Source organism: Epinephelus lanceolatus, chromosome 8 (genome assembly GCF_041903045.1).
Source record: "Epinephelus lanceolatus isolate andai-2023 chromosome 8, ASM4190304v1, whole genome shotgun sequence".
NCBI lineage: Eukaryota > Metazoa > Chordata > Actinopteri > Perciformes > Serranidae > Epinephelus > Epinephelus lanceolatus.
This window is the reverse complement of record NC_135741.1, coordinates 5,928,209-5,997,322: the sequence shown is the minus strand read 5'-3', so window position 1 is coordinate 5,997,322 and position 69,114 is coordinate 5,928,209. Positions and strand designations below refer to the sequence as shown.

The 69,114-nt window shown below is 40.0% G+C and overlaps 7 protein-coding genes across 14 annotated transcripts in view; 6 read left to right on the top strand and 1 right to left on the bottom strand.

Annotated features, from left to right (window-relative positions):
• Positions 1-154, bottom strand: part of LOC144464119 (uncharacterized) — an 8,771-nt gene extending 8,617 nt beyond the window's left edge. For both annotated transcript variants that reach the window (XM_078169758.1, XM_078169759.1), the window contains exon 1: positions 13-154. In XM_078169758.1, coding sequence (XP_078025884.1) covers positions 13-52 — 40 coding nt within the window. In that variant the 5' untranslated portion in view covers positions 53-154. The remainder of the gene's footprint in view (positions 1-12) is intronic.
• Positions 155-16,401: 16,247 nt separating this feature from the next.
• On the top strand, positions 16,402-25,930 carry LOC144464121 (uncharacterized). Of its 4 annotated transcripts, XM_078169768.1 has the most exons (8): positions 16,402-16,605; positions 19,699-20,052; positions 20,813-20,873; positions 20,922-20,980; positions 21,213-21,320; positions 24,789-24,826; positions 24,917-25,069; positions 25,638-25,930. In XM_078169768.1, exons 1-8 carry the CDS (start codon positions 16,566-16,568, stop codon positions 25,824-25,826), a joined length of 1,002 nt encoding a protein of 333 aa, XP_078025894.1. In that variant the 5' UTR covers positions 16,402-16,565; the 3' UTR covers positions 25,827-25,930. The 4 variants fall into 4 exon arrangements, with proteins under 4 accessions (XP_078025894.1, XP_078025895.1, XP_078025892.1 ...); XM_078169769.1 differs by having other exon boundaries at positions 16,403-16,605; positions 19,699-19,818; positions 20,813-20,980; XM_078169766.1 differs by having other exon boundaries at positions 16,406-16,605; positions 20,813-20,980.
• A 1,183-nt stretch (positions 25,931-27,113) lies between these two features.
• Positions 27,114-35,307, top strand: LOC144464122 (uncharacterized). 2 transcript variants are annotated; one of them, XM_078169770.1, is made up of 7 exons: positions 27,114-28,152; positions 29,113-29,463; positions 29,652-29,819; positions 30,033-30,131; positions 33,273-33,310; positions 33,401-33,553; positions 34,122-35,307. In XM_078169770.1, the coding sequence occupies exons 1-7, from the start codon at positions 28,113-28,115 to the stop codon at positions 34,308-34,310; spliced, it is 1,038 nt and encodes a 345-aa protein (XP_078025896.1). In that variant the 5' UTR covers positions 27,114-28,112; the 3' UTR covers positions 34,311-35,307. The 2 variants fall into 2 exon arrangements, with proteins under 2 accessions (XP_078025896.1, XP_078025897.1); XM_078169771.1 differs by having other exon boundaries at positions 27,115-28,152; positions 29,652-29,813; positions 34,122-35,306.
• A 1,626-nt stretch (positions 35,308-36,933) lies between these two features.
• On the top strand, positions 36,934-43,904 carry LOC144464123 (uncharacterized). Of its 2 annotated transcripts, XM_078169773.1 has the most exons (8): positions 36,934-37,352; positions 39,668-40,006; positions 40,383-40,443; positions 40,492-40,550; positions 40,755-40,862; positions 40,944-40,981; positions 41,072-41,224; positions 41,405-43,904. In XM_078169773.1, exons 1-8 carry the CDS (start codon positions 37,313-37,315, stop codon positions 41,591-41,593), a joined length of 987 nt encoding a protein of 328 aa, XP_078025899.1. In that variant the 5' UTR covers positions 36,934-37,312; the 3' UTR covers positions 41,594-43,904. The 2 variants fall into 2 exon arrangements, with proteins under 2 accessions (XP_078025899.1, XP_078025898.1); XM_078169772.1 differs by having other exon boundaries at positions 37,270-37,352; positions 40,383-40,550; positions 41,405-43,903.
• Positions 43,905-44,269: 365 nt separating this feature from the next.
• On the top strand, positions 44,270-49,288 carry LOC144464125 (uncharacterized). Its single transcript, XM_078169777.1, has 7 exons — positions 44,270-44,376; positions 46,692-47,030; positions 47,407-47,574; positions 47,779-47,886; positions 47,968-48,005; positions 48,096-48,248; positions 48,429-49,288. Exons 1-7 carry the CDS (start codon positions 44,337-44,339, stop codon positions 48,615-48,617), a joined length of 1,035 nt encoding a protein of 344 aa, XP_078025903.1. The 5' UTR covers positions 44,270-44,336; the 3' UTR covers positions 48,618-49,288.
• A 325-nt stretch (positions 49,289-49,613) lies between these two features.
• Positions 49,614-56,356, top strand: LOC144464124 (uncharacterized). 2 transcript variants are annotated; one of them, XM_078169775.1, is made up of 7 exons: positions 49,614-51,385; positions 53,701-54,039; positions 54,416-54,583; positions 54,788-54,895; positions 54,980-55,014; positions 55,105-55,257; positions 55,438-56,356. In XM_078169775.1, the coding sequence occupies exons 1-7, from the start codon at positions 51,346-51,348 to the stop codon at positions 55,624-55,626; spliced, it is 1,032 nt and encodes a 343-aa protein (XP_078025901.1). In that variant the 5' UTR covers positions 49,614-51,345; the 3' UTR covers positions 55,627-56,356. The 2 variants fall into 2 exon arrangements, with proteins under 2 accessions (XP_078025901.1, XP_078025900.1); XM_078169774.1 differs by having other exon boundaries at positions 54,977-55,014; positions 55,438-56,350.
• Positions 56,357-56,522: 166 nt separating this feature from the next.
• On the top strand, positions 56,523-65,456 carry LOC117258072 (uncharacterized). Its single transcript, XM_078170395.1, has 6 exons — positions 56,523-58,396; positions 59,049-59,399; positions 62,361-62,459; positions 62,572-62,609; positions 62,700-62,808; positions 63,037-65,456. The coding sequence occupies exons 1-6, from the start codon at positions 58,357-58,359 to the stop codon at positions 63,099-63,101; spliced, it is 702 nt and encodes a 233-aa protein (XP_078026521.1). The 5' UTR covers positions 56,523-58,356; the 3' UTR covers positions 63,102-65,456.
• Positions 65,457-69,114: the final 3,658 nt, after the last annotated feature.

The following is a 69,114-nucleotide window of genomic DNA, read 5'->3' as shown; positions in this document are numbered from 1 at the left end:
GACAGTTCTCACCTGACAAGGAGCAGAAGAGCAGAACATGGTTGATGTTCATCCTGAATTTAATCCTGATGAAGAAAAATAATGAAACCGCAGAACTGTTTTTTATCACTTCACTTCTTCCAGTCTTTGTTTGTGTGATCGGTCAGGAAGCTGCTCAGTGTCGTTTCCCTCTTCCTCTCTGTCGTTTAGTCCGTTTATAGCTTCATCTACACCCACAGTGTGATGATGATGAAGGGTAGTTGTTGTTTTTTTAAGCTTTAATTGAATGTTTTTGTTTTTATCTACCTTGTTTTACTGTTTAATTGTCTGACTCTGTTTCCCTCATTGCTGAAATGTTTTAATCTTGGTTCACCTGTTTAAAGCACCTTGTTTTATGAAGTGCTGTAAGAATAAAATAAAATAATTATTATCATTATTATTTACTTTAATTTTGACTTTAAAATCCTAAATATTCTGTCAGTTTAAAATGAAAGGAAGTGAATTAATGGGTTTAAAGTTTAGTGAGAGTCGACAGTCTTATTTAAAGGAACAGTGTGAAGTATTTAGGGGGTTTAGTGGCATCTTGAAGTGAGGACTGCAGCTTGCAGCCAGCTGAAACTTGGAATTCCCCCAGATTTCAATGTTTAGGAGGTTTTATCAGGAGCCAAATTATCCGCAGAGGTCTCTTCTTCTCCAAAACAGATGGCACAGGTGATAAAACCCAGTAGAAACACTGTATAAAGCAGTTTCATGCACAAATCAGTGTTTCTCCTATGCTGTTTGGCACATAGCAAACAGCTGCTGTGCATGCTCACGTTATTCCTTTGATAACTTAATGTGGGCTCACTTTATTTCTGATTCAGATGTTCAGGGGATTTTAGCGGGTACCGAATTATCCGCAGAGGTCTCTTCCTCTCCAAAACAAACAGATCTGGTGATCTAAACTGGTAGAAACACCTAGTAAAGCAGTTTCACGTTACAAATCAGTGTTTCTCTGATGCTGTTTGGCACGTTGCAGACAGACTGGTCGCCCAGCACCTGCTGATGTGTGCTCACCTTTTCCTCTGATAACTTAAGATCCAGAAGTTCAGGAGGTGTTATCAGGAGCTGAATTATCCGCAGAGGTCTCTTCTTCTCCAAAACAAATGGGACAGGTGATAAAGCCCTAATCTAGGGACCAATATCTAAAGTTCCCTCTTGGCAAAAGTTGGAAAGCTTACTAAAACTGAGCTTCTATAAGGCAATGAATATTGCGGAGGGCGTGGCTCATCACATAAAGGTGTATAACATCTCAAGGGTTTCACCCATCACCACGCAACTTTGTAGGCATATGACCACACATAATCTGAGGGGACCCCTCCATTATTGACCCCATCAAACAAAATGGGGGCGCTAGAGAGCTCATTTCTTATCTAGGCCTAACAGCCATATGGATTTTTACTAAACTTGGTAGATATGTGGAACAGGACGCCTCAAGGTGACTGGAGAAATTTAACGTGGTCAATCTATGTGAAACTGCACATAGGCATTGAGGATTGGCATAGGTAGAAGGTGACAAAGCTACCAATGGGTATGGACTAGTTATTATTATTGGTGGGAAATTATAACATATTATATTTGCCGTTTTAATATCAAGAACACTTTTGTATTTTTGTGTGTATACAGGACGTTGTTGAATCAGGGATTGTGTGTGTCCACCACGACAAGGGATCCTAATTGATTAATTACGTTAGCATTAGTGACGAGTAGAGCTAAAACTGCTTTACGGAGATTGTTACAGTGTTACAGGGCACACAAGAGAGGATTCATGATTTCTTCTTCTTATTTTTTAATTACTATAGCACAAAAGAATCTTCACTTGTCGTTTACGAACCTGGCAACCTGTAGGATTGAAAAGTGGAGCGAGAGCAGGCGAGTGTGAGTGTGACACCTACTGACCGGGAAGTATGAATCCTATATCTATCACCTTTAAGATCCAGAAGTTAATTGAGATCCAGACGATCAGGGCACGGGAGCCAAACTATCCACAGATGTCTCTTCCTCTCCAAAACAAACAGTGAAAATACTGCAAGCAATTTCACATTAAGAACAATCAGTGTTTTTCTGACGTTGCTCGTCATAGAGGGGCTGCTAACTATGGTGGACAATGTGAAAACGGAAATGGCCCTATCTAGAGCCAGTGTTTGGTTTGTCTGATCTGGGCTACTGTAGAAACATGGCGGAGCAACATGGCGATCTCTGTAGATGAGGACCCGCTCCCTATGTAGGTATAAACAGCTCATTCTAAGGTAACGAAAACAACCATTTTCAGGTGATTTTACAATAAAGAAAACACACTTTTTTACATTATATTGCACTTCTGCCCATATGTCCCTCTACACCCTACACACTGGACCTAGCTGAGAAGCTAAGAAAACAGGCCCATAAGAGACAAAGGTGGTGCCTTGTTATTTGCTGTATCTAAATCCAGCTCTGTATGACACACTGACAGCAGCTAACAGCAGCTAACACACCCACTGTGGCTACAAAGCTCTCTGCTCTTTGAAAACACATGTCACTAATATAAACACCAGAGTCTCTTTCACCAGCATTTTACAGGCTGTTACTGTGAACTCGATCAGTGATCTATAAACAGACATCAGGTGCCTCTTTCACAGTTAGTCGCTTCCTTATTGTGGCGTTACAACAGAAAGCTTTATTTAGAGACCGTTTGTGACTGACTGTCCTTCTGCATTAAAAATCTGACTTCTGTCTGAAAATGAATGTCCAACAGAGGGCAGTGATGAGAAGGAGAAGAAGAGGGAGGAGGAGGAGAAGAAGGATGAGGCGAAGGAGGCAGAAGAAGAGGGAGGAGGAGAAGAAGAGGGAGGAGAAGAAGGAGGAGGAGAAGAAGAAGGAGGTGGAGAAGGAGGAGGAGGCAGAAGAAGAAGGAGGAGAAGAAGAGGGAGGAGGAGGAGAAGGATGAGGCGAAGGAGGCAGAAGAAGAGGGAGGAGGAGAAGAAGAAGGAGGTGGAGAAGGAGGAGGAGGCAGAAGAAGAGGGAGGAGAAGAAGAGGGAGGAGGGGGAGGAGGGGAAGAAGAGGAAGGAGGAGAAGAGGAAGAAGAGGAAGGAGGAGGAGAAGAAGGAGGCGGAGGAGAAGAAAAAGGTGGAGAAGGAGGAGGAGGCAGAAGGATGAGGCAAAGGAGGGAGAAGAAGAGGGAGGAGAAGAAGAGGGAGGAGGGGGAGAAGAAGGATGAGGTGAAGGAGGAAGAGGGAGGAGGAGGGGAAGAAGAGGAAGGAGGAGAAGAGGAAGGAGGAGGAGAAGAAGAAGGAGGCAGAGGAGAAGAAAAAGGAGGTGGAGAAGGAGGAGGAGGCAGAAGAAGAGGGAGGAGGAGGAGGAGAAGGATGAGGCTAAGGAGGCAGAAGAAGAGGGAGGAGGAGGGGAAGAAGAGGAAGGAGGAGAAGAAGAAGGAGGTGGAGAAGGAGGAGGAGGCAGAAGAAGAGGGAGGAGAAGAAGAGGGAGGAGGAGGAGAAGGATGAGGCGAAGGAGGCAGAAGAAGAGGGAGGAGGAGGAGAAGGATGAGGCGAAGGAGGCAGAAGAAGAGGGAGGAGGAGAAGAAGAAGGAGGTGGAGAAGGAGGAGGAGGCAGAAGAAGAGGGAGGAGAAGGAGGGGGAGGAGGGGAAGAAGAGGAAGGAGGAGAAGAGGAAGAAGAGGAAGGAGGAGGAGAAGAAGGAGGCGGAGGAGAAGAAAAAGGTGGAGAAGGAGGAGGAGGCAGAAGGATGAGGCAAAGGAGGGAGAAGAAGAGGGAGGAGAAGAAGAGGGAGGAGGGGGAGAAGAAGGATGAGGTGAAGGAGGAAGAGGGAGGAGGAGGGGAAGAAGAGGAAGGAGGAGAAGAGGAAGAAGAGGAAGGAGGAGGAGAAGAAGAAGGAGGCAGAGGAGAAGAAAAAGGAGGTGGAGAAGGAGGAGGAGGCAGAAGAAGAGGGAGGAGGAGGAGGAGAAGGATGAGGCTAAGGAGGCAGAAGAAGAGGGAGGAGGAGGGGAAGAAGAGGAAGGAGGAGAAGAAGAAGGAGGTGGAGAAGGAGGAGGAGGCAGAAGAAGAGGGAGGAGGAGGAGAAGGATGAGGCGAAGGAGGCAGAAGAAGAGGGAGGAGGAGGAGAAGAAGAGGGAGGAGAAGAAGGAGGAGAAGGAGAAGAAGAAGGAGGTGGAGAAGGAGGAGGAGGCAGAGGAAGAGGGAGGAGAAGAAGAGGGAGGAGGGGAAGAAGAGGAAGGAGGAGGAGAAGAAGGAGGCGGAGAAGGAGGAGGAGGCAGAAGGATGAGGCGAAGGAGGCAGAAGAAGAGGGAGGAGGAGAAGAAGAAGGAGGAGGAGGAGAAGAAGAAGGAGGTGGAGAAGGAGGAGGAGGCAGAAGAAGAGGGAGGAGAAGAAGAGGGAGGAGGGGGAGAAGAAGGAGGAGGTGAAGGAGGAAGAAGGAGGAGGAGGAGGGGAAGAAGAGGAAGGAGGAGAAGAGGAAGGAGGAGGAGAAGAAGGAGGCGGAGGAGAAGAAAAAGGAGGTGGAGAAGGAGGAGGAGGCAGAAGAAGAGGGAGGAGGAGGAGAAGGATGAGGCTAAGGAGGCAGAAGAAGAGGGAGGAGAAGAGGGAGGAAGAGGAGAAGAAGGATGAGGTAAAGGAGGAAGAGGGAGGAGGAGGCAGAAGAAGAGGGAGGAGGAGGAGGAGAAGGATGAGGCTAAGGAGGCAGAAAAAGAGGGAGGAGGAGGAGAAGAGGGAGGAGGAGGAGGAGAAGAAGGAGGATGAGGCGAAGGAGACAGAGGAAGAGGGAGGAGGAAAAGAAGAGGGAGGAGGAGAAGAAGATGGAGGAGGGAAAGAGGAAGGAGGAGGAGAGGAGGAAGAAGGAGGCAGAGGAGAAGAAGGATGAGGCGAAGGAGGCAGAGGAAGGAGGAGGAAGGAGGAGAAGGATGAGGCGAAGGAGGAAGAGGGAGGAGGAGAAGGAGGAGGAAGAAGAAGGAGGTGGAGGAGAAGAAGGATGAGGTGAAGGAGGCAGAGGAAGAGGGAGTAGGAAAAGAAGAGGGAGGAGGAGAAGGAGAGGAAGGAGAAGAAGAGGAAGGAGGAGGAGAGGAGGAAGAAGGAGGCGGAGGAGAAGAAGGATGAGGCGAAGGAGGGAGAGGGAGGAGGAGGCGAAGAAGAGGCAGGAGGAGAAGTATAGAAGAAGAAGACGAAGAACCGGAAGTGAACAGGTGTTAGCCGTTAGCATTTTAACGGTTTGATTCTCAGTAAATGTCGTAAAAGTTAAAAGTAGTTTGGCAACACGGTGACAACATGAAGAGGGCGAAGTGTGGATTTATAATTTTGAACCACGTCATTACGGAGCTGCTGTTAATTCACGGGTGGAAACTATTCAGAAGAAAAATACTGTCAGAAGAAAAATACTCCTACAACTGGATTATAGCGTTTCTGTTTTCCCCGCAGAAACAAATGACGCAGCACACCTGGTTTAAGGTAAGAATACTCACTCTGTTACTGCGTGGTACTTTGGTTTTTTCCCACACACCACTGAGCATGTTTTTTAAATTAAACAATGTATTCATTTAACAGCTCCACATCCCGTGTGAGTGTAAAACAGGTTTGGTCCTGATCCGGTTTGTCGGATCAAGACTCTGATATTATTTGTCGTCACATCTGGAGACTGGAGCCCAGTTTTAAAAGCTGACTGACTAAAATAAAAAAACAACAACAATATATTAATCAGTGTGACAGTGCACATAAAATACAGAGGAAGCCATGATAATATGTAAAGCCTGGCTGACACTGGATTTCTGTTGCTGAAACTGAGTTTTAAAAACCCAAACACTACTGGCCAAATTATTCTTTTTTTAAGAACATGAACACACAACAAAAACAATTATTTTTGATTAGGGTCCTGCAAATTATTTTTTTAGAAAGACCTGTTCTTAAGATATGAGCGGAGTGGGATATTTAACACTTGAAAAACTGTTGTTAGCACAAAGAGTTTTAACAAAATGACCTCCATGCTTGTTCTTAAATATCCAGCAGAGGACACTGACAAACTAACTTCACATGCAGAGAGGTCTGTTTGTTTGGTGATGATAAAGAATAAGAGTGTAGAATGAGCCGAGTTTGGTGTGTGGGTGCAAGTTAACTTAAATCTAGTTAAAAAAAAAAAAAAAAGGTTGTAAAAGTTTCTTTGTTTTTTTTTATGTTTGACATCAGAGTTATCAAGGACCACGCTGTGTTCTAGGAAACTGTGTTTTATGAGGTGATTGGTCAGGAGAAGTCTTAATGAAGGAGCACTGCATCATGGGAAATGCAGGACCTGGAGTTTTCTGAGCTTTACCCACACTTGGGAGTAGGGGTGGGCGATATGGTCCTAAAATAATGTCACAATATTTTAGGGTAATTTTGCGCTAACGATATTCTTGATGATATGAAGAAATAGTTTGCCTTCAAATATTCAGTAAAATATTTCTTTAGTTTGTGAACAACAAGTTAGATTCAGATTCTGTTACAATATTAATAGTTTAACAAAATAAAATCTGCCACTAATTACACATTTAAACAGCTCCCAAATACAAAAAATGTACCCTGGGATCTATATATGAATCAACAGGTGATTTCCTTCTTTTAGTAAAATCCTAAATGATTGAGCTGTTCTTTTTTTCCACCTGGACCTTTATGCTCTGCCATTTCTCCTCTAATCATCACGCTGTAACCAGTAACAGGCTGTTATGATACCACAACTATCACACATTCACAGAGGAGCCGCTGAATGAGTTCCCTCTGAGCGGTAAGTCACTAAAAGAGTCTGAGAAGTCCGGGGCTGTTCATAAAACATTCAGGACGCCACAGTTTATTCCACACTACTGAAGCTGCTCATCTTTTTGGAAATATTTCGCTTTCAGCCATGTTTGTTGTTGCCAACAAGTCTAAATATTGCGAGTATCACCATATCATATTAAAAATGAATCCAGTATTATTGTGAAGGATATGATATGGCACACCCCTACTTGGGAGTTTGTGAAAGGGATGCACAAATTAAAGATATACTCTGCAGGATTTTTCTACTAAGCAATGTCGGCGTATCGAGTCATACAGAAGTAATCCCTCTCAGTCATCACCTGTGACTCACTAGACGTGTTTGGTGGTGTATTTTTCTGCAGAGACTCTGCCTGTATTTTCCTAATTTCTTCTTATGTTCTGTGCTCTGGCATGTATGGTGTGTACCCATAAGGGCTCAGGTGAGGTTATAAAAAGTTACCGACCAGGTGCCAGACTGCAAGCAGGACACATCCAAGAGAGACAGTGCCTAAAAAAAAAAGCACATATTGCGAGGTGAAACACCAAACAAGAGTGAATCAGGGTTGGCTTTTACTTTCAATTTGCTGTTGAGGGTGTTTCCAAAGAGTAACCCAAAATCTTGCATAGTATACCTTTTAAATCGAGGGGATTACGTTGCACTTCTTTTAAATGTCCAACAGAGGCAGCAGGCGCAGGCAGAGGAGTGTGCAATCAGAAGAAATGGGAAACACATGGACTATCAACAGAGTATGGTGCAGGTGTTCATTTGCTCAAAGAACACAAAGTAAATGTAGGAGACATACAGGTTGAGGATGAGGAGCATGGTGTGCTTGAGTGTGTGTGTGTGTTGCAGAGGTGGTGGTTCACGTGGGAGTAGGCGTGGTCACGTGCGGAAGTGTGTGTAAAGGTGCGCACTCACCTGTGATACAGATGAGAGAGTCAGGGTTGGGTAGCCATAATTTTTGTTGACCGCTATCCATTCATTCATCCATTACTTTTTTATCTGTTTAATCTGTTGGTTTTCATTTTTCCATTCATCCATTTTCGCTACGCTGTGACAGCTCTGTGCCGTTTGTTCATAATAAATGCGCCAAAAGCATCTTTGGATCTCAGTGTATCTGTCATCATAGCCTCCTAGCGCGTCACAAAGCTGCGAATCTGAAGACCCAACCTCACACTCTCAGCGGCTAAAAGGTCTGTTTTGGAAGCCGCAACAGTAAAAGTTGCTGTCTTTCTTAAGTTTGATATCAAAATGATTTGATTTTCATTTTACTAGTTTAACAGAAAATGCTGATTGTTATTAGTTGTTATGGTCACAACACACGTCAGTGGAGCCAGAAAGTGTGTCACATTAACTAGTTTGGGAACTTTTTCCTACAGCTTAATTGGCTAATGTCAATAAGAGGCACACAAAATCCAGCTGACTTACGCATACAGTTGTTTACAATGAGGTCCCCAAATATCTGTTCAACTACTTTATCAGCTTCAGAGACAATCGCATCTACTCACCAAGACGCAGCTCAACAGATTTTATTTTTTGTGTGGAGTGTGGAGCAATGAATACCTGAATGGTATACTCCAACAGCACTCCTAATGAACGCACCAGCTCCAAAAATGAAAAATCAATACGTGGTGGTAGATGTTTTAATCTTTGAATTTTTTAATTCGGCCACTCACACTTAGTTGAATTTGATTGTTGAAGATGGAAATGGAGTGAAACAAGTTTCATATCTGCGGTTATTAACTTTCTATCTCAACCCAAGCGTGAGTGAGTGAGAGTTTTTAAACATTTACAGCAAACAAGTAAAAACATAAGTACAAAAATACCGCAACATAAACATGTGACTAACCAACAACTCAACATGTGTGCAAATATCCACACGAAATGTTAAAAGCAGTGTGTGTGCTGCAGCATGAACAGTCAGGTGATCAGTCCTCACCTGATAAGAAGCAGACGAACAGAACATGGTGGACATTCATTCTGAATTTAATCTCGATGAAGAAAAATCATTAAACTGCAGGAGAACTGCTTCAGTTGCTTCGCTCCGTCTTGTCTCTGTCTGTGTGATGAATTAAGAAGTGGATGTTGCTCAGTTTAACATGTCGTGCAATTCTAATTTGAACTTTTTGACCTCTCCCCGTCTCAGTTTATGTGGTTTTAGATACACCTCTTGCAAAATGATGACAGTGAAGGCTGGATGTGTAATATCAGTTTGTTCCTATATTTGCAGTCACTGATTTTTTTCTGTGCACTGTAAGAATCGGTCTGTCTTGAAAGTTTTTAGCCGTGGCTTTATGGATTGTTTTATTGGTCAGTCCACCACACAGGTCGAGACTGAAATATCTCAACAACTGGACGGACATTCATGGTCGCCAGAGGATGAATTGTAACGACTTTGATTACAGAATTTGTGACATCCCCATCAGCCTCAACTGCACTTTGTGTTTAGTGCTCTTTAGCTACTAATAAAAGTAAATGCAAACACACAATGGTGAACAAGATGCCTGAAGGCCAAAACACACTAGCGGTGTTATTTTTTATGTACAGCCCTACACCCCTTGAGGGTGGCCTCAAAAGCCAGTCAGTCCCCTTAAATCCCGCTTCCAACAAACACTTTCAGTATGGTACCTTTGGATCCAACAGTAACCCTTCAGACATGGTACCTAGACCCTAGTGTTTCCACCACAGACAGCCCTTTGCACCTCGTTTATCGTCCACAGAACGAGGCTGCACGCCAACATTTTCAGAACAAAATAGAACAGGCTGCAGTGAGAGTCTCTCTCCACTTCCACCTTAAAAGTCACCGGCAGTCGGCCCAGTGAATGAAGTTATTTTTTCTCAGACTCCAGCTGCTGTGAGAGGCAGCAAAACATCCTTTCATTTTATAGTTACAGTTTACTAATAAAACTCTCCACAGTATGAACAGTGGTTACATGAGCCTCAAAACCAGACACAACTCAGCCCTGAGCAGAGTGACCGTCCTCTACTGACCAATCAGACTGCAGTGTTCACAGCTCCACCTTTTAGTACCAGATCTGTGTGCTAGGTACCCCAACAGAGGGGGGACCAAACATGGGGACGGTACGGAACGGTTCCATTAGCTCTGTTTCCACCCAAAAGTGATTTGAATCATTGGGAAATGCGCATTAAAAGAAATATGAATCCTGTGTGTTTCCATTAAATGTACGGACTTTGGTGAAAACTACGAACTCGCGCAAGTTTTCCGCAGAACCGGAAACAAAACAAGTCTCGCATTCTTCTTCTTCTACGTTTTCTGGCGGTTGGCAACCAGCTTGTAAATGCATTACCGCCTTCCCGACCCGGAGTGTGGATATCACCATGGAGAGAGGTGCTAAGTCAGACCTAATTCGAACATAACTGTTTCCATCCCCTGTTTTGTGAATCAACATTTTTTCGAATCAACCAAAACCCGGCTAAAGCGAGCGTGTTTTAGTTTGTGTGAATCAGGGGATTTTAATTCGAATTTTGGCGTTTCCATCATAATTTTCCGATGCGATACTTCTAGATGCGCATCTAAACAGGCTGATGGAAACATGGCTAATGGTACCGTCCACAACTTTTCACAGTGGAAACAGAAAAAAAGTGTAATGAACTGTACTCTACTGCTCAGTGGAAACGGGGCTTGAGACCCCCCAATGTTAAAATGCCCAACTTTACAGCAGAAATAAACATGTTTACAGCCTGGCACAAAAACTGTTTTTGGTCTCTATAGCTAATTTTCCCTGTTCACGACAACTGTACAGGAGGTGAATTTTTATATAACTCACCTATTTGCATTTTAAAAAGGCCCAAAGTCACACATATGTAAAGGTGGGTCTGCTTGAGTGACAGGCTGGCTTAGAGGCGTCACCAGTCTATGAGTCTGGACTGGATTAAACCAGTTGCAGCTCTGAGTTCTCTTTCTTGTGTTTTTTTCCCTTTTTTCCCTTACACTTGAAATATAAATAGGTACGACGAAGAAGAGAGAAACCAATCCTTTTTTGGTATCAGTCCTGTTCGCACATAGTTTCTGTAGTGTTGGTATTTTGGTACTAGTACACCCACCCCTGTCCCATACCAGCTCTTCCTCCTGCTCCCGTGGCAGCTCGACTCCTCTCCTCACCTTAGATATACAGTACTGTAAAGAGAGCTGTTGTTTCCTGTGTGTGTCAAAGAATGGATGAGAAGAGACTAGTTGCTGAAGTTGAGAAATACCCCAAGTTATACGACCCACAATCCCGTCATTTAAAAGACAATTTTTTAAAATGATTCTGCCTGGATTTAGCTCTGCACAATGTCTCTTCAGGTTATAAATCCTTAAGTTTAATTATTTGGTGTCCATACATGATTTTAACTTAATGCAGAGGTGGAAGAAGCACAGATCTTTTAGGCTGCCTTTACACTACCATGTCTTGATGCCCAATTCCGATTTGTTGCCTATATCCGATTTTTCCTGACTGCTGTTTACATGTTCTATTCACCTTATTTTTCATGGAGACACGGAGGCAAAACAGAACGCAGCCAGCTTCCGGTTTTTTGTGCGACACTTCCGGTCCAGCACTCTTGACCACTATGTAAATGTCCCACGGTATTTGCTACAGTGACATTACTGCGCGCATGGAAATGTTTACATTACTCAAAGCAATTTTAAGGACTAACTTTAAATATTTGAAGTTAATCGTTAAAGAATAAATCACCTGGAAAGCTGGCGCTGCTCCACATAATTTAAAAGGTAACTTAGCCTACACAGAGCGGTGGAAATGTCCGTGCAGCTGCAGATGGGTGCGGCTGGATGATTGATAGGTACATGCTGATTCGGGTGCTATCAGAGCCGATCCGCGCATCACTATGGCTTAATAATCAACTCAGTCAATAAAAACAACCCGTCCTGTGTTAGGAGTGTATGTCGCTGACAGAAAAAAAGATAGAAAAGCAGCGTACACCTCACATATTTATTTCTCACAGTTGTGCACACGTTTGGCTCGCAAGCAGAAGCACCGTCTGTGTGTCTGTGTGTCGAGGGTGTGAGCCGCAGCTTCAGCTGCTCAGGTAGAGAGGCTGTGTAGCCCGGTGTGTTTTTTCGCTGATTCAGTTCTGCAGGTTCTCTGCTGGTACACTGGAGACGGGGATCAAGCAGTTTGTCTCACTCGGGATAGATTGTGCTTTTTTTGGTTCATAGTTTTTGATTAACGTGCGATTTATTCGGCTTTCCTTCCTTTCCCTCGCTCATGAGCACGTCATCAAAATGCGCTGTCGTCGCATTATTCATGACTTACGACGTGGATTGCCAGGAAATATCTGATCTGTCTGTTTAGATTACAGACCTATTGGCAGATATCTGATTCATATCTGATATATTTCCACATATGAAGGAGGCCTGAATCTGATCTGACAATATCCGATATCATGCATTTTTTTTCCTGTTTACACGTTCATGTTACAGATCCGATCTGTGCCACTTGAGAGGAAAAAATTGGAATTGGGTCACTTGAACCATGTAGTGTAAAGCAGGCTTTAGTAAAAGTAGCATAACTGTCTGTGCTCTTCTGTTGACACCATGCAGCACTACACATCCTGTTAGTGCTAGGGGCGGCACATGAGGCGTATCATGTGACGTTCTACGTAGTGGGGGTGCTGGTGTGTTTTCAGCAGCATGTGAGCATTGTCCTTGCTCCGACATCTTTTTGCAGTTGTTCCTATGTGAAGAGAGCAGTGGTTCCCAACTGGTGGGTGGCGGTCGAAAAGTGACTCGCAAATGAGTTTGTAAAAAACACACTTTATTTTGAAGTACAGTGAATTTAAAGGCACAGCGCTTTGGTTTTTAAGTGTTGTTTCCTGCTGTAGAGTCAGTGACTAACAAACAGCTACTTAACAGAGACAGCCAAATGCAAGTACAACCCTGAATGTATTAAACTGTGTGGTCCTTGAACCAGTGACTGAGGAGAAATCTGGACCCCGTGGCTGGACCAGTTGGGAACCACTGGCCTAGAGAGCGGTTCTGCTTTCTTGAACAGCGTCTAAACACTTCTAGTTGAAAATCTGTGAACTTTTCAGAAAGGCACTGAAACATTAAGCAGCTAAAGAACCAGTTTTTTCCCCCCAGGAGTTGTTAGAGATTAAAACAAAGCCAAAGTTGAGGTGAATATTAAACTTGGAGCTTGTTCACTTTGATAAAAACATCCAATGTCTTGGATTCAGAGCAGCTGATATGAATTCACATAGTACCAATGTTCACAGAGGAAAGAGGTATCAAAATATTCATAGAAACTTCTCAAACCACACCAACATAGTCCACTTCTCTGTGTGTATAATTAGTATGTTCCATATTTTCACCAAAACACAAATAAAAGTTTCTCCTGTTTCCCTCCCACGCACAAACGTTTTGTTACTTCTGCTTCTGCTCTCACGTCACATCCCAAAAATACATTTCCAGGCAGGCAGCTGCTGTGTTTCTGGTCTGTGGTCAAGTTGCTGTTACTTTATTTTCATTTTATTTTCTTAGTATCAGATTTTCCCCTTTGAAAACTGTCCTCTGTCCACACGTGCAGACTCCACCTACCACCTACCTACCTGTTGATCGGTTTTAAAGAATATTATGGATTCTTATGAATTAACTACATAACAGTATGCTAAAATGCTGCCTACACAAATGCGTCGACAAAATATTCCAATAATATTTGTAGAATATATATAACTCTCTTTTGAATAGTGAGAACTTTCACTTTTGACACTTTAAGTACATTTTTAATTTTATTTTACTCAACCAGAAAAAAAACTATTAATTTGTGTTGTTTGACAAAAATACACATAAATATAAAAATACAAAGCAACATGTAACATTAATGCTAACACCTCTGGACTTTTACTTAAATAAGACTTTGAATGCAGTACTTTTACGTGAAATTGAGTATTTTTATACTGTGATAACACTGCTCTTACTTGAGTAAAAGATCTCAATGCTTGTTCCAACACTGGTTGAAACTGGTTAATGTTGCAGTGCTATGACTTGAAACATCACTTAATTCTCCACTTCACTACAAAACTAAAAGCCTCTCTACTGTAATACACCAGTCCAAAGATGAATAAATGAACAGGATGATTAATACATGAACGAGTGAGAGAGTTGAGAGTGGTTCCTCTCGTCCAAACATCACCTGGGTTTACTGAAACGCACCATCTGGTGGTGATGCAGTGGTACTGAAACATCAGGGGCCGTATTCACAGACATTCTGAGAACAGTCTTAGAGAGCTCATAACTTAGACTAAAAAAATTAGCAAGGAGTCCTAGCGTAGGAGTGATTTTACGAAATGTCTCAGAGCAACTCTGAGCAAGGAGGAGGAGGAGGTGTGGTCGGCCCTGTTGCTAGGTGTGATGCATTCTTTTAACAGGTGTGAGTGGTTGTCACAGACACACCCCTTTCATGAGGATGCAGGGTATGGACACCCAGTGGAAATGAAATAAACTGCTGACTGTGAAAGTGTTGTCATTGTTAGTGTGGTCACTCTGCTGATGGAAGGTTGAGACAGACACAAGTCATCACTGCAGCACTGTTGTGTTTTTCCAGTTTTTCAAATATCTTAGTGTTGTGATTATTTCATTTCTGGTGTTATAGCGTTAATGCGTTGGGTGTGAAATGTGTGTGTATCCCTATGAAATCGACCACAAATATTCTCCCTGCACAATCTAATCTGTAGCATTTCTTTAACTCATCCAGCGTTTGGAGAATATTTCTCTGACCTCTTTGTGTTTCCACCATTTTCTTCTTTGCTTAAGAAACTCTTAAGCCTCTTAAAAGTCCTCTTCCCTGCTCCTGACAGTTTTTCACCTTAGGAGCTCTTTTAAGGTCTAAGATGCTCTGTGAAAAACTTCTGTCTTTACAAGGACCTAGTCTTAACTTTAAGGGGAAATTCTAAGAAAACGTCACAGTTCTAAGAATTTTTTTTAGAATTTTGTAACTAGGAGCAACTCTTAACACTAGGAAGCTTTGTGAATACAGCCCCAGGACATGCTTAAAATCAAACTAAAAGTAATTTTGTAGGATGTGTTTACTTAGTGTTTTGATGGCTATATTTATTTTTTTGCCTCCATGACGACAAGAGCTGTGACCAGAGGCATTATGTTGGTGGGTTGTTTGTCTGTCCATCTGTCCCATTCTCCTAAACGTGATATCTCAAGAGTGCCTTGAGGGCATTTCTTCAGAATCGGCACTAAAGTCCACTTGCACTTAACAATGAACTAATAAGAATTTGTTGGTCAAAGGTCAAGGTCACTGTGACCTTGCATCAGTCTCATTCTTGTAAAAGCAATATCTCAAGAAGGCCTTGAATAAGTTTCCTAGTATTTTGCACAAACGTCCACTTGAACTCAAGAATAAACTGATTAGAATTTAGGGGTCAAAGATCAAGGTCACTGTGACCTCAGAAAACATGTTTTTGCCATAACTCAAGAATTCATACATTGTTTATGACAAACCTTCACAGAAATGTCTGATAGGATATAATGATGAAGTGATGAAATTTTATATCCAAAGGGTCAAAGGTCAGTGTAACTGTGACATCATAATGTTCTGCACATCTTGGGTGTCCACCTTGAAACAACACCTTGGGACACTGATGAAAACTGTAACTGCAACTTCACTGGTTCCCAAAGTTATACAGAAAACCCACGCTGACAGGGAACAAACGAGCCCAGACTCACTTGGGCAGTGACTGGGGCGTCAGAAACCAATGAAAAAAGGCATCCTTCAACGTTGGCATGACACTTCGCTGGTAGCCATTATAGTTTTATGGCGCCCGGCGGCATCAGGGGAAACGCGGTGGGACAAGGACAAAAGTTAAGGTGGCAAATGTCTGACTGGGCAGGAGGGATGGTGGATGGGTTCAACAAACACCGACTTTCACCCAACATAGTGTTGTTCTTGTCCCGTAAGATTCTAAAGCCAAACCCTGTTCCTCTTCTCCTAAACCTAACCATGTGCTTTCATTGTTGAAGGAAAAAAAAGTCAATTCACAGTGTTGTACTGACGCAGTGCTTTTATTTTGAAAGAGACTGTATGTAAATGCTATATTTCCTGTGAAAACAGAAGTGTATTTTGAAAGAAGACAATGCATGTAACAGGCAGAACTTACCACGGTGTCCCACAACATCAACAACCAACACACCCAGGGTACCTTGCACGTCGTATGTAGACGTGGAAAGTCCATGACCAAACGTCGATATGTGATGAGGTCGGAGTGAGGATGTGTTGGGGAACACATGAAAACTCAACACAGAAGGGCCCCAGCTGGCCGGCAGGGTTAAACCCTTGCTATCAGGCGGACCATGTTACCACTGCACCACCAAGAACATTAAAAAATAAATTAAATTAAATTAAATCAAATAGCTATATTAAAATAAAATAAAAATAAAATGTCAATTTTAGTTTTAATAAGTGTAATTTCTCTTTATTCTACTGCAGCAGGCTGCCTTATTCTGTCCTGAAAATACACCAATTTAAATCAAAAATAATTATCAAATACATTTATATTGGAATCAAGTCAAAAAAAAAAAGATTTTTGCAGTGCAGACAAAAACATTACATTTATACTGCTTTTAATTGAAAAAAAAAAATACATTCATACATAAACTTCCAGGTAATCGACTCTGCTGTGATGAAAAAAAAAAAACTAATAAGGAAGGAAGGAGAGTAAAGGTCAGACTGTGTGTGATGAGTTTGGAGGAGGAACTTAGTCATTTAGAGAAGTGAGAAGTTTCTGAAACGAAAGAGAGGCAGCGTTAAACCATCAGAGCCTCAAACATGAACGTCTATCAGACTTTGATCTGCCTCTTCTTCCTCTGTGAGTACACTCACTCTATTTTTATCATTCTCTCTTTTCTCATCGATGTTTAAATTTTCTTTTTAGTTCTTTTATTTATTCATTTACAGTCGGTCAGTTAAACTTTGCAGCAGATGGGAAACAGTTTCTCATGAGTGACTCTGTTTCATCACGTCTTGTATCAGTCCACCAACATGTGGTTGGTTTCTGTGGTTAAACTTGGTGATCAGAGTTTGTTCAGAGTCACTGAGTGGTGAAAGAAGAACTTAGAGCTTGTACTCAAGTAAAAGTAGAAATACTGCAGTGTAGAAATATTCCAAAAAGTCCTGCAGTCAAATTTTAACAAAGTACAAAAACTACTATCATCAAAATGTACTTAAAGTAACAAAAGTAAAAGTACTCATTATGCAAAAAAGTTCATTTCAGAAAGATCTATGCTTTGTTACTGTATTTTAATGATTGATGCATGAATGTGTTCATCACTTTGAAGTTGCAGCTGGTAAAAGCGGAGCTAATTCTAAATGCTTTGTACACTGTGGGTAGTTTGTGGATTTCCTCCTGGGTACAGAAGGACAGCTGCAGTATAGCAGCAGATGTTTTTGTTTTCTGTATTTCTGGGTATTCACTTTGGTCAATGTGGTAGATGCCACTCCTTTTTTTGTGGCTCAATAAGCTTGTAACCCTTCCTAGTACTTTTGTTTTAATTCATTAATCACAAATTAATCAGCATATGTCTAATATACAGCAAAATTTAGCAAAAACAAAATAACAATATTAATAATAATTATCATCATCATCATCTTAGCTTTAAAGTCACAGCTGACTTCCTTTAATCTTCCTGTTGAATCTGTTCGAGCTGAAAAAAGATTTTATATATTTCAGCTTCAGAAGAACAGCAGCTCTGCAGCAGTAAACTATTGTTAGCAGTCGTGTTCAGCTCTTAAAAATATATTTTGTAAACTACTAATTTGTATGATTCTTATTTGTAGACTTGCATTTTTTGATATTTATTTTTTAAACTCATATCTTGTGAACATTTTATTCCCCATGTGTCAGCCTACTGTCACAGAATATTGGAGACAATATTAATGTAACACATGAAAATCTCATTTCCCCTGCAAACAAGCAATTAAAAGATGGAAATTCATTTTTAATGCAAGAAACCCTAACATCCAGTTTTAATCTTTTTTTAATCTTAAGTAGCTTTAGGGTTAGGACAGTAGTTGAATAACATGTTCTTTTTTTGTATCAGCTTTTTCCAGCTCTTTATTGAAGTTTGTTGTTGGTTTAACACTGTATGAAATATTCTGCCCAGGCCACCGTGTTTATTACGACTTAATCATTTGATTGAATGAAAATATTCTAGATGCATTGTGCATGATTTTATACATAATTCCCCAAAGTTCAGTCGGACATATTTGGTGTCTTTTAAAAACTTTGGAATCTCCACTGAAATTAAGAATAAAGTTCTGTGTGAACAATGTTTGGACGCACAGCATCAGTCTGTAATAAGTGGCCACTGGTGGGTCTGTTTAGGAAGTTTCAGTGAGTCACAAATACAAAGAAAATTACAAAGAACTTGACAAAACAGACAAACTAAAACTTAATTAAAAAAAAAAAAAAAACCACAACGTGCATTTGTTTGAAATCCACCTCCGTGTGGCCCTAGTGGAGCTGATATCTGACTACAGCTGCAGATAATTGAGTTGAAAATTAGTCTTTGAAAACAGGCAGCATCAGTTGGATAAGTTGGGATCATTTAAAACCAATCAGTCTAAGGCTTATATTAATAACAACAAACACTGTATAGCAGCCAATATTTGCTGATATTCGTACCAGTTTGACTGCTTTTTGTTGATTGACCCCAAACAGCGGGGTGGCACAGTGTTGCAGTGGTTAGCACTGTTGCCTTACAGCCAGATGGATCCTGGTTTGGACCTGGGGTGCACCACACAGCTTACTTGTTACAGTGCCCCGTGTTTTTCTTTTTTAACGATACATATTTATATATAGCTTTGTGGTTTATTTCTACTGATGCTTCCTGTTTGCAGTTTCCCTCTGCTGCTGTAATGTTGCAAATTTCCCCGCTGTGGTCTGAAAAAAGGAGGCAGTTGTTATTTGTGATATTGGGCTTATAAATAAATAAAATTGATTGATCATCTTATCTTACCTTCCTCCACAGTCTGTCCTGTTAGAACAAACTTTTCATTCAAGTTGAGTCTTTTTAAACTTGCCATTTCCTTGACTTTGCATTCAATTAAGCCACCTCTAAACTAGGTATTATTTTCATTGTCGACTAATCTGTCGATTATTTCTTCGATTAGTCGACTGATCATTTTACCGAAAAATGTATAAAAATGTTGAAAAATGTCGGCCTGTCTCTCCCAAACCCCAGAATTATTTCATCTAATGTCTTGTTTCGTACTCAGGCCAAAGGGTTTCAGTTCACCGTCATGAGAGAGTGTGTAAAGCTGACAATATTTGAATGTAAGAAGCTGCAATAAGAGTATTTTGGGGTACTTTTATAGTACTTTTCTATGAAAAATGACTCAAACCGATTAGTCGACTACTAAAATAGTCACAGATTATTTTGATAGTCAATTAGTCATCGATTAGTCGACTAATCATGGCAGCCCTACTCTAAACCTGACTTTACATTTGTCTGAAAACGCAGTAATGTTTCCATCTGTTAATTGTTATTGACTGAATTACTTGAGTAGTGCAGTTTACATGTTTTTTTTGTTTTTTCCTTCAAACATCAGACCAGAGTTAGAATTTAAGATTCTGATGGTTGAAATCTTTGGTGAAAGAAACCAAATCAAATCTCTGTTGGATTGGTGCGCCTTGGTGGCAGAGAGGTTTCTGCACATGTCATGTTATTGTAATGTACCAGGTTTGATTCCAGCCCTGGGACCTTTGTTTGTGTTGGTGCATGTCATCCCCTTCTGTTTCCAATCAAACCTCTACACTGTCAAATAAATGCAAAAATGACCCAAACCAAACCAGTTTATTCCAGTACGGCTCTGTGGATTTATGAATGATCTCTCAAACAAATCAGACTGTAACATCCTACGGGAAGGACAGATAATAACTATTGAATGTTCATCTTTTCAGCAGCACTGCGGGGAAACACTGGTGTCATCAATGCACAAGGCCACATCGTTACAGGAGCTGAAGGAGGAAACATCACAGTTGTGTGTAACTTCAAGTTGTCTGGAAGAAGAAGGCTCTTCTGTAAGGAAGAATGTAAAGATGGAGACATTCTCATTGACACACATGAGGTCACAGCTCAGAGAGGTCGATACAGCATCAAATATAAAGAAGGAACTTTTCCAGCATCGTATACAATTCTGAATGTGAACATCACAAATCTTACTGAGTCTGACTCAGGACGATACAGCTGTCGTTTGGACAGATCTGTCTTCTTCATACCATCATACTCAAAGTTTGAGATCAGAGTTAAAGATGGTGAGTTTCTACTGGGAGTCATGAAATGAACTCTTCACTGACAGCTGCTGATGTTTCAAATAATCTAACATGTTTAGGTTAACAATTATAGGGCTGCCACGATTAGTCGACTAATCGATGACTAATCGACTATTAAAATGATTGGTGACTATTTTAGTAATCAACTAATTGGTTTGAGTCATTTTTTCATAGAAAAGTACTATAAAAGTACCCCAAAATACTCTTATTGCAGCTTCTTACGTGAGATATTGGCAGCTTTACACACTCTCCTGTGACGGTGAACTAAAACCCTTTGCCGTGAGTATGAAACAAGACATTAGATGACGTAATTTTGGGGTTTGGACAAGACAGACCGACATTTTTCAACATTTTAACACATTTTTCGATGAATTGATTAGTCGACTAATCAAAGAAATAATCGACAGATTAGTCGACAATGAAAATAATCGTTAGTGGCAGCCCTAAACAATTATATTCAGAGCTGCATATTTTCATCACTGTGAACTCTGATAAATGCTCCTTTAAAAACCAAGAGTTCATCTGTAAACTATCTGATAAACTCAGACTGTCACACACCACAGCTGATTTAAATATTGTTGCACCAAACACATTGATCACTTTCTGCATTCACCTGTATGATCAGAAATACACGGATACATTCACAGAGAATTTGTGTTTTATCAATGAAATGTTTCCACAGATCTCTTTGTATCTGTACGATCAGTATCTGATTGATTTGTTGTGTTTTCATGTTTCACAGCTCCAACCTCTTCAGACCCAAACTGGATTCTTCCACCTGTTACAGCATTTGTACCATCGACCTCCACACTGATGACATCACAGAGTTTAAGCTCCACATCTTCATCAGCCTCCTCTGAAGGCACCAAGCAGCCTCAACAGCAACACACAACACCAGCTGCAGGTTCAGGTACATTTAGTTTGTTGTTTAAGTGTATGTAAGTGTATGTATGTGTGTAAGTGTGTATGTGTCCATATACTGTGTTTATGCAAATACATGACTGTGTTTTCTTGTGTGTGTAAATGTATTCAGTTAATGATTTAAATATTTAGTTGATGGTACCATTAGTTTGACAGTTACGCTCCCAGATATTTTTATAATGAAACAGGAAGTGTAAAACAAACTTGTTCTTCTGCTCCTGCTGCCAAAGGTCCGCTGCTGTTTGTGGGTCTGACTCTGCTCATCATGTTGATCATATTATCAGCAGCTTTGATGATGTTCTGCAGGAAGAGGGCCAGTAAACCCAAAGGTGAGGCTACAGGAAACACACACATAACAAAGACACCTGAACATTTAAAACTCTCAGACAAAAAAAGTGCACAAGGTGCTTAAAGGAGGGTTTCATCTTTTTTCAATTGAAAGTAGCTAAAGTCAAGTTATATATCATCACATCATAACGACACTTTTCATACGTGCATGTCTGGACCATACTTTTTAATTTACAGAGACCCAACAATTCAAACAAATTTCCACCAAGAGCATGGACTCATTATTTTCCTCTGTTGTGAGACGGTTGTGAGGAAACACTTCCTTCTAACAGGCAGAACTGAGACTCTGTGGTGGGCGGCCATCTGCCTCTGCTGGTTGGGTAAAACTGCCCAAAAAGTCACTAGATATTCCTAGATTACATAACCCACCATATCTGTGATATCATAACTATTTACTGTATGTACAACATTTTAAAATGTATTTTAAAAAATGAAGTGGAGCTGAACTTATCTGACTCTAATGACCTTTATCATCAGTTATTATTTTTTGTCAGTGTTCCATAATCTCACCCGTGTGCATCTAAATCTACCACTAATTTCAAATCTGTTAGGCTGTTGTTTAGACTTTGGAACTGAGGAAGTCATGAGGAGAGAGGATCCAGACACTGGGACAATCTCAGTTTGGTAAACTCTGAGTTTTGAGAAAAGATGAAACATGAACAGTCACGTCACTTCCTGTGTGCGTCACACTCACCACTGCCCACATTCAGGCAGGTGATGGTGACTCACGTGCATTTGCTCAGTTTCAGATGACTCTAAGCATCAGGGTGCCATGACGATGTGGAAACGTAGCTTGGTAGCTAATGTTAGCTCGCTAGCTAATGAATACAGCACAACTTAATTTTTTTGGTACATTTTCCATTTTCTTATGTTCCATGATGGTCTCCCGACTCAGGCAACATCTCTCATGGGGGGACATTGTTCATGGCCAGTATCATAGACATAGACATAGTTCATAGACCAAGCAACAATCGATGTCATCTCCACACCTACTTCTTTGCTATTGGTTGAGGCTGTGACTTTGCTGGTCTAAGCTCACCAAATTTAAACTCCACCTGTTGCAAAGATGCAAATTTGCTTTGCTACCGGAAGCAAATGTTTTATTGCCCCTTTTCTCGCGTTGAGAGGAAGTAAACAGCAGGCAAATATTCGCCAGTGTTAATTTCACCCATGTGTGACCGACCGCACCCTAAAGTTGAAATGTGGTGCATGGTGGCATTTCTGCTTTAGGATTTGCATACAATGGACTGACTGCTTTCCAGTTGTACACAATGGATTACAGCAAGAAAAAGAGACGCTCATTGTAATCAAAGGAATGGGAACTGTATTTAATGTGCACTTAGTTCTCTGTAGGGATGGATATGTTAATGAAACCTGGTATTAAATGACCACAGAGCTAAATAATTAAAGACAATTCATCACTAGTAGCATCATTTTTAGAGGTAAAATGTTTCATTTTATACTATTAATGCATACATTTGTAAGGGATAAAAATTATGTCCAGAATGCTAAAATTGCACCTAAAAGGAAATATATTTAAATAAAAAAATAAATAAAACAAAAGTAACCCTCCTAAAGTTCAGTCAAAAATAAATAGATAAAAAATCCTCACCAGCACCCGTCTATAGTTCCTGAGTGGGGACGGGAATTGAGAAGACTTTATTGAAACCAATACCATTATTGTTTATTTGGATCCCCATTAGCTACCACATTAGTAGCAGCTACTCTTCCTGGGGTCCACACACGAAATTATATTGCATAGCATTAAAACACATTACATTACAGTACATTTAAAAAAAAAAAAAAAAAAAACAGTTTAAAAACTTAATACAGGCAAAATAACATTCTTCCTGATACCTCAGGCAACAACATAGTTACAAAACAATTTCAAATTTGCAGCACAATAAACAATAAAACAATAAACACTTAAACAATGTATGTGTAGACTATTCAGCTCTTTCATTGCTCTGCAAAATACTGTGTGTTGCATTGAACTGGTATTTGAGATGGGAAGCACAAAGAGACCTTGTGATGCATGTCTGGTGTCGTAGGAGTGTATGACAAAGCTAAAATTAAGTTGGTTGTACAAGATACTTGGGACCTCAGTAGATGAGATGTTTTCAACAAAAGAAAGCAGAGAGATAAGAAGTCTGTCTTTTACTAATGGCCATCCTAAAGTGGCATGCATTTCGTTGATGTTCGTCCTTTTTGCACAACACGGAGCAACACGTGCAGCTCTATTTTGGAGCAGTTGTAATTTTAACAAATCTTTCTCGGCAGCACTAGACCAAACCACTGGACAATAATCCAAGTGAGTGAGGACCAATTTGGGAGATGCATTGTTGTGGTATTTGGTACATCTCTTGATGACTGACAAACTTCTTCCCATCTCTGCAACAATCTTATCAACCTGCTTTGACCATGTTAATTTACTGTCCAAAATAATACTAAGCAATTTTGTCTCCTTTACCTGTTGGTTTGGCGTTCCTTTAAATGATAAATTTAATTTAGGCTTATTTTTCAATGCAATATGTGATCCAAATACAATGCTTTTTGTTTTTTATAAGTTGAGAACTAATTTATTACTACTCACCCATGTTATTACAAATTGTAAGTTCATTGTCACTGTTAGATTATTAATTGCATCTGCTGGCATATATAAGGTTGTGTCATCTGCATGCATAGCTGCTGTTGTATGATTTAGAACAAGTGGTAGGTCATTTGTGAATATGGAAAATAAAACAGGTCCGAGGCAGCTGCCCTGCGGGACACCACACTGTAGTTGTCCCACCTGTGAAAAACTGCCATTATAAAAAAACACAGTTTCCTGTTGGACAAGTAGTTTTTAAACCATTCTATGGCATTATGTGTAAAATTTTAGCACTTGAGTTTGTTCAGTAGTGTGTTATGATCTATTACATCGAAAGCTGCACTAAAATCTAATGAAACTGCACCCACCAACTTTTTATTGTCTGTATGTCGTAGACAATCATCTGTTAACTATGTTAGTGCTGTTCCAGTTTAATGTTCTTGACGGTAAGCGTGCTGACATTAATTTATTCACTGTAAAGAAGCACTGAATTTAAGCCTGCGTTGCGTAGTCTCTTACCACTCTTACTTGACATTATTATTTTACAACCCACACTTTCTTCCTCTACACCATGACTCCTTCCTGTTGCAAGTTTTCAGCAGTGTAGACGCAGTTGATGTCATTGTTTTTATGCAACTGTCAGAAAAACATGATGTCATTGATAAAAGGAATTGATAAGATCAGAGGCAAATGATTCTGATGGACAATGTGGAACCGGTTCTTGATTCCCGTCCCTGCTCCTGAGTTTAGCTCCTGTTAGTTCCTGTGAGGTTTGGGTGTAAAAAGGTTGTCTGTGTCTCTGTGACTGATCCACATGTTTTAGCAGTGGACTTAATCCTCTGAACTGCATGTTTTACAGCAGCTCCTGTGGAAACTGAGTATGCTGATGTCACAGAGGTGAGTCTGAGTAACTTTGGGACTTCTCAGCATCATTAGTGTTTGTGAAACCAGCTGACATGAATACAAACCCCTCTCCTCTTCCTGCAGACCAACAGAGTGTATGAGGAGATCAGCGAGGAGGACAGAAAGAGCAGATCTCCTCCTGTAGAAATGTCCACAGTTTACTCTTATGCCAAACCACATGGAGTCGAAACCTCGGACGAATACAGCCTTGTCACTGCAGCCACTCCTCAGAGGAACGTAAGTAAAAAGGTTTTAGGTTTAGGAAACACCTTTAGGCTACATCCACTAAAATAACTTGACCTTTACATGTTTCACTAAAGCTGTGTGTCATTATCTCACATCTGTCTCTGGTGATGATGAGTGATGTCACACCTGTTGTGCTTTTATTTGCTCTGTTACTTTTTATTTGTTGTTTGGATCCAGGCCTTGAGACGTGGCCTTTTATTGTACAGCAGAGGAAATAATTTTGTAGTAGAGAGAGAATCGTGGATGAACTTTATGTTAGTTAATATTTCAGATTTAAAAGGAATTTAAATTAATAAGTTGGAGAGGACTTTACTCCTTCCTTTATGATCATATCTGAAGAAGCTTCCGTTGTCTCAAGGAGGAAATCCTCTGACTAAACGTTAAGATGTGATCAGCAAGATGGAGGATAAGGAGATGAACTAACCAATAGGTTTGGAGATAAAACCCTGTGAACAGTTGATATGAAGCAGCACACACGCTGAAATGATGCTCTTGTGACAAAGCAGGTGAATCAACTCAAAAACCAGCGTAAGTGATGAACTTTTCTGTTTTCTTGCAGACTGAAGACGACTCCAGTAAACTCACCTACTCTGTGGTGGATTTTTCTGAAGGTGCGTCGCTCCACAGCGCCCCCCGTCATGATACGGATAAGGTTGTTTATTCTGTTCCTCGGGTAGATGTGAGCTCAGACAGCAGCCACAGCGACAAGACCTCACCTCCTCTGTACTCTACGGTTACTTCACATTAGCTGTAGCTTCAGCTAGGCTTGTGCCGATTTCCAGTTTAACCGGTTCGGTCCGGTTTAAGAGCTCCACCCGGTTTAATTCACGTCAACCGGATAAACTGGAGGAGAGAGAGAGAAAAAAAAAAAAACATTTCACATCGGCGGCGTGTCAAGGGACTATATTCAACTTATCTTGCATTGTAACATGCATTATGACAACGTAATACAGTTTATGTTTGTTTATAAATGAAGTGGAGGAGCCTACAAGTGTTTTGTTTAGTTTGTCTCAGAGGGTTCAGAGGGACTCCGCAGCTCCGCTGTCTACTGCTGCTGCAAGAGATCAAATTTCATTGGGGGCGGGGAAAAGTGCGAGGGAGTCAGCAGTCATTCAGTTTGTTGCCCTAGTAACCCGTTTCCACTGAAGAAGTTCCTGGTACTATTTGGGTGGCTGGAACTACTACAGGAACGTCCTCTCGCTCGGCCCTCTCAACCGCCATGTCTCTACTGAGAGAGCTGAGTCGGAGGAAGGTTCCTTGGTGTCCTTCTGCTTCTTCTTCTTCTTCTTGTGTAACCTTGTGTGTATTGGCGGTTAATACAGCGTTACCGCCACGTAGTGGATTGGAAGCGCATTACACCTATAATGGGCTTTGATTGGGAAAAATAGCTCAAATGCGACCCCCAGTGGTAAAACTAGGTATATAATTCGATATATCGGTTCGGTTAGATATTTGGCTTTAAATCAAACCGGTTGGAAAATTTTCAAACTGGCACAAGCCTAGCTTCAACGCAGGAGGATACCTAGAGCATAGACGTGAAAGGCCACTGACAAAGCACTGATATGTGACGACTTGGGATGAGAACGTGTTTGTATTGCATCTGCATAAGTGTCTATATTTAGTTACTGCAGTTATAAACTGTATTTATTCTGTATTTTCAAAATGTAGTTGATGTGTTGAGGTGGTGAATCTCATTATCATGAGAACAACGGCCTGTAAAATTTTACATTCCTGATCTTTTGATACCAAAGTGTCAATAATAATTAACATATTTTTATATATAATAAACATAACTTGAATTGAACACTGGCAGTTTTCTGGCAGTATTTACCATTAATGTTGTGTCAGCACAACTCATTAAAATAATCTTTGTAATTCAGAAAGTTTAACTGAATCAATAAATCTGAGTTTGTATCCTGCAACAAAACATTTTACTTCAGGACCCTGAGCTGCTTTTTACAGTGCAGATTATATAAATAATAAATAAATAAAGAAATTAACTACATTTAAATATTTAAATAAAATCAGAGCATTAAAATAAGATAAGAGATGCCGTTAAGAATAAACAGTTTATAACAGACTTGTTGCAGCTGAAGATGAGTCGAGGAAAGTCACCACTCTGGGGTCAGTTTTTCCAACGAGCTCTTCAGCTGACTCAACAGCGCCCCCTCATGGTAATGCTGATAATGTCGTCTATGTGTCTCAGGTAAACGCTGAAGTGGCAGCGCAGTCGCTACAAGAAAATGTTGGCGTTGTATTAATATTTGAAGCTGCGTAAACTGGAATATGTTTGTGATTGTTTTGATAAAAAAATGACATCTAGGACTCAATAATGGACAGAAATCTGACACTGATGCTTTAAGTTACAACCAAGTCTAGTTTTAATGTAAAACCAGACATAAACCTGCATATATAATAATATATATTTATATCACCTTTCATACAAGAAATGCAGCACAAAGTGCTTTACAATAAGGACATTATAAACAGTGAGTGCTTCACATGAAAACAGACAGAATGAACATTAAACAGACCAACAAGACATTTCAATATTAAAGGACATTTAAAAACAGTTTAAAACTGAACTGAAGTGATTGAACAATTTCTATTTAAGAGTGGTTTTGATTTGAGATCCTGTTTATCAAAATCTCCCTGTGTCGCCTTTTAGTCCTCCGATGTCAGCAACAATCAGAGCCTACTATTCCTGACGGACACAGACTCACCAACAGATATTAATAAACTGAAATAAATGTCTTTCAGCTTACACCAGACCGTCTTCCTAAGAGTTCCCCTCACTGTGGGTATTGTCTGTGTCAGGTACAGCCCTCAGCTGCCCCAGAATCTCCCACACTATAGGTAGTGTGTTCCATATAGGATGGTAAAAATGTAATGTAGAAGGGAGGAGAGAAGAGTTGAGTGTGTGATGTGTTTGGAGGAGGGACTCCATCATTTAGAGAAGTGACAAGTTCCTGGTTTGCCAGTGAAGAAGAAAGAGAAGAAAGAGAGGCAGCGTTAAACCATCAGAGCCTCAAACATGAACGTCTGTCAGACTTTGATCTGCTTCTTCTTCCTCTGTGAGTACATTCACTTTTTATTTCTATCAATCTCTCTGCTCATTATGTCTTCTTTTATTTTATTTTATTTATTTACAGTCGGTCAGTTAACTAATTAACTAACCCAATTTAACTAATTAAATGCAGATACTCAGGACAGACAGACAGACAGCACTGACAATATTTACATACACAAAACAGTAACAATAAAGTGCTTCAGGCTTCCTGTGGTTTGTGTGTAGCCTGACGCACTTTATTGTTACTTTATTGTGCTGTCTGTCTGTCTGTCTGTCTGTCCTGAGTATCTGCATTTAATTAGTTAAGTTGAATGCCTGCTCTCCAAAAACTGCAAAACAAATCTACCTACGGGTATTTAATAAAGTAATCTGATCTGAATCTGGTCAGTTAAACTTTGCAGCAGATGGGAAACAGTTTCTCATGAGTGACTCTGTTTCATCACATCCTGTATCAGTCCACCAACATGTGGTTGGTTTCTGTGGTTAAACTTGGTGATCAGAGTTTGTTCAGAGTCACTGAGTGGTGAAAGAAGAACTTAGAGCTTGTACTCAAGTAAAAGTAGAAATACTGCAGTGTAGAAATACTCTGTTACAAGTAAAAGTCCTGCAGTCAAAATATTCTTATTCTTATTCTTATTATTAATAATAATAAAGCTGACCTTGTATTTTGTCTTGATCTAACTGGTGCACTTTACATTCACAGAGTTGTTTATTTTTTCTTTGTGAAACATCAAATCAGAGTCACAACGATGATTCTGTTGTTGGAAATCTTTGTTGAAAGACTCTAAATCAAATTTGTGTTGTATTAAATTGTTAGGCCTCAGTCACAGACTGGTTGAACTGGACAGTTTATCTTGGTGTGACTCTGTAGATCTGTGAATGATCTGTGTAACTGTGAAACACATCAGACTGCAACAGCTTATGTAAAGTAAAGATAATAACTATTTATTGTTCATCTGTTCAGCAGCACTGTGGGACACTGATCTCATCAATGCACAAGACCACATCGTTACAGGAACTGAAGGAGGAAACATCACAGTTGGATGTCGCTTCACTTTCTCTGGAAGAAGAAGGCTCCTCTGTAAGGAAGAATGTGAAGATGGAGACATTCTCATTGACACAGATGAGACCACAGCTCAGAGAGGTCGATACAGCATCAAATATGAAGAAGGATTTTATCCAGCATCGTATACAATTCTGAATGTGAGCATCACAAATCTGACTGAGTCTGACTCAGGACGATACAGCTGTGGTTTGCTCAGATCTGTCTTCTTCATACCATCATACTCAGAGTTTGAGATCAGAGTTAAAGATGGTGAGTTTCTACTGGGAGTCATGAAATGAACTCTTCACTGACAGCTGCTGATGTTTCAAATAATCGAACATGTTTAGGTTAACAATTATATTCAGAATTTGTGTTGTATCAATGAAATGTTTCCACAGATCTCTTTGTATCTGTACGATCAGTATCTGATTGATTTGTTGTGTTTTCATGTTTCACAGCTCCAACCTCTTCAGACCCAAACTGGATTCTTCCACCTGTTACAGCATTTGTACCATCGACCTCCACACTGACGACATCACAGAGTTTAAGCTCCACATCTTCATCAGCCTCCTCTGAAGGCACCAAGCAGCCTCAACAGCAACACACAACACCAGCTGCAGGTTCGGGTACATTTAGTTTGTTGTTTAAGTGTATGTGTGTCCATATAATGTGTTTATGCAAATACACGACTGTGTTTTCTTGTGTGTGTAAATGTATTCAGTTAATGATTTAAATATTTAGTTGGTGGTACCATTAGTTTGACAGTTACGCTCCCAGATATTTTTATAATGAAACAGGAAGTGTAAAACAAACTTGTTCTTCTGCTCCTGCTGCCAAAGGTCCGCTGCTGTTTGTGGGTCTGACTCTGCTCATCATGTTGATCATATTATCAGCAGCTTTCATGATGTTCTGCAGGAAGAGGGCCAGTAAACCCAAAGGTGAGGCTACAGGAAACACACACAGATAACAAAGACACCTGAGCATCTGAAACTTGTGCAGAGACAAGACTCTGTGTATGGTTATATTTACCCTCAGTAACAGACATGCTGCCTGGTTTGTGTTGCGTAGAAAGACGTCTCAGCATTTTGCTGGTGTTTCCACTCTTACTTTACATTATCATTTTACAAACATTACAAGCAGCACTGTTGTCATCTTTCTTCAAGAAATGAACCCACACTTTCTTCCTCTCTGCCATCAATCAATCAATCAATCAATCAATCAATCAATCAATCAATCAATCAATTGTATTGATAAAGCCCAATATCACAAATCATAATTTGCCTCACAGGGCTTTACAGCATACGACATCCCTCTGTCCTTTGGACCCTCGCAGCGGATAAGGACAAACTCCCCAAAAAAACCTTTAACGGGGAAAAAAACAGTAGAAACCTCAGGAAGAGCAACTGAGGAGGGATCCCTCTTCCAGGACGGACAGACGCGCAATAGATGTCGTACAGAACAGATCAACATAATAAATTAAGTTAAGTAATCCGTATGACACAATGAGACAGAGATATATATATATATATATATATATATATATATATATATATACATATATATATATATATATATATATATATATATATATATATATATATATATGCAGGACAGACGATATGTAAGGGATAATATATAATGAGGGAAAATAAATCCCGACAGGGGAATAGATAGAACTATTCCAACTTTTGGTGAAAGTTATGTACTCACCCAGGCTTAGTGGACTGAACCGAGGCATAAAATTCGCATAAAATGTCATTAAGCATGACTGCCGAGTGTGTATTCAAATCCGTGTTCTTTTGTTTTTGGCAGAGAAAGTCCGTCAGTACAGTACTACTATACTGTACTGTAGCACAGCACAGTATAGTACAGTAGCCCACTTTGTTGTCTTTTTTTGTAGGCTATTTATCTCATCTTTCTCCTCTTCTATCACTTGAAGCTCTTCAGGTGTCAGTTCCTTGAGCCGTTTTTCGCTTGATTTTTTTCTTTCCTTCTCCATTTCTTTTTCTTCAGCGGCATCCCATTCCTCAAAATCCTTGTAGCTACTCTCCAAATAAGTTAAAAGAAATGTTAAAATCAGAATCGGAAGTTGTTTGACAGCTGCAGTGTTGCAGGGGCAGCGTCCCTAGCAACTGTGTAATGACCGTAATATCAGACCACTGAATGCCGCGACTGACCAATCAGAATACAGCATTTAATAGAGCCCTGTAATAATATAGTTATAATTCTAGCTGTTGTGGTACAATATGTTGAAACTATCTGATAGTATACATATGTGACAATAATCATATGTGTATAATAACAGTAGAAGTATGACTAATGATGGCAGCAGCAGCAGGGGGCATCTGGCAGGACCACAGCAGCAGCACAACCACACACATCACACCATCCAGGCACCGCTGCAATACGAGTTAACCTGAGAGACAGTGGAGCACAAAGGCTCCGGAGAAGAAGCCGAGTTAGTGACACAGAGACAGAGACAGAAACAGACCAATTTTTCTGCATCTTTTCGGGTCAGGATAGGCCTAATTTTTGCAATATTATGCAGATGAAAAAATGCAGTCCATGAGTTTTATTTTAAATGAGAATTAAAAGACAAATCTTGATCAAATGTTACTCCGAGGTTTCTTACGGTAGTGCTAGAGGCCAGAGCAATGCCATCTAGAGAAACTATGTCATCAGATAAAGAGTCTCTGAGTTGTTTGGGGCCAAGAACAATAACTTCAGTTTTGTCTGAATTTAACATCAGGAAATTGGTGCTCATCCAGGTTTTTATGTCTTTAAGGCAGTTATGGAGTTTAGTTAATTGATTACTTTCTTCTGGCTTCATCGATAAATACAACTGAGTATCATCCGCATAACAATGGAAATTTACAGAGTGATTTCTAATGGTGTTACCTAAAGGAAGCATATATAGAGTAAATAGGATTGGTCCGAGCACAGAACCTTGCGGAACTCCAAAACAAACTTTAGTACGTAAGGATGATTCATCATGAACGTGAACAAACTGAAAATGATCAGATAAATAAGATTTAAACCAGCTCAGTGCAGAACCTTTTAGGCCACTTAAGTGTTCCAGTCTCTGTAGCAGAATTTGATGGTCATTTGTGTCAAACGCTGCACTAAGATCTAATAAAACAAGTACAGAGACAAGTCCTTTGTCTGAAGCAATCAGAAGGTCATTTGTAATTTTAACTAGTGCTGTCTCAGTGCTATGATGCACTCTAAATCCTGACTGAAATTCTTCAAATAAATTATTATCATGGAGAAAATCACACAGCTGGTCTGCGACTACTTTGTCAAGGATCTTTGACAGAAAGGGAAGATTAAATATTGGTCTATAGTTGGCTAACACCTCGGATCTAGGGTGGGCTTTTTTAGTAGAGATTTAATTACAGCTACCTTAAAAGACTGTGGTACATAGCCTGTTATAGGATATATTGATCATATCTAATATATGAGTGTTAACTGAAGGAAAGACCTCCTTAAGTAGCCTAGTTGGGATGGGGTCTAAGAGACACGTTGATGATTTAGATGAAGAAATCACTGTGGTCAGTTCTTGAAGAGAAATCAGGGAGAAGCAATCTAAATATATATTAGGTCTTACAGCTGTGTTTGAGGTTAGATATGTACTATCTGAGGACAGGAGGTCATGAATTTTGCCTCTAATAGTTAGAATTTTGTCATTAAAAAAGCTCATAAAATCATTACTGCTAAGGGCTAAAGGAATACAAGGCTCAATAGAGCTTTGACTCTCAGTCAGCCTGGCTACAGTGCTGAAAAGAAACCTGGGGACTCCTTCCTGTTGGAAGGTTCCAGCAGCGTAGACGCAGCTGATGTCATTGTTTTTATGCAACTGTCAGAAAAACATAATGTCATTGATAAAAGGAATTGATAAGATCAGAGGCAAATGATTCTGATGGACAATGTGGAACCGGTTCTTGATTCCCGTCCCTGCTCCTGAGTTTAGCTCCTGTTAGTTCCTGTGAGGTTTGGGTGTAAAAAGGTTGTCTGTGTCTCTGTGACTGATCCACATGTTTTAGCAGTGGACTTAATCCTCTGAACTGCATGTTTTACAGCAGCTCCTGTGGAAACTGAGTATGCTGATGTCACAGAGGTGAGTCTGAGTAATTTTGGGACTTCTCAGCATCATTAGTGTTTGTGAAACCAGCTGACATGAATACAAACCCCTCTCCTCTTCCTGCAGACCAACAGAGTGTGTGAGGAGGTCAGCGAGGAGGACAGAAAGAGCAGATCTCCTCCTGTAGAAATGTCCACAGTTTACTCTTACGTCAAACCAAACAGAGTCGAAACCTCGGACGAATACAGCCTTGTCACTGCAGCCACTCCTCAGAGGAACGTAAGTAAAAAGGTTTTAGGTTTAGGAAACACCTTTAGGCTACATCCACTAAAATAACTTGACCTTTACATGTTTCACTAAAGCTGTGTGTCATTATCTCACATCTGTCTCTGGTGATGATGAGTGATGTCACACCTGTTGTGCTTTTATTTGCTCCGTTACTTTTTATTTGTTGTTTGGATCCAGGCCTTGAGACGTGGCCTTTTATTGTACAGCAGAGGAAATAATTTTGTAGTAGAGAGAGAATCGTGGATGAACTTTATGTTAGTTAATATTTCAGATTTAAAAGGAATTTAAATTAATAAGTTGGAGAGGACTTTACTCCTTCCTTTATGATCATATCTGAAGAAGCTTCCGTTGTCTCAAGGAGGAAATCCTCTGACTAAACGTTAAGATGTGATCAGCAAGATGGAGGATAAGGAGATGAACTAACCAATAGGTTTGGAGATAAAACCCTGTGAACAGTTGATATGAAGCAGCACACACGCTGAAATGATGCTCTTGTGACAAAGCAGGTGAATCAACTCAAAAACCAGCGTAAGTGATGAACTTTTCTGTTTTCTTGCAGACTGAAGACGACTCCAGTAAACTCACCTACTCTGTGGTGGATTTTTCTGAAGGTGCGTCGCTCCACAGCGCCCCCCGTCATGATACGGATAAGGTTGTTTATTCTGTTCCTCGGGTAGATGTGAGCTCAGACAGCAGCCACAGCGACAAGACCTCACCTCCTCTGTACTCTACGGTTACTTCACATTAGCTGTAGCTTCAGCTAGGCTTGTGCCGATTTCCAGTTTAACCGGTTCGGTCCGGTTTAAGAGCTCCACCCGGTTTAATTCACGTCAACCAGATAAACTGGAGGAGAGAGAAAAAAAAAAAAAAACATTTCACATCGGCGGCGTGTCAAGGGACTATATTCAACTTATCTTGCATTGTAACATGCATTATGACAACGTAATACAGTTTATGTTTGTTTATAAATGAAGTGGAGGAGCCTACAAGTGTTTTGTTTAGTTTGTCTCAGAGGGTTCAGAGGGACTCCGCAGCTCCGCTGTCTACTGCTGCTGCAAGAGATCAAATTTCATTGGGGGCAGGGAAAAGTGCGAGGGAGTCAGCAGTCATTCAGTTTGTTGCCCTAGTAACCCGTTTCCACTGAAGAAGTTCCTGGTACTATTTGGGTGGCTGGAACTACTACAGGAACGTCCTCTCGCTCGGCCCTCTCAACCGCCATGTCTCTACTGAGAGAGCTGAGTCGGAGGAAGGTTCCTTGGTGTCCTTCTGCTTCTTCTTCTTCTTCTTGTGTAACCTTGTGTGTATTGGCGGTTAATACAGCGTTACCGCCACCTAGTGGATTGGAAGCGCATTACACCTATAATGGGCTTTGATTGGGAAAAATAGCTCAAATGCGACCCCCAGTGGTAAAACTAGGTATATAATTCGATATATCGGTTCGGTTAGATATTTGGCTTTAAATCAAACCGGTTGGAAAATTTTCAAACCGGCACAAGCCTAGCTTCAACGCAGGAGGATACCTAGAGCATAGACGTGAAAGGCCACTGACAAAGCACTGATATGTGACGACTTGGGATGAGAACGTGTTTGTATTGCATCTGCATAAGTGTCTATATTTAGTTACTGCAGTTATAAACTGTATTTATTCTGTATTTTCAAAATGTAGTTGATGTGTTGAGGTGGTGAATCTCATTATCATGAGAACAACGGCCTGTAAAAGTTTACATTCCTGATCTTTTGATACCAAAGTGTCAATAATAATTAACATATTTTTATATATAATAAACATAACTTGAATTGAACACTGGCAGTTTTCTGGCAGTATTTACCATTAATGTTGTGTCAGCACAACTCATTAAAATAATCTTTGTAATTCAGAAAGTTTAACTGAATCAATAAATCTGAGTTTGTATCCTGCAACAAAACATTTTACTTCAGGACCCTGAGCTGCTTTTTACAGTGCAGATTATATTCAGTCATCAATAAAGAAATTAACTACATTTCAATATTTAAATAAAATCAAAACATTAAAATAAGATAAGAGATGCCATTAAGAATAAACAGTTTATAACAGACTTGTTGCAGCTGAAGATGAGTCGAGGAAAGTCACAATTCTGAGGTCAGTTTTTCCAGCGAGATCTTCAGCTGACTCGACAGCGCCCCCTCATGTTAATGCTGATAATGTAAACACTGAGGTGGCAGCGCAGTCGCTACAAGAAAATGTAATTAACCTTTTTAGGGCTCTGGCTTGTTCACAGTCATCGTTAGGAAAGGCCAGATGATGTAAATTTCAGTTCTGACTCCTGAAACCTTGTCCCAACAATCAGCAGCCATGGGCTCCTCTAAACAGCTGCCTAGCACTCTGAAAACTAAAAGAATTGATGCCCACAAAGCAGGAGAAGACTATAAGAAGACGGCAAAGTGTTTTCAGGGAGCTGTTCCCTCAGTTCGTAATGTCATTAAGAAATGTCAGTTAACAGGAACTGTGGAGGTCAAGAAAACTTTCAGAGAGAGCTGCTCGTAGGATTGTTAGAAAGGCAAATCAAAACACCAGTTTGACTGCAAAAGACCTGCAGGAAGATTCATCAGACTCTGGAGTGGTGGTGCACTGTTCTACTGTGCAGCCACACCTGTACAAATATGACCTTCATCAGAAGAAAACCTTTCCTGTGTCCTCACCACAAAATTCAGCGTCAGAAGTTTGCAAAGGAACATCGAAACAAGCCTGATGCTTTTTGGAAACAAGTCCTGTGGATTGATGAAGTTAAAATAGAACTTCAGGACGCAATGAGCAAAGGTATGTTTGGAGAACAAACTGTTAAACACGGGGGAGGATGGATGATGCTTTGGGCTTGTGTTGCAGCCAGTGGCACAGGGAACATTTCACAGGTAGATGGAGGAATGGATTCATTCTGGAAGCAAACATCACAGCATCTGTAAAAAAGCTGAAGATGAAGAGAGGATGGCTTCTACAACAGGACAATGATCCTGAACACAACTCCAAATCCACAATGGACAACCTCAAGAGGAGCAAGCTGAAGGTTTGGCCATGGCCCTCACAGTCCCCCGACCTAAACATCATTAAACATCTGTGGATAGACCTCAGAGATCAGAGCATGAAGACGGCCCAAGAGTCTCACAGAGCTAGAAGCCTTTTGCAGGAAGAATGGGTGAAAATCCTCCAAACAAGAACTGAAAGACTCTGAGCTGGATACACACAGTGTTTAGAAGATGTGATACTTGCCAAAGGGGGCGCTACTGAGCACTGACCATGCAGGGTGCCCAAACTTTTGCTTCAAACCCTTTTGATTTTTTGTTATTTTGAAACCGTAAAAGATTTAAATTAAAACTTAATCTTGGTTAAAATGTTGAAGAAATGTTGTTTTTTTCACTCTAAAATTGTACAAACAAAGTAAAACACTAATCTTGCTTGAAATGTTTAAAATCATGTTCCATCTTTAACTTTTTGCCTTTTGGAGATCAGGTCATCTTCTACTTACTTAACCACTCACAGTAAACTAAATTTTGACCAGAGGTGCCCAAACTTGTATATGCCACTATAGGTAGTGTGTTCCATATAGGATGGTAAAAATGTAATGTAGAAGGGAGGAGAGAAGAGTTGAGTGTGTGATGTGTTTGGAGGAGGGACTCCATCATTTAGAGAAGTGACAAGTTCCTGGTTTGCCAGTGAAGAAGAAAGAGAAGAAAGAGAAGAAAGAGAGGCAGCGTAAAACCATCAGAGCCTCAAACATGAACGTCTGTCAGACTTTGATCTGCTTCTTCTTCCTCTGTGAGTACATTCACTTTTTATTTCTATCATTCTCTCTGCTCATTATGTCTTCTTTTATTTTATTTATTCATTTACAGTCGGTCAGTTAAACTTTGCAGCAGATGGGAAACAGTTTCTCATGAGTGACTCTGTTTCATCACGTCTTGTATCAGTCCACCAACATGTGGTTGGTTTCTGTGGTTAAACTTGGTGATCAGAGTTTGTTCAGAGTCACTGAGTGGTGAAAGAAGAACTTAGAGCTTGTACTCAAGTAAAAGTAGAAATACTGCAGTGTAGAAATACTCTGTTACAAGTAAAAGTCCTGCAGTCAACTTTTTACAAAGTACTAAAACTGATATCATCTGAGAATAATCTATGTTACAGTATTACAATGATTGATGCTCATCACATTATTGTTGCAGTAGCTTGTGGATTTCCTCCAGGGGACAGAAGGAGGGCTGCTGGATACTGACAGATGCTCTTTTTGTTTTCTGCATATTTCTGGGTGTTTAATTTGGCCTTTGTAACAAACTTGTAACCCAACCCAATACTTCTGTTTTAATAAACTTGTCACAGAATAAGGAACCTGTGTGTAATAGGACTAGACTGAGCTGAAATAAAAAAGAGAAGCCTGCAGGTCACAGCTAAATTATCTGACAGCATCTTAAAGCTGAAGTCTGTAAGTACTAAGTATCGGCGCTGATTACATTACTTTTACAAAATCGTAATCCGTAATAAAAGATCAGAGGAATCAAAACAACAAAAATGGCCAGGTTTTTCATCTATGTTGTTCATTGTTGCCTCCGCTTTCCAATGTATAAAGTGTGGCGATCCTGTAGCCTATATTTTATAAATGTATTTTTTTTATAAGACAGTCAGCTGATGGCTTGCTCACCTCTAGACACACCCTGCTATTGCCAGTGGTATGGCTCGACCAGCTGAGCCCAGGTAGACCGGCCCCGACATTATGGAGCTCCTGGCAGTATGGCGTCGGCGAGTGAGAAATGAGCCAGAAGTCCTCTGTGCATTCGGCCTACCACGGCACTTTACACCGCTCAAAGTCCGCGAAATAGGTGCGCTTCCCTGTTGAATATCATCAATCCGGTCACCGGCCTCACCTCAGAGATTCCGCCATGATATTAAGGGATCCTACGGAGCCTCCACGCCCGAAACAACGCCGGAGCATTACGGCACACGGTCCTGTGAGTTGGCAAAAGCCGGGGGTTACTTTCCATTTCATTATTCCTCATTTGGAACCTTCGGGCCGGGTTGATTTATTGTTTTGAAACTGAACTGAGTCAGAGCCAACAGTGGATTTTCTTTACCTCCTTGTTTGCGGGAAAACCTGGGGTGGAGTTTTTTTTTTTTTTTTTTTTTTTTTGTTTAGCGAACTGTGTGGATTGAACTGAATTGAACTGTGAACTGTGAACTGTGTGTTATTTAGAAATCCCGGAGTGGAGTTTTTTGTTTGAACTGGATTGAACTGACTGAACGGAACATTTCTTTTCTTTGGTGGAAAAAATATATACTTTCTTGAAACTGATTACTGTTGTATTTGTATTTTTTAAAAATTGAGTATAATTCTTTTGTTCTACAGAAACCAGAAAAAAACATGTAATTTTGGTGTTAAGGGACCTGCTTTATGGGTTTTATGGTTTCTTTGTGGGGTTTGATTGAGTAAAATAAAAATATTTGTTTCATGTGTCAGACCGCTACAAAAGATATAGGCCTATTTTGTTTGTTGAATACAAGAAGAAGATATTGAATTTGTTTACATTTTGTGCTGCTGAACCACCGATAAGCTTTTTGGATACTATTTAAATACAAAAAACAAACCTTATGGGACAACTTGGATGCATTCTTTTTTTTTCTTTCTTAATGCTTTGCAAAGTATCGGATTGGACTCGGTTTCAAAATAAAGGACTCGTATCGGATCAGATGCAAAAAAAATGTGATCGGGACATCTCTAGTAAATATATCTTGTTTTTGCTCAAGTTGAAACATTTTTTACTTTTCATTTTAACTGACTTTGTATATAATCCTGCCATCTCTAAAATCGACCTTGTGTTCTGTCTGAACACAGTAATGTTCACATGGGTTTAATTATTATTGACTCAACTACTTAATTTGTACAGTTTAAATTCACAGAGTTTGTTTTCACTGTTGAACATCAAATCAGAGACATAGTGTAAGATTCTCATGCACTGGTTGACCTGGGCAGCTCCCAGTATGACTCTGTGGATCAATGAATAATCTTTGCAAATGTGAAACAAATCAGACTACAACATCTTACAGGAAGTACAGATGGTAACTATTGATTCTTCATCTTCTCACAGCACTTCAGGACACTGGTCTCATCAATGCAGAAATCCTCAAGCGCACAGAAACTGAAAGAACAAACATCTTAGTTCCGTGCTCCTTCAGATTCTCTGGAGGAAGGAGGCTCTTCTGTAAGGAAGAATGTAAAGATGGAGGCATTCTCATTGACACAGATGAGACCACAGCTCAGAGCGGCCGATACAGCATTGAATATAAAGAAGGAACTTTTCCAGTATCTGAAACACTTCTGTATGTGAGCATCAGAAATCTGACTAAGTCTGACTCAGGACGATACAGATGTCATTTGGCCAGAAGCTTCTCTTCAGATTTCCAGTTTGAGATCAGCGTTAAAGATGGTGAGTTTCTACTGGGAGTCATGAAATGAACTCTTCACTGACAGCTGCTGATGTTTCAAATAATCAAACATGTTTAGGTTAACAATTATATTCAGAGCTGCATATTTTCATCACTGTGAACTCTGATAAATGCTCCTTTAAAAACCAAGAGTTCATCTATACACTATCTGATAAACTCAGACTGTCACACACCACAGCTGATTTAAATATTGTTGCACCAAACACATTGATCACTTTCTGCATTCACCTGTATGATCAGAAATACACGGATAGATTCACAGAGAATTTGTGTTGTATCAATGAAATGTTTCCACAGATCTCTTTGTATCTGTACGATCAGTATCTGATTGATTTGTTGTGTTTTCATGTTTCACAGCTCCAACCTCTTCAGACCCAAACTGGATTCTTCCACCTGTTACAGCATTTGTACCATCGACCTCCACACTGACGACATCACAGAGTTTAAGCTCCACATCTTCATCAGCCTCCTCTGAAGGCACCAAGCAGCCTCAACAGCAACACACAACACCAGCTGCAGGTTCAGGTACATTTAGTTTGTTGTTTAATTGTATGTGTGTCCATATACTGTGTTTATGCAAATACATGACTGCGTTTTCTTGTGTGTGTAAATGTATTCAGTTAATGATTTAAATATTTAGTTGATGGTACCATTAGCTTGACAGTTACGCTCCCAGATATTTTTATAATGAAACAGGAAGTGTAAAACAAACTTGTTCTTCTGCTCCAGCTGCCAAAGGTCCGCTGTTGTTTGTGGGTCTGACTCTGCTCATCATGTTGATCATATCATCAGCAGCTTTGATGATGTTCTGCAGGAAGAGGGCCAGTAAACCCAAAGGTGAGGCCACTGTCTGTGTCTCTGTGACTGATCCACATGTTTTAGCAGTGGACTTAATCCTCTGAACTGCATGTTTTACAGCAGCTCCTGTGGAAACTGAGTATGCTGATGTCACAGAGGTGAGTCTGAGTAATTTTGGGACTTCTCAGCATCATTAGTGTTTGTGAAACCAGCTGACATGAATACAAACCCCTCTCCTCTTCCTGCAGACCAACAGAGTGTGTGCGGAGATCAGCGAGGAGGACAGAAAGAGCAGAGCTCGTCCTGTAGAAATGTCCACAGTTTACTCTTACGTCAAACCAAACAGAGTCGAAACCTCAGACGAAGACAGCCTTGTCACTGCAGCCACTCCTCAGAGGAACGTAAGTAAAAAGGTTTTAGGTGTAGGAAACACCTTTAGGCTACATCCACTAAAATAACTTGCCCTTTACATGTTATGCTGATATGAAGCAGCACACACGCTGAAATGATGCTCATGTGACAAAGCAGGTGAATAAACTCAAAAACCAGCGTAAGTGATGAACTTTTCTGTTTTCTTGCAGACTGAAGACGACTCCAGTAAACTCACCTACTCTGAGGTGGATTTTCCTGAAGGTGCGTCGCTCCACAGCGCCCCCTGTGGTGATACAGATAAGGTTGTCTACTCTGTTCCTCTGGTAGATGTGAGCTCAGACAGCAGCCACTCTGAAGACAATTCACCTCCTCTGTACTCTACGGTTACTTCAATTTAGCAGCAGCTTCAACGCCGTCCACACCACATTTACTCTCTGGTGGTGTGAATGAGTAACATTTACACAAAAATCTGTTTTTATTATTTCAGCCCGTTCTCATTCTGAAGTCGTCAAATACAGCTGCTTTGTGTGTGATTTCAGCGTCAGACACTTGATGTCAACAGCCACCTTTCATGGTGGTATAACACGCCGCCAGTTGGCTGGATGGCGTCTGATGCGATGGTACGATACGCAGCTTGACGGCGTCGGGTTTAAATGCTGCTAGTAATGATGTAATATAAGGAGCAGTAAAGTCCCTATAGGGCGTGGAGGAGAGGTGGTGGCTGCGTCCAACAAACCCTGGACTTTCATCCAGGAGCCCAGTGTTCACTTCCCGTATGAATGTAGAGACGCACCATGATGTTTTCTTCTTAACCTAACCACGTGCTTTTGTTGACGTCCTGGTGTTGGTAGTGATGTTTCAAAACATCAACAGCAGGCGCAGGAGGATACCTAGAGTGTAATGTGTAGACGTGAAAGGCCACTGACAAAGCACTGATATGTGACGACTTGGGATGAGAACGTGTTTGTATTGCATCTGTATAAGTGTCTATATGTAGTTACTGCAGTTATAAACTGTATTTATTCTGTATTTTCAAACTGTAGTTGATGTGTTGAGGTGGTGAATCTCGTTATCATGAGAACAACGGCCTGTAAAATTTTACATTCCTGATCTTTTGATACCAAAGTGTCAATAATAATTATCATATTTTTATATATAATAAACATAACTTGAATTGAACACTGGCAGTTTTCTGGCAGTATTTACCATTAATGTTGTGTCAGCACAACTCATTAAAATAATCTTTGTAATTCAGAAAGTTTAACTGAATCAATAAATCTGAGTTTGTATCCTGCAACAAAACATTTTACTTCAGGACCCTGAGCTGCTTTTTACAGTGCAGATTATATTCAGTCATAAATAAAGAAATCAACTACATTTAAATATTTAAATAAAATCAAAACATTAAAATAAGATAAGAGATGCCGTTAAGAATAAACAGTTTATAACAGACTTGTTGCAGCTGAAGATGAGTCGAGGAAAGTCACGAATCTTGAGGTCGGTTTTTCCAGCGAGATCTTCAGCTGACTCAACAGCGCCCCCTCATGTTAATGCTGATAATGTAAACACTGAGGTGGCAGCGCAGTCGCTACAAGAAAATGTAATTAACCTTTTTAGGGCTCTGGCTTGTTCACAGTCATCGTTAAGAAAGGCCAGGTGATGTAAATTTCAAAGCTTTATAAATACTCTGACTCCTGAAACCTTGTCCCAACAATCAGCAGCCATGGGCTCCTCTAAACAGCTGCCTAGCACTCTGAAAACTAAAAGAACTGATGCCCACAAAGCAGGAGAAGACTATAAGAAGACGGCAAAGTGTTTTCAGGGAGCTGTTCCCTCAGTTCGTAATGTCATTAAGAAATGTCAGTTAACAGGAACTGTGGAGGTCAAGAAAACTTTCAGAGAGAGCTGCTCGTAGGATTGTTAGAAAGGCAAATCAAAACACCAGTTTGACTGCAAAAGACCTGCAGGAAGATTCATCAGACTCTGGAGTGGTGGTGCACTGTTCTACTGTGCAGCCACACCTGTACAAATATGACCTTCATCAGAAGAAAACCTTTCCTGTGTCCTCACCACAAAATTCAGTGTCAGAAGTTTGCAAAGGAACATTGAAACAAGCCTGATGCTTTTTGGAAACAAGTCCTGTGGACTGATGAAGTTAAAATAGAACTTCAGGACGCAATGAGCAAAGGTATGTTTGGAGAACAAACTGTTAAACACGGGGGAGGATGGATGATGCTTTGGGCTTGTGTTGCAGCCAGTGGCACAGGGAACATTTCACAGGTAGAGGGAGGAATGGATTCATTCTGGAAGCAAACATCACAGCATCTGTAAAAAAGCTGAAGATGAAGAGAGGATGGCTTCTACAACAGGACAATGATCCTAAACACACCTCCAAATCCACAATGGACGACCTCAAGAGGAGCAAGCTGAAGGTTTGGCCATGGCCCTCACAGTCCCCCGACCTAAACATCATTAAACATCTGTGGATAGACCTCAGAGATCAGAGCATGAAGACGGCCCAAGAGTCTCACAGAGCTAGAAGCCTTTTGCAGGAAGAATGGGTGAAAATCCTCCAAACAAGAACTGAAAGACTCTGAGCTGGATACACACAGTGTTTAGAAGATGTGATACTTGCCAAAGGGGGCGCTACTGAGCACTGACCATGCAGGGTGCCCAAACTTTGGCTTCAGACCCTTTTGATTTTTTGTTATTTTGAAACCGTAAAAGATTTAAATTAAAACTTAATCTTGGTTAAAATGTTGAAGAAATATTGTTTTTTTCACTCTAAAATTGTACAAACAAAGTAAAACACTAATCTTGCTTGAAATGTTTAAAATCATGTTCCATCTTTAACTTTTTGCCTTTTGGAGATCAGGTCATCTTCTACTTACTTAACCACTCACAGTAAACTAAATTTTGACCAGAGGTGCCCAAACTTGTATATGCCACTATAGGTAGTGTGTTCCATATAGGATGGTAAAAATGTAATGTAGAAGGGAGGAGAGAAGAATTGAGTGTGTGATGTGTTTGGAGGAGGGACTCCATCATTTAGAGAAGTGACAAGTTCCTGGTTTGCCAGTGAAGAAGAAAGAGAAGAAAGAGAAGAAAGAGAGGCAGCGTAAAACCATAAGAGCCTCAAACATGAACGTCTGTCAGACTTTGATCTGCTTCTTCTTCCTCTGTGAGTACATTCACTTTTTATTTCTATCATTCTCTCTGCTCATTATGTCTTCTTTTATTTTATTTATTCATTTACAGTCGGTCAGTTAAACTTTGCAGCAGATGGGAAACAGTTTCTCATGAGTGACTCTGTTTCATCACGTCTTGTATCAGTCCACCAACATGTGGTTGGTTTCTGTGGTTAAACTTGGTGATCAGAGTTTGTTCAGAGTCACTGAGTGGTGAAAGAAGAACGTAGAGCTTGTACTCAAGTAAAAGTAGAAATACTGCAGTGTAGAAATACTCTGTTACAAGTAAAAGTCCTGCAGTCAACTTTTTACAAAGTACTAAAACTGATATCATCTGAGAATAATCTATGTTACAGTATTACAATGATTGATGCTCATCACATTATTGTTGCAGTAGCTTGTGGATTTCCTCCAGGGGACAGAAGGAGGGCTGCTGGATACTGACAGATGCTCTTTTTGTTTTCTGCATATTTCTGGGTGTTTAATTTGGCCTTTGTAACAAACTTGTAACCCAACCCAATACTTCTGTTTTAATAAACTTGTCACAGAATAAGGAACCTGTGTGTAATAGGACTAGACTGAGCTGAAATAAAAAAGAGAAGCCTGCAGGTCACAGCTAAATTATCTGACAGCATCTTAAAGCTGAAGTCTGTAAGTACTAAGTATCGGCGCTGATTACATTACTTTTACAAAATCGTAATCCGTAATAAAAGATCAGAGGAATCAAAACAACAAAAATGGCCAGGTTTTTCATCTATGTTGTTCATTGTTGCCTCCGCTTTCCAATGTATAAAGTGTGGCGATCCTGTAGCCTATATTTTATAAATGTATTTTTTTTATAAGACAGTCAGCTGATGGCTTGCTCACCTCTAGACACACCCTGCTATTGCCAGTGGTATGGCTCGACCAGCTGAGCCCAGGTAGACCGGCCCCGACATTATGGAGCTCCTGGCAGTATGGCGTCGGCGAGTGAGAAATGAGCCAGAAGTCCTCTGTGCATTCGGCCTACCACGGCACTTTACACCGCTCAAAGTCCGCGAAATAGGTGCGCTTCCCTGTTGAATATCATCAATCCGGTCACCGGCCTCACCTCAGAGATTCCGCCATGATATTAAGGGATCCTACGGAGCATCCACGCCCGAAACAACGCCGGAGCATTACGGCACACGGTCCTGTGAGTTGGCAAAAGCCGGGGGTTACTTTCCATTTCATTATTCCTCATTTGGAACCTTCGGGCCGGGTTGATTTATTGTTTTGAAACTGAACTGAGTCAGAGCCAACAGTGGATTTTCTTTACCTCCTTGTTTGCGGGAAAACCTGGGGTGGAGTTTTTTTTTTGTTTTTTTTTTTTTTGTTTAGCGAACTGTGTGGATTGAACTGAATTGAACTGTGAACTGTGAACTGTGTGTTATTTAGAAATCCCGGAGTGGAGTTTTTTGTTTGAACTGGATTGAACTGACTGAACGGAACATTTCTTTTCTTTGGTGGAAAAAATATATACTTTCTTGAAACTGATTACTGTTGTATTTGTATTTTTTAAAAATTGAGTATAATTCTTTTGTTCTACAGAAACCAGAAAAAAACATGTAATTTTGGTGTTAAGGGACCTGCTTTATGGGTTTTATGGTTTCTTTGTGGGGTTTGATTGAGTAAAATAAAAATATTTGTTTCATGTGTCAGACCGCTACAAAAGATATAGGCCTATTTTGTTTGTTGAATACAAGAAGAAGATATTGAATTTGTTTACATTTTGTGCTGCTGAACCACCGATAAGCTTTTTGGATACTATTTAAATACAAAAAACAAACCTTATGGGACAACTTGGATGCATTCTTTTTTTTTCTTTCTTAATGCTTTGCAAAGTATCGGATTGGACTCGGTTTCAAAATAAAGGACTCGTATCGGATCAGATGCAAAAAAAATGTGATCGGGACATCTCTAGTAAATATATCTTGTTTTTGCTCAAGTTGAAACATTTTTTACTTTTCATTTTAACTGACTTTGTATATAATCCTGCCATCTCTAAAATCGACCTTGTGTTCTGTCTGAACACAGTAATGTTCACATGGGTTTAATTATTATTGACTCAACTACTTAATTTGTACAGTTTAAATTCACAGAGTTTGTTTTCACTGTTGAACATCAAATCAGAGACATAGTGTAAGATTCTCATGCACTGGTTGACCTGGGCAGCTCCCAGTATGACTCTGTGGATCAATGAATAATCTTTGCAAATGTGAAACAAATCAGACTACAACATCTTACAGGAAGTACAGATGGTAACTATTGATTCTTCATCTTCTCACAGCACTTCAGGACACTGGTCTCATCAATGCAGAAATCCTCAAGCGCACAGAAACTGAAAGAACAAACATCTTAGTTCCGTGCTCCTTCAGATTCTCTGGAGGAAGGAGGCTCTTCTGTAAGGAAGAATGTAAAGATGGAGGCATTCTCATTGACACAGATGAGACCACAGCTCAGAGCGGCCGATACAGCATTGAATATAAAGAAGGAACTTTTCCAGTATCTGAAACACTTCTGTATGTGAGCATCAGAAATCTGACTAAGTCTGACTCAGGACGATACAGATGTCATTTGGCCAGAAGCTTCTCTTCAGATTTCCAGTTTGAGATCAGCGTTAAAGATGGTGAGTTTCTACTGGGAGTCATGAAATGAACTCTTCACTGACAGCTGCTGATGTTTCAAATAATCAAACATGTTTAGGTTAACAATTATATTCAGAGCTGCATATTTTCATCACTGTGAACTCTGATAAATGCTCCTTTAAAAACCAAGAGTTCATCTATACACTATCTGATAAACTCAGACTGTCACACACCACAGCTGATTTAAATATTGTTGCACCAAACACATTGATCACTTTCTGCATTCACCTGTATGATCAGAAATACACGGATAGATTCACAGAGAATTTGTGTTGTATCAATGAAATGTTTCCACAGATCTCTTTGTATCTGTACGATCAGTATCTGATTGATTTGTTGTGTTTTCATGTTTCACAGCTCCAACCTCTTCAGACCCAAACTGGATTCTTCCACCTGTTACAGCATTTGTACCATCGACCTCCACACTGACGACATCACAGAGTTTAAGCTCCACATCTTCATCGGCCTCCTCTGAAGGCACCAAGCAGCCTCAACAGCAACACACAACACCAGCTGCAGGTTCAGGTACATTTAGTTTGTTGTTTAATTGTATGTGTGTCCATATACTGTGTTTATGCAAATACATGACTGCGTTTTCTTGTGTGTGTAAATGTATTCAGTTAATGATTTAAATATTTAGTTGATGGTACCATTAGCTTGACAGTTACGCTCCCAGATATTTTTATAATGAAACAGGAAGTGTAAAACAAACTTGTTCTTCTGCTCCAGCTGCCAAAGGTCCGCTGTTGTTTGTGGGTCTGACTCTGCTCATCATGTTGATCATATCATCAGCAGCTTTGATGATGTTCTGCAGGAAGAGGGCCAGTAAACCCAAAGGTGAGGCCACTGTCTGTGTCTCTGTGACTGATCCACATGTTTTAGCAGTGGACTTAATCCTCTGAACTGCATGTTTTACAGCAGCTCCTGTGGAAACTGAGTATGCTGATGTCACAGAGGTGAGTCTGAGTAATTTTGGGACTTCTCAGCATCATTAGTGTTTGTGAAACCAGCTGACATGAATACAAACCCCTCTCCTCTTCCTGCAGACCAACAGAGTGTGTGCGGAGATCAGCGAGGAGGACAGAAAGAGCAGAGCTCGTCCTGTAGAAATGTCCACAGTTTACTCTTACGTCAAACCAAACAGAGTCGAAACCTCAGACGAAGACAGCCTTGTCACTGCAGCCACTCCTCAGAGGAACGTAAGTAAAAAGGTTTTAGGTGTAGGAAACACCTTTAGGCTACATCCACTAAAATAACTTGCCCTTTACATGTTATGCTGATATGAAGCAGCACACACGCTGAAATGATGCTCATGTGACAAAGCAGGTGAATAAACTCAAAAACCAGCGTAAGTGATGAACTTTTCTGTTTTCTTGCAGACTGAAGACGACTCCAGTAAACTCACCTACTCTGAGGTGGATTTTCCTGAAGGTGCGTCGCTCCACAGCGCCCCCTGTGGTGATACGGATAAGGTTGTTTATTCTGTTCCTCTGGTAGATGTGAGCTCAGACAGCAGCCACTCTGAAAACGCTTCACCTCCTCTGTACTCTACGGTTACTTCAAGTTAGCAGCAGCTTCAACGCCGTCCACACCACATTTACTCTCTGGTGGTGTGAATGAGTAACATTTACACAAAAATCTGTTTTTATTATTTCAGCCCGTTCTCATTCTGAAGTCGTCAAATACAGCTGCTTTGTGTGTGATTTCAGCGTCAGACACTTGATGTCAACAGCCACCTTTCATGGTGGTATAACACGCCGCCAGTTGGCTGGATGGCGTCTGATGCGATGGTACGATACGCAGCTTGACGGCGTCGGGTTTAAATGCTGCTAGTAATGATGTAATATAAGGAGCAGTAAAGTCCCTATAGGGCGTGGAGGAGAGGTGGTGGCTGCGTCCAACAAACCCTGGACTTTCATCCAGGAGCCCAGTGTTCACTTCCCGTATGAATGTAGAGACGCACCATGATGTTTTCTTCTTAACCTAACCACGTGCTTTTGTTGACGTCCTGGTGTTGGTAGTGATGTTTCAAAACATCAACAGCAGGCGCAGGAGGATACCTAGAGTGTAATGTGTAGACGTGAAAGGCCACTGACAAAGCACTGATATGTGACGACTTGGGATGAGAACGTGTTTGTATTGCATCTGTATAAGTGTCTATATGTAGTTACTGCAGTTATATACTGTATTTATTCTGTATTTTCAAACTGTAGTTGATGTGTTGAGGTGGTGAATCTCGTTATCATGAGAACAACGGCCTGTAAAATTTTACATTCCTGATCTTTTGATACCAAAGTGTCAATAATAATTATCATATTTTTATATATAATAAACATAACTTGAATTGAACACTGGCAGTTTTCTGGCAGTATTTACCATTAATGTTGTGTCAGCACAACTCATTAAAATAATCTTTGTAATTCAGAAAGTTTAACGAATCAATAAATCTGAGTTTGTATCCTCCAACAAAACATTTTACTTCAGGACCCTGAGCTGCTTTTTACAGTGCAGATTATATTCAGTCATAAATAAAGAAATCAACTACATTTAAATATTTAAATAAAATCAAAACATTAAAATAAGATAAGAGATGCCATTAAGAATAAACAGTTTATAACAGACTTGTTGCAGCTGAAGATGAGTCGAGGAAAGTCACAATTCTGAGGTCAGTTTTTCCAGCGAGATCTTCAGCTGACTCGACAGCGCCCCCTCATGTTAATGCTGATAATGTAAACACTGAGGTGGCAGCGCAGTCGCTACAAGAAAATGTAATTAACCTTTTTAGGGCTCTGGCTTGTTCACAGTCATCATTAGGAAAGGCCAGATGATGTAAATTTCAGTTCTGACTCCTGAAACCTTGTCCCAACAATCAGCAGCCATGGGCTCCTCTAAACAGCTGCCTAGCACTCTGAAAACTAAAAGAATTGATGCCCACAAAGCAGGAGAAGACTATAAGAAGACGGCAAAGTGTTTTCAGGGAGCTGTTCCCTCAGTTCGTAATGTCATTAAGAAATGTCAGTTAACAGGAACTGTGGAGGTCAAGAAAACTTTCAGAGAGAGCTGCTCGTAGGATTGTTAGAAAGGCAAATCAAAACACCAGTTTGACTGCAAAAGACCTGCAGGAAGATTCATCAGACTCTGGAGTGGTGGTGCACTGTTCTACTGTGCAGCCACACCTGTACAAATATGACCTTCATCAGAAGAAAACCTTTCCTGTGTCCTCACCACAAAATTCAGCGTCAGAAGTTTGCAAAGGAACATCGAAACAAGCCTGATGCTTTTTGGAAACAAGTCCTGTGGATTGATGAAGTTAAAATAGAACTTCAGGACGCAATGAGCAAAGGTATGTTTGGAGAACAAACTGTTAAACACGGGGGAGGATGGATGATGCTTTGGGCTTGTGTTGCAGCCAGTGGCACAGGGAACATTTCACAGGTAGATGGAGGAATGGATTCATTCTGGAAGCAAACATCACAGCATCTGTAAAAAAGCTGAAGATGAAGAGAGGATGGCTTCTACAACAGGACAATGATCCTGAACACAACTCCAAATCCACAATGGACAACCTCAAGAGGAGCAAGCTGAAGGTTTGGCCATGGCCCTCACAGTCCCCCGACCTAAACATCATTAAACATCTGTGGATAGACCTCAGAGATCAGAGCATGAAGACGGCCCAAGAGTCTCACAGAGCTAGAAGCCTTTTGCAGGAAGAATGGGTGAAAATCCTCCAAACAAGAACTGAAAGACTCTGAGCTGGATACACACAGTGTTTAGAAGATGTGATACTTGCCAAAGGGGGCGCTACTGAGCACTGACCATGCAGGGTGCCCAAACTTTTGCTTCAAACCCTTTTGATTTTTTGTTATTTTGAAACCGTAAAAGATTTAAATTAAAACTTAATCTTGGTTAAAATGTTGAAGAAATATTGTTTTTTTCACTCTAAAATTGTACAAACAAAGTAAAACACTAATCTTGCTTGAAATGTTTAAAATCATGTTCCATCTTTAACTTTTTGCCTTTTGGAGATCAGGTCATCTTCTACTTACTTAACCACTCACAGTAAACTAAATTTTGACCAGAGGTGCCCAAACTTGTATATGCCACTATAGGTAGTGTGTTCCATATAGGATGGTAAAAATGTAATGTAGAAGGGAGGAGAGAAGAGTTGAGTGTGTGATGTGTTTGGAGGAGGGACTCCATCATTTAGAGAAGTGACAAGTTCCTGGTTTGCCAGTGAAGAAGAAAGAGAAGAAAGAGAAGAAAGAGAGGCAGCGTAAAACCATAAGAGCCTCAAACATGAACGTCTGTCAGACTTTGATCTGCTTCTTCTTCCTCTGTGAGTACATTCACTTTTTATTTCTATCATTCTCTCTGCTCATTATGTCTTCTTTTATTTTATTTATTCATTTACAGTCGGTCAGTTAAACTTTGCAGCAGATGGGAAACAGTTTCTCATGAGTGACTCTGTTTCATCACGTCTTGTATCAGTCCACCAACATGTGGTTGGTTTCTGTGGTTAAACTTGGTGATCAGAGTTTGTTCAGAGTCACTGAGTGGTGAAAGAAGAACTTAGAGCTTGTACTCAAGTAAAAGTAGAAATACTGCAGTGTAGAAATACTCTGTTACAAGTAAAAGTCCTGCAGTCAACTTTTTACAAAGTACTAAAACTGATATCATCTGAGAATAATCTATGTTACAGTATTACAATGATTGATGCTCATCACATTATTGTTGCAGTAGCTTGTGGATTTCCTCCAGGGGACAGAAGGAGGGCTGCTGGATACTGACAGATGCTCTTTTTGTTTTCTGCATATTTCTGGGTGTTTAATTTGGCCTTTGTAACAAACTTGTAACCCAACCCAATACTTCTGTTTTAATAAACTTGTCACAGAATAAGGAACCTGTGTGTAATAGGACTAGACTGAGCTGAAATAAAAAAGAGAAGCCTGCAGGTCACAGCTAAATTATCTGACAGCATCTTAAAGCTGAAGTCTGTAAGTACTAAGTATCGGCGCTGATTACATTACTTTTACAAAATCGTAATCCGTAATAAAAGATCAGAGGAATCAAAACAACAAAAATGGCCAGGTTTTTCATCTATGTTGTTCATTGTTGCCTCCGCTTTCCAATGTATAAAGTGTGGCGATCCTGTAGCCTATATTTTATAAATGTATTTTTTTTATAAGACAGTCAGCTGATGGCTTGCTCACCTCTAGACACACCCTGCTATTGCCAGTGGTATGGCTCGACCAGCTGAGCCCAGGTAGACCGGCCCCGACATTATGGAGCTCCTGGCAGTATGGCGTCGGCGAGTGAGAAATGAGCCAGAAGTCCTCTGTGCATTCGGCCTACCACGGCACTTTACACCGCTCAAAGTCCGCGAAATAGGTGCGCTTCCCTGTTGAATATCATCAATCCGGTCACCGGCCTCACCTCAGAGATTCCGCCATGATATTAAGGGATCCTACGGAGCATCCACGCCCGAAACAACGCCGGAGCATTACGGCACACGGTCCTGTGAGTTGGCAAAAGCCGGGGGTTACTTTCCATTTCATTATTCCTCATTTGGAACCTTCGGGCCGGGTTGATTTATTGTTTTGAAACTGAACTGAGTCAGAGCCAACAGTGGATTTTCTTTACCTCCTTGTTTGCGGGAAAACCTGGGGTGGAGTTTTTTTTTTGTTTTTTTTTTTTTTGTTTAGCGAACTGTGTGGATTGAACTGAATTGAACTGTGAACTGTGAACTGTGTGTTATTTAGAAATCCCGGAGTGGAGTTTTTTGTTTGAACTGGATTGAACTGACTGAACGGAACATTTCTTTTCTTTGGTGGAAAAAATATATACTTTCTTGAAACTGATTACTGTTGTATTTGTATTTTTTAAAAATTGAGTATAATTCTTTTGTTCTACAGAAACCAGAAAAAAACATGTAATTTTGGTGTTAAGGGACCTGCTTTATGGGTTTTATGGTTTCTTTGTGGGGTTTGATTGAGTAAAATAAAAATATTTGTTTCATGTGTCAGACCGCTACAAAAGATATAGGCCTATTTTGTTTGTTGAATACAAGAAGAAGATATTGAATTTGTTTACATTTTGTGCTGCTGAACCACCGATAAGCTTTTTGGATACTATTTAAATACAAAAAACAAACCTTATGGGACAACTTGGATGCATTCTTTTTTTTTCTTTCTTAATGCTTTGCAAAGTATCGGATTGGACTCGGTTTCAAAATAAAGGACTCGTATCGGATCAGATGCAAAAAAAATGTGATCGGGACATCTCTAGTAAATATATCTTGTTTTTGCTCAAGTTGAAACATTTTTTACTTTTCATTTTAACTGACTTTGTATATAATCCTGCCATCTCTAAAATCGACCTTGTGTTCTGTCTGAACACAGTAATGTTCACATGGGTTTAATTATTATTGACTCAACTACTTAATTTGTACAGTTTAAATTCACAGAGTTTGTTTTCACTGTTGAACATCAAATCAGAGACATAGTGTAAGATTCTCATGCACTGGTTGACCTGGGCAGCTCCCAGTATGACTCTGTGGATCAATGAATAATCTTTGCAAATGTGAAACAAATCAGACTACAACATCTTACAGGAAGTACAGATGGTAACTATTGATTCTTCATCTTCTCACAGCACTTCAGGACACTGGTCTCATCAATGCAGAAATCCTCAAGCGCACAGAAACTGAAAGAACAAACATCTTAGTTCCGTGCTCCTTCAGATTCTCTGGAGGAAGGAGGCTCTTCTGTAAGGAAGAATGTAAAGATGGAGGCATTCTCATTGACACAGAAGAGACCACAGCTCAGAGCGGCCGATACAGCATTGAATATAAAGAAGGAACTTTTCCAGTATCTGAAACACTTCTGTATGTGAGCATCAGAAATCTGACTAAGTCTGACTCAGGACGATACAGATGTCATTTGGCCAGAAGCTTCTCTTCAGATTTCCAGTTTGAGATCAGCGTTAAAGATGGTGAGTTTCTACTGGGAGTCATGAAATGAACTCTTCACTGACAGCTGCTGATGTTTCAAATAATCAAACGTGTTTAGGTTAACAATTATATTCAGAGCTGCATATTTTCATCACTGTGAACTCTGATAAATGCTCCTTTAAAAACCAAGAGTTCATCTATACACTATCTGATAAACTCAGACTGTCACACACCACAGCTGATTTAAATATTGTTGCACCAAACACATTGATCACTTTCTGCATTCACCTGTATGATCAGAAATACACGGATAGATTCACAGAGAATTTGTGTTGTATCAATGAAATGTTTCCACAGATCTCTTTGTATCTGTACGATCAGTATCTGATTGATTTGTTGTGTTTTCATGTTTCACAGCTCCAACCTCTTCAGACCCAAACTGGATTCTTCCACCTGTTACAGCATTTGTACCATCGACCTCCACACTGACGACATCACAGAGTTTAAGCTCCACATCTTCATCGGCCTCCTCTGAAGGCACCAAGCAGCCTCAACAGCAACACACAACACCAGCTGCAGGTTCAGGTACATTTAGTTTGTTGTTTAATTGTATGTGTGTCCATATACTGTGTTTATGCAAATACATGACTGCGTTTTCTTGTGTGTGTAAATGTATTCAGTTAATGATTTAAATATTTAGTTGATGGTACCATTAGCTTGACAGTTACGCTCCCAGATATTTTTATAATGAAACAGGAAGTGTAAAACAAACTTGTTCTTCTGCTCCAGCTGCCAAAGGTCCGCTGTTGTTTGTGGGTCTGACTCTGCTCATCATGTTGATCATATCATCAGCAGCTTTGATGATGTTCTGCAGGAAGAGGGCCAGTAAACCCAAAGGTGAGGCCACTGTCTGTGTCTCTGTGACTGATCCACATGTTTTAGCAGTGGACTTAATCCTCTGAACTGCATGTTTTACAGCAGCTCCTGTGGAAACTGAGTATGCTGATGTCACAGAGGTGAGTCTGAGTAATTTTGGGACTTCTCAGCATCATTAGTGTTTGTGAAACCAGCTGACATGAATACAAACCCCTCTCCTCTTCCTGCAGACCAACAGAGTGTGTGCGGAGATCAGCGAGGAGGACAGAAAGAGCAGAGCTCGTCCTGTAGAAATGTCCACAGTTTACTCTTACGTCAAACCAAACAGAGTCGAAACCTCAGACGAAGACAGCCTTGTCACTGCAGCCACTCCTCAGAGGAACGTAAGTAAAAAGGTTTTAGGTGTAGGAAACACCTTTAGGCTACATCCACTAAAATAACTTGCCCTTTACATGTTATGCTGATATGAAGCAGCACACACGCTGAAATGATGCTCATGTGACAAAGCAGGTGAATAAACTCAAAAACCAGCGTAAGTGATGAACTTTTCTGTTTTCTTGCAGACTGAAGACGACTCCAGTAAACTCACCTACTCTGAGGTGGATTTTCCTGAAGGTGCGTCGCTCCACAGCGCCCCCTGTGGTGATACGGATAAGGTTGTTTATTCTGTTCCTCTGGTAGATGTGAGCTCAGACAGCAGCCACTCTGAAAACGCTTCACCTCCTCTGTACTCTACGGTTACTTCAAGTTAGCAGCAGCTTCAACGCCGTCCACACCACATTTACTCTCTGGTGGTGTGAATGAGTAACATTTACACAAAAATCTGTTTTTATTATTTCAGCCCGTTCTCATTCTGAAGTCGTCAAATACAGCTGCTTTGTGTGTGATTTCAGCGTCAGACACTTGATGTCAACAGCCACCTTTCATGGTGGTATAACACGCCGCCAGTTGGCTGGATGGCGTCTGATGCGATGGTACGATACGCAGCTTGACGGCGTCGGGTTTAAATGCTGCTAGTAATGATGTAATATAAGGAGCAGTAAAGTCCCTATAGGGCGTGGAGGAGAGGTGGTGGCTGCGTCCAACAAACCCTGGACTTTCATCCAGGAGCCCAGTGTTCACTTCCCGTATGAATGTAGAGACGCACCATGATGTTTTCTTCTTAACCTAACCACGTGCTTTTGTTGACGTCCTGGTGTTGGTAGTGATGTTTCAAAACATCAACAGCAGGCGCAGGAGGATACCTAGAGTGTAATGTGTAGACGTGAAAGGCCACTGACAAAGCACTGATATGTGACGACTTGGGATGAGAACGTGTTTGTATTGCATCTGTATAAGTGTCTATATGTAGTTACTGCAGTTATAAACTGTATTTATTCTGTATTTTCAAACTGTAGTTGATGTGTTGAGGTGGTGAATCTCATTATCATGAGAACAATGGCCTGTAAAATTTTACATTCCTGATCTTTTGATACCAAAGTGTCAATAATAATTAACATAGTTTTATATATAATAAACATAACTTGAATTGAACACTGGCAGTTTTCTGGCAGTATTTACCATTAATGTTGTGTCAGCACAACTCATTAAAATAATCTTTGTAATTCAGAAAGTTTAACTGAATCAATAAATCTGAGTTTGTATCCTGCAACAAAACATTTTACTTCAGGACCCTGAGCTGCTTTTTACAGTGCAGATTATATTCAGTCATAAATAAAGAAATCAACTACATTTAAATATTTAAATAAAATCAAAACATTAAAATAAGATAAGAGATGCCGTTAAGAATAAACAGTTTATAACAGACTTGTTGCAGCTGAAGATGAGTCGAGGAAAGTCACGAATCTTGAGGTCAGTTTTTCCAGCGAGATCTTCAGCTGACTCGACAGCGCCTCCTCATGTTAATGCTGATAATGTAAACACTGAGGTGGCAGCGCAGTCGCTACAAGAAAATGTAATTAACCTTTTTAGGGCTCTGGCTTGTTCACAGTCATCGTTAGGAAAGGCCAGGTGATGTAAATTTCAGTTCTGACTCCTGAAACCTTGTCCCAACAATCAGCAGCCATGGGCTCCTCTGAACAGCTGCCTAGCACTCTGAAAACTAAAAGAACTGATGCCCACAAAGCAGAAGAAGACTATAAGAAGACGGCAAAGTGTTTTCAGGGAGCTGTTCCCTCAGTTCGTAATGTCATTAAGAAATGTCAGTTAACAGGAACTGTGGAGGTCAAGAAAACTTTCAGAGAGAGCTGCTCGTAGGATTGTTAGAAAGGCAAATCAAAACACCAGTTTGACTGCAAAAGACCTGCAGGAAGATTCATCAGACTCTGGAGTGGTGGTGCACTGTTCTACTGTGCAGCCACACCTGTACAAATATGACCTTCATCAGAAGAAAACCTTTCCTGTGTCCTCACCACAAAATTCAGTGTCAGAAGTTTGCAAAGGAACATTGAAACAAGCCTGATGCTTTTTGGAAACAAGTCCTGTGGACTGATGAAGTTAAAATAGAACTTCAGGACGCAATGAGCAAAGGTATGTTTGGAGAACAAACTGTTAAACACGGGGGAGGATGGATGATGCTTTGGGCTTGTGTTGCAGCCAGTGGCACAGGGAACATTTCACAGGTAGAGGGAGGAATGGATTCATTCTGGAAGCAAACATCACAGCATCTGTAAAAAAGCTGAAGATGAAGAGAGGATGGCTTCTACAACAGGACAATGATCCTAAACACACCTCCAAATCCACAATGGACAACCTCAAGAGGAGCAAGCTGAAGGTTTGGCCATGGCCCTCACAGTCCCCCGACCTAAACATCATTAAACATCTGTGGATAGACCTCAGAGATCAGAGCATGAAGACGGCCCAAGAGTCTCACAGAGCTAGAAGCCTTTTGCAGGAAGAATGGGTGAAAATCCTCCAAACAAGAACTGAAAGACTCTGAGCTGGATACACACAGTGTTTAGAAGATGTGATACTTGCCAAAGGGGGCGCTACTGAGCACTGACCATGCAGGGTGCCCAAACTTTGGCTTCAGACCCTTTTGCTTTTTTGTTATTTTGAAACCGTAAAAGATTTAAATTAAAACTTAATCTTGGTTAAAATGTTGAAGAAATGTTGTTTATTTCACTCTAAAATTGTACAAACAAAGTAAAACACTAATCTTGCTTGAAATGTTTAAAATCATGTTCCATCTTTAACTTTTTGCCTTTTGGAGATCAGGTCATCTTCTACTTACTTAACCACTCACAGTAAACTAAATTTTGACCAGAGGTGCCCAAACTTGTATATGCCACTATAGGTAGTGTGTTCCATATAGGATGGTAAAAATGTAATGTAGAAGGGAGGAGAGAAGAGTTGAGTGTGTGATGTGTTTGGAGGAGGGACTCCATCATTTAGAGAAGTGACAAGTTCCTGGTTTGCCAGTGAAGAAGAAAGAGAAGAAAGAGAAGAAAGAGAGGCAGCGTAAAACCATAAGAGCCTCAAACATGAACGTCTGTCAGACTTTGATCTGCTTCTTCTTCCTCTGTGAGTACATTCACTTTTTATTTCTATCATTCTCTCTGCTCATTATGTCTTCTTTTATTTTATTTATTCATTTACAGTCGGTCAGTTAAACTTTGCAGCAGATGGGAAACAGTTTCTCATGAGTGACTCTGTTTCATCACGTCTTGTATCAGTCCACCAACATGTGGTTGGTTTCTGTGGTTAAACTTGGTGATCAGAGTTTGTTCAGAGTCACTGAGTGGTGAAAGAAGAACGTAGAGCTTGTACTCAAGTAAAAGTAGAAATACTGCAGTGTAGAAATACTCTGTTACAAGTAAAAGTCCTGCAGTCAACATATTATTATTATCATTATTATTAATAAAGCTGACCTTGCATTTTGTCTTGATCTAACTGATGCACTTTACATTCACAGAGTTGTTTATTTTTTCTTTGTGAAACATCAAATCAGAGTCACAACGATGATTCTGTTGCTGGAAATCTTTGTTGAAAGACTCTAAATCAAATTTGTGTTGTATTAAATTGTTAGGCCTCAGTCACAGACTGGTTGAACTGGACAGTTTATCTTGGTGTGACTCTGTAGATCTGTGAATGATCTGTGTAACTGTGAAACACATCAGACTGCAACATCTTATGTAAAGTAAAGATAATAACTATTGATTGTTCATCTTTTCAGCAGCACTGTGGGACACTGATCTCATCAATGCACAAAACTCCATCCTTACAGGAACTGAAGGAGGAAACATCACAGTTGTGTGTAACTTCAAGTTGTCTGGAAGAAGAAGGCTCTTCTGTAAGGAAGAATGTAAAGATGGAGACATTCTCATTGACACAGATGAGACCACAGCTCAGAGAGGTCGATACAGCATCAAATATGAAGAAGGATTTTATCCAGCATCGTATACAACTCTGAATGTGAACATCACAAATCTGACTGAGTCTGACTCAGGACGATACAGCTGTGGTTTGCTCAGATCTGTCTTCTTCATACCATCATACTCAGAGTTTGAGATCAGAGTTAAAGATGGTGAGTTTCTACTGGGAGTCATGAAATGAACTGACAGCTGCTGATGTTTCAAATAATCAAACATGTTTAGGTTAACAATTATATTCAGAGCTGCATATTTTCATCACTGTGAACTCTGATAAATGCTCCTTTAAAAACCAAGAGTTCATCTATAAACTATCTGATAAACTCAGACTGTCACACACCACAGCTGATTTAAATATTGTTGCACCAAACACATTGATCACTTTCTGCATTCACCTGTATGATCAGAAATACACGGATAGATTCACAGAGAATTTGTGTTGTATCAATGAAATGTTTCCACAGATCTCTTTGTATCTGTACGATCAGTATCTGATTGATTTGTTGTGTTTTCATGTTTCACAGCTCCAACCTCTTCAGACCCAAACTGGATTCTTCCACCTGTTACAGCATTTGTACCATCGACCTCCACACTGACGACATCACAGAGTTTAAACTCCATCTTCATCAGCCTCCTCTGAAGGCACCAAGCAGCCTCAACAGCAACACACAACACCAGCAGGGATTATTGAATTTAAAAGCCATGGTGAACAGATGAGTTTTGAGGGTGGATTTGAAAATGTCCAGTGAAGGGGCGTTGAGGATTACAGGTGGGAGAGATCTCCAGAGGGTGGGGACAACGACGCTGAAGGCCCGGTCACCAAAAGTTCGGAGGCGGGAGTGAGGGATGGAGAGTAGGCCGGAGTCAGAGGAGCGCAAAGATCTGGACGGAGTGTAGGGGTGGAGGAGGTCCGTTATGTACTGTGGGGCGAGGGCATGGAGGGACTTGTAGGTGAGGAGGAGGATTTTGTAGATCATGCGGGACTTGACCGGGAGCCAGTGGAGATGGATGAGGGTGGGGGTCAGCGTTGCCAGGTGTATGATAATTATCGTATTTGTACGATAATTTGGCCCTCTGTACGATGTACGATCAATAATCCCAAAAAAGGCCAAATGTACGATAATTTGACCATTTCATGAATGTGTGGTTGTAACCAGTATGCTGTTTTTTTGTGAGCCCTGAAGGCATCTGTTCCCATGTGACGTTTCCAGCCAATTGCACTTTGTTTAGCATGAGCTACGGGTGACGTTTGTCTCTGAATAATGAGCACGACTGGCTGAATGGTCAGCTGTACCCGCCCCACGAGGCGCAAGGATCCATCAGGAAGTCGAGCGAGAATAATATTCAAAACAGAAGAAGAAGAGGAAAAACAGAAGCAAGGAAAATGGAAAAAAAAGTAAACACTAGAGTGACTATATTTAAGCAATATCACACGAGAGGGAGTGATGTTGTACTGTATATTGTCACGGCTGTGATTCGGTCATAGAAGACAATTACAGCCGTGACGATATACAGTACAACGTCACAACCTGGAATGTGATATTGCTTTTATACAACAGTTCAACAACAGCTTAAACAGCAATGCTGAGTAAGGAAATGTTAACAAAAGGTGATGAAATAAATTATTTAAGTATGTTATGTAGCTCCGCGAAAAAAACAGTTCCCCCAGTCTGTTGCCAGGCAACACAGCGCACACGCCAGGAACTCACAAGCTACTTTGTATTTACATTGATCTGCAGCTGTGTAACTTCGTCCAGTTTGGCTGATGAAACGGCAAACCTGGATGTTGGCACAGCCGGATTCAAACACACCTGGAGGTCTGCACAGAAGAGTCCTGGCTTTCCTTTTCCTCGTCCTCTCCTGACGACCACTCATAATTTAATTCAAATGTAATTTTGGGGAAAATATCCATCTTCTTGGTGTAACGCTATAGTGTCAGTTTGCGTCAATGTAGCGAGTGCGACAGTTGGTTAATTAATGGTTATATTTATATTTATAACACCTGTGAGCGTGTGGGTCTGAAATGAGAGGGTGGAGTCGAGGATCACTCCCAGGTTGCAGATCTCAGCTGATGGTAAGATGGCGGCACTGTCAATGGTTAGGATTAGATACCCGACCTTCCCGAGAAGTGCCTTGGGGGCCACAACCATGAGCTCTGTCTTGTTGCTGTTGAGTTTGAGTAGATTAGATGTCAACCAGGATTTTATTTCGAGGAGGCAAATGGTGACAGACTGAGGAGGCAGATGGGCAGAGGGTTTTGTACTGATGTAGAGCTGGGTGTCATCGGCATATGAATGAAAGTTGAGACCATGGCGGCGGATGATTTTGCCTAAGAGGAGCATGTAAATGTTGAACAGAAGGGGACCAAGCACTGAGCCTTGGGGGACACTGTGATTGACGGAGGCGGGGGAGGAGGAGGAACCAGCACGTGTAACAAATTGTTTACGGTCAGAGAGGTAGGGCTGGAAGAATGAGAGGGCGAAGTCAGTGATGCCAAGGTATTCTGCCAGGCGGGTGAGGAGGATGGGGTGGGAGACGGTGTCAAAGGCTGCAGAGAGGTCGAGGAGGATGAGTATACTGATCAAACCAGAGTCAGCGGCGATGAGGAGGTCATTGGTGATTTTGATGAGGGTGGTCTCGGTGCTGTGATGCTTTCAGTAGCCAGGTTGGAAGGTTGGAGATTGGCCGGTAGTTGCTGAGGTCAGTAGGGTAAAGACCAGGCTTTTTCAAAATGGGGATGACTGAGGCAGTTTTGAAAGTGGTTGGATAGATGCCGGATAACAGGAAGGAGTTCAGAATGTCAACAATGAACGTCTGTGTGTGTCTGAGTTTGGTTTCTTTCCTGGTTAACTGTAGTGAGGCTACACAGAGGAAGGTGGTTTTATATTTATTATAATTGTTAATCGGTTGAATGCACAGGCTGCAGAGTGCATCTATAAATAGAATCTTATTGCTAGTTTGGACATCAGGGCTCATTTTGCTGATGTTGTTCCACTAGTGTGTACGTTGACATTTAATGCAATTTATTTCTTAGCCTGAAGGTGTTCTTTAATTTAACCGAACTTTCATTTATCATTATTTAAAACAAACTTGTTGTTCTGCTCAAACAACCACAGGTGTGGTGCTGTACGTGCGTCTGACTCTGGTCGTCCTGTTCATCGTATTATCCACAGCTGTGGTGATATTCTACAGGAAGAGGGCCAGAGAACTCAAAGGTGAGGCTGCAGGAAACACACACACACATAACAAAGGCAACTGGACATCTAAACACATTCAACACAGATGCTTTAGCAGCAGACTTAATCCTCAAGTCTGCATGTTTTTCAGAAGCTCCTGTGGAACCTGAGTACATTAACGTCACAGAGGTGAGTTTGAGTAAATGTGGAACATCTCAGCATCATTAGTGTTTGTGAAACCAGCTGACATGAATACAAACCCCTCTCCTCTTCCTGCAGACCAACAGAGTGTATGAGGAGATCAGAGAGGAGGACAGACAGAGCATATCTCCTCCTGTAGAAATGTCCACAATTCACTCTTTCCACTGCAGCCAGTTCTCAGAACAAGGTCAGTAAAATCCACGTTACCTTTGGATTCACCTGCAAAAATAACTTGACTGTGTGACGACTTCATTGTACAGCAGAGGAAAGAGAGTGTGGACATGTCCTCAGAAATGTGGTCTTAAACAAACTGTACATTGGTTTATGTTTCTGAGTAACATGCTGCTTTTTTTAAGAAACAGGAAACAGGTCAGTTCGTGAGAAAATCTAACGCAACGAGCTTCTGTTTTTTTAGGAGGAAGTCCTGAAGAGACAAATACAGACATTCAGTTCGTCATTAACCAACAGACTTGGAGATAAAACCCTGTGAACAGCTGACATGAAATGATGCTCAAGTAAACTTAAAAACCAGCGTAAGTGATGAACTTTTCAGTTTTCTTGCAGACTGAAGACGACTCCAGTAAACTCACCTACTCTGAGGTGGATTTTTCTGAAGGTGCCTCGCTCCACAGCGCCCCCTGTGGTGACGCATATGAATTTACTCTTTAGTTTCGAGGATGCCCCTTTATACCCAATGATGACATTTTCATGTTACTAACTAACCTGTTTGAATATAGAATGTTTCAAAGAGATGTTTTTTGAGCATTGCACAACTTTCCCAGTCTTTTGTTGCCCCTGTCCTAACTTTTTTTTTTTTGGAATGTGTTGCAGCCATCAAAATCAGATATTTAAAAAAAAAAAAAGTTTATCAGTTTGAATATTATTTTGTCTCTGTACTGTTTTCAATTGAATATAGGTCAAAAAAAGATATGCACGTCATTGCATTCTGTTTTTAGTTATGTTTGACACGGTGTCTCAACTTTTTTGGAATCAGGGTCGTAAAACAGTATGCGAAAAAAACACTTACAAAATGTCAAACATGCCCTAAAAAATCATATGACAGTATGTAATGAAAAATAGTATTTAAAATATATGCCATGTGTTATAGCATGAAAAATGTGATGGTAAAGTAAGGCAAGTAAAAAAAAATCATAAGTGTCATAGTGTAATCTGTCATAAAAATTCATCAAAAAAATAAAAAATAAAAATTAAAAACAGAGTATAATAATACAAGGTATATAATAATCATTCTATAATAATAATAATGATAGTAATGATAATAATAATAATAATAATAATAATAACTTAGATTAATAAAGCGTGTTTCAAGGTACTCAAGGCTGCTTTACAAAGTACGGAAACAAAAATAAATAAATGAATAATGAAAATTATACACAAAGCCACAGCATGTTTAACATGTCATAAAAAACAGTAATAGTATGACACAAAAATCAAAGCTCAACATTCTGTGTCGCTTTCTGTATCAGTGTGGACTCGATGCAGCCTCAAATACTTTACAGAAAATACCATCCCATTGGCAGCCAGTCCAAAAAATGTACTATTGTATGTGGTAAAAATGTCATTGTATCATATGGTATAACAATTAATAGAGTATAGACAATGGTCATAGTTAAAATTATGGCATAACATTTCATGAAAAATGTCATCGTAACATATGCCACAGAAAAATGTCATAGTGGCGTATGTTAAAAAAAATCATTATATTACATAGCATAACAATAAGAAAGTATAACATGCCATGCAAAATGTCATAGTGTAGAATGTAATGAAATTGTCTTAGTGTAGTATGTTATAAAAATGTTATCGTACAGTGTGTAACAAAAAATGTCATACTATAATATAGTAAAGCTATTCATAAAAATGCCATAGTATAATTTGCCTTGTCACAGCCCGGCTCAAAAACTATGACAAGGACAGGAGACAAACAAGCTGGCTGACAATAATGGTCATACATTTACAAAACATAAGTTTAACAACATGTGTGCAGTCAGTAATCAGTAATGAAGTGCATGTGTGGGTGCCTGGCAGCGTGTGTGGAAAATAAAGAAGGAAACCCAGAGCTGTCGACAGGCCGAGAGACGGCGAGACTGACCAAGGAGGGAGGAATTAATGCTGGAGAACACACTGGGCCCAGGTGTGGATCAATCAGCCATAGATCCTCCTCTCAGCTCCTGCAACACAACAAAGGAGAACCACAAAGAGTATGGGACGAGGGTCGTCACAGCCTTCAACAATGTCTTTGTGCAGTATGTAATAAAAAAAAAACTGTCATAGTATAGTGTGTCATATAAATGTCAGTGTAGTATGTAATACAAAAAAAGTCATAGTTTAGTACGTCACAAAGATGTAATTGTATAGTATGTGGAAAATCCTCAAGCACCCCTCTACGTGTCTCGATGTTCCTGCATGGAAAAATCCCCGCCTGCTCCTACCTGCCTCCCTCGTCCTCAGTAGGCAGAGCCCAAAGTCTATATGTGGCATCAGCTTACAGGTGGCGATCCTTTTTCTCTGAAGAACAAAGGAGCATGTGGACCAGCCTCATCCTAACTTTGAATTGTTTGAACTGAGTATATGACGTGAGTTTTCTTTGATTTAAATGCATTTATAGTTACCTTAGAAGCATCCTTTATTTGTTATGTCATTAAGTTTCAGTTTTTTCCTGATTTTGAAGGTTTATAGCTGTTCTGTTTGAAGTTGAATTTCCTTTGTTGGATTATTAATTATTCCAAATCAGGAATCATGATGTCTAGTGAAAAACTCTCTATTATTCTCTTCTGTTCTTAGACAAACCAGCTCAAACTGTCTTAGAATAAAGTGTTGATATGGAACCTCCTGCATGTGCTCATTTGTCTTAAATGACACACCACTGAGTTGATAGTCATTGAACCAGAGGATCCCAAATTCCCAAAAACGTAGTAGTACTATGTCGAAAAAAAGCCATAGCACAGTATGTCAAAAAAGGTGCAAACCAAGGAAAAGTATAGTATGTCGAAACACTGGCTAAAAAAGACAGTATAGTATGTTGAAAAAATGCAAAAAAAGTCATAGTATGGTATGTCAAAAAAAAAGAATGCAAACAAAATGGAAGTATAGTATGTCTAAAAAAGTCATAGTATAGTATAGTGAAAAAAATGCAAAGTACAGTTTGTCGAAAAAAATTACAAAAAAAGTCATAGTGTAATATGTCGAAGAAATCATGAAAAAAGGTCATAGTATAGCATGTCGTCCAAAATAATGAAAAAACGTCATAGTATAGCATGTCGACCAAAATAATGAAAAAATGTAACAGTATAGCATGTCGTCCGAAGTCATGAAAAAACGTCATAGTATAGCATGTCGTCCAAAATTATGGAAAAACGTCATAGTATAGCATGTCGTCCGAAATAATGAAAAAACGTCATAGTATAGCATGTCGACCAAAATAATGAAAAAATGTAACAGTATAGCATGTCGTCCGAAGTCATGAAAAAACGTCATAGTATAGCATGTCGACCAAAATAATGAAAAAATGTAACAGTATAGCATGTCATCCGAAGTCATGAAAAAACGTCATAGTATAGCATGTCGACCAAAATAATGAAAACATGTAATAGTATAGCATGTCGTCGAAAATCATGAACAAACGTCATAGTATAGCATGTTGACAAAAGTCATGAAAAAAAGTCATAAAAAACACGTCATCCGAAATCATGAAAAAGAAGTCATAGTATAGCATGTTGACTGAAATCATGAAAGAACGTCATAGTATAGCATGTTGACCGAAAATATGGAAAAATGTAATAGTATAGCATGTCATCCGAAATTATGGAAAAGCGTTATAGCATAGCATGTTGACTGAAATCATGAAAAAATGTCATAGTAAAGCATGTCATCCGAAATTGTGGAAAAGCGTCATAGCATAGCATGTTGACTGAAATCATGACAAAACGTCATAGTATAGCATGTCATCCGAAATAATGAAAAAATGTAATAGTATAGCATGTCATCCAAAATAATGAAAAAATGTAATAGTATAGCATGTCATCCGAAATTATTGAAAAACGTCATAGTATAGGATGTTGTTAAAAATTATGAAAAAACGTCATAGTATAGGATGTTGTTAAAAATTATGAAAAAACGTCACAGTATAGCATGTCGTCCGAAATTATAAAAAAACATGATAGTATAGCATGTTGACTGAAATCATGAAAAACCGTCATAGTAAAGCATGTTGTCCAAAATCATGAAAAAACGTCATAGTATAGAATGTTGTTAAAAATTACGAAAAAACGTCATAGCATGTCGTCCGAAATCATGAAAAAATGTCATTGTATAGCATGTCGTCAAAAATCATGAAAAAACGTCATAGTATAGCATGTCGTCAAAATTAATGAAAAAACGTCATAGTATAGCATGCCGTCCAAAATCATGGAAAAACGTTATCGTATAGTTTGTCGTCAAAATTCATGAAAAAATGTCATAGTATAGCATGTTGACCGAAATCATGAAAAAACGTCATAGTAAAGCATGTTGTCCGAAATTATGAAAAAATGTCATAGTATAACATGTCATCCAAAATCCTGGAAAACCGCCATCGTATAGCATGTTGATCAAAGTCATGAAAAAACATCATAGTATAGCCTGTTGATCAAAGTCATGAAAAAACGTCAGAGTATAGCATGTTGTCCGAAATAATGAAAAAATGTAATAGTATAGCATGTAATCCGAAATTATAGTAAAACATCATAGTATAGCATGTTGACTGAAATCATGAAAAAACGTCATAGTATAGCATATTGTCCAAAATCATGAAAAAACGTAGTAGTATAGCGTGTCGTCCGAAATCATGAAAAAATGTCATGCTATAGCATGTCCTCAAAAATGATGAAAAAACGTCATAGTGTAACATGTCATCCAAAATCATGGACAAACGTTATCGTACAGCATGTCGTCAAAATTCCTGAAAATACATGATAGTATAGCATGTCGTCCGAAATCATGAAAAAATGTCATTGTATAGCATGTCGTCAAAAATCATGAAAAAACGTCATAGTATAGCATGTCGTCAAAATTAATGAAAAAACGTCATAGTATAGCATGCCGTCCAAAATCATGGAAAAACGTTATCGTATAGTTTGTCGTCAAAATTCATGAAAAAATGTCATAGTATAGCATGTTGACCGAAATCATGAAAAAACGTCATAGTAAAGCATGTTGTCCGAAATTATGAAAAAATGTCATAGTATAACATGTCATCCAAAATCCTGGAAAACCGCCATCGTATAGCATGTTGTCAAAATTCATGAAAAAACGTCAGTTTAAATTGGATGTGACGACCAGCTGTTGTCTAACTGTAAAGACTCAAACGGCATCTCTTTAAAACGAAAGAAAAAAAAAAATCATGAAAAAACGTCATAGTATAGCATGCCGTCCAAAATCATGGAAAAACGTCATAGTATAGCATGTCGTCAAAATTAATGAAAAAACGTCATAGTATAGCATGTCGTCCGAAATCATGAAAAAACGTAATAGTATAGCTTGTCGTCTGACATTATGAAAAAATGTCATGGTATAGCATGTCATCCAAAATCATGAAAAAACGTCATAGTATAGCATGCCGTCCAAAATCATGGAAAAACGTCATAGTATAGCATGTCGTCAAAATTAATGAAAAAACGTCATAGTATAGCATGTCGTCCGAAATCATGAAAAAACGTAATAGTATAGCTTGTCGTCTGACATTATGAAAAAATGTCATGGTATAGCATGTCATCCAAAATCATGAAAAAACGTCATAGTATAGCATGCCGTCCAAAATCATGGAAAAACGTTATCGTATAGTTTGTCATCAAAATTCATGAAAAAATGTCATAGTATAGCATGTTGACCGAAATCATGAAAAAACGTCATAGTAAAGCATGTAGTCCGAAATTATGAAAAAATGTCATAGTATAACATGTCATCCAAAATCCTGGAAAACCGCCATCGTATAGCATGTTGTCAAAATTCATGAAAAAACGTCATAGTATAGCATGTCGTCCGAAATCATGAAAAAACGTCATAGTATAGCATGCTGTCAAAATTCATGAAAAAAGGCCATAGTATAGCATGTTGTCAAAAATGATGAAAAAACATCATAGTATAACATGTCGTCCAAAATTATGAAAAAACGTCATAGTACAGCATGTCGTCCAAAATTTGAAAAATGCCATAGTATAGCATGTTGTCCAAAATCATGGAAAAACGCCATCGTATAGCATGTCGTCCGAATTCATGAAAAAACGTCATAGTATAGCATGTCGTCAAAAATTATGAAAAACGTCATAGTATAGCATGTCGTCCAAAATCATGAAAAAACGTCATAGTATAGCATGCCGTCAAAATTCATGAAAAAAGGTCATAGTATAGCATGTTGTCCAAAATGATGAAAAAAGGTCATAGTATAGCATGTCGTCAAAAATTATGAAAAAACGTCATAGTATAGCATGTTGTC

What these genes read in the sequence shown, in the direction of transcription:
- LOC144464121 (XM_078169766.1), top strand. Translation starts at nt 16,566, where the DNA reads ATGAACGTCTATCAGACTTTGATCTGCCTCTTCTTCCTCT. An exon ending in AACACCAGCTGCAGGTTCAG is followed by an intron (nt 20,981 to 21,212) that starts GTACATTTAGTT and finishes CTTCTGCTCCTG; the next exon opens with CTGCCAAAGGTCCGCTGCTG. An exon ending in GAGGGCCAGTAAACCCAAAG is followed by an intron (nt 21,321 to 24,788) that starts GTGAGGCTACAG and finishes CATGTTTTACAG; the next exon opens with CAGCTCCTGTGGAAACTGAG.
- LOC144464122 (XM_078169770.1), top strand. Translation starts at nt 28,113, where the DNA reads ATGAACGTCTGTCAGACTTTGATCTGCTTCTTCTTCCTCT. An exon ending in GATCTGCTTCTTCTTCCTCT is followed by an intron (nt 28,153 to 29,112) that starts GTGAGTACATTC and finishes TCATCTGTTCAG; the next exon opens with CAGCACTGTGGGACACTGAT. An exon ending in CAGCCACTCCTCAGAGGAAC is followed by an intron (nt 33,554 to 34,121) that starts GTAAGTAAAAAG and finishes GTTTTCTTGCAG; the next exon opens with ACTGAAGACGACTCCAGTAA.
- LOC144464123 (XM_078169772.1), top strand. Translation starts at nt 37,313, where the DNA reads ATGAACGTCTGTCAGACTTTGATCTGCTTCTTCTTCCTCT. An exon ending in GATCTGCTTCTTCTTCCTCT is followed by an intron (nt 37,353 to 39,667) that starts GTGAGTACATTC and finishes ATCTTCTCACAG; the next exon opens with CACTTCAGGACACTGGTCTC. An exon ending in AGTATGCTGATGTCACAGAG is followed by an intron (nt 40,982 to 41,071) that starts GTGAGTCTGAGT and finishes CTCTTCCTGCAG; the next exon opens with ACCAACAGAGTGTGTGCGGA.
- LOC144464125 (XM_078169777.1), top strand. Translation starts at nt 44,337, where the DNA reads ATGAACGTCTGTCAGACTTTGATCTGCTTCTTCTTCCTCT. An exon ending in GAGGGCCAGTAAACCCAAAG is followed by an intron (nt 47,887 to 47,967) that starts GTGAGGCCACTG and finishes CATGTTTTACAG; the next exon opens with CAGCTCCTGTGGAAACTGAG. An exon ending in CAGCCACTCCTCAGAGGAAC is followed by an intron (nt 48,249 to 48,428) that starts GTAAGTAAAAAG and finishes GTTTTCTTGCAG; the next exon opens with ACTGAAGACGACTCCAGTAA.
- LOC144464124 (XM_078169774.1), top strand. Translation starts at nt 51,346, where the DNA reads ATGAACGTCTGTCAGACTTTGATCTGCTTCTTCTTCCTCT. An exon ending in AGTATGCTGATGTCACAGAG is followed by an intron (nt 55,015 to 55,104) that starts GTGAGTCTGAGT and finishes CTCTTCCTGCAG; the next exon opens with ACCAACAGAGTGTGTGCGGA. An exon ending in CAGCCACTCCTCAGAGGAAC is followed by an intron (nt 55,258 to 55,437) that starts GTAAGTAAAAAG and finishes GTTTTCTTGCAG; the next exon opens with ACTGAAGACGACTCCAGTAA.
- LOC117258072 (XM_078170395.1), top strand. Translation starts at nt 58,357, where the DNA reads ATGAACGTCTGTCAGACTTTGATCTGCTTCTTCTTCCTCT. An exon ending in GATCTGCTTCTTCTTCCTCT is followed by an intron (nt 58,397 to 59,048) that starts GTGAGTACATTC and finishes TCATCTTTTCAG; the next exon opens with CAGCACTGTGGGACACTGAT. An exon ending in AGTACATTAACGTCACAGAG is followed by an intron (nt 62,610 to 62,699) that starts GTGAGTTTGAGT and finishes CTCTTCCTGCAG; the next exon opens with ACCAACAGAGTGTATGAGGA.